Source organism: Triticum aestivum, chromosome 6B (assembly GCF_018294505.1).
Source record: "Triticum aestivum cultivar Chinese Spring chromosome 6B, IWGSC CS RefSeq v2.1, whole genome shotgun sequence".
Classification (NCBI taxonomy): Eukaryota; Viridiplantae; Streptophyta; class Magnoliopsida; order Poales; family Poaceae; genus Triticum; species Triticum aestivum.
This window is the reverse complement of record NC_057810.1, coordinates 135,864,442-135,936,530: the sequence shown is the minus strand read 5'-3', so window position 1 is coordinate 135,936,530 and position 72,089 is coordinate 135,864,442. Positions and strand designations below refer to the sequence as shown.

Genomic DNA, 72,089 nt, shown 5'->3' with positions numbered 1-72,089 from the left:
CATAAAGGAACCTTTTGCTTCAAATGAATTTCTTGATTTCTTGCCTAGGAATTTAAAAAGAAATTCCTAAAAGTTATAAGTGCTCTGTTTATGAATTGAATGCCAAATATGGCAATACTTAGATCTGTTCTCGCTTTTATGCCTAGCTAGGGGCGTTAAACGATAGTGCTTGTTGGGAGGCAACCCAATTTTATTTTTGTTCCTTGCTTTATGCTTCTGTTTAGTAATAAATATTTCATCTAGCTTCTGTTTAGGTGTGGTTTTATCTTTTAATTAGTGTTTCTGCCAAGTAGAACCTATAGGATAACCTACGGTGATAGTTAATTTGATTCTGCTGAAAAGCAGAAACTTTTGCGCGCACGAGAACAATTTTAGTAAATCACATAAACGTGCTTTTGCGTTGATTCTTTTTGCAGTAGATCAATAGAAAATATGGCAAGAGAAAGTTGTTGCGTAACGTAGTAATTTCAAAAAAAATCCTACGCACACGGAAGATCATGGTGATACATAGCAACGAGAGGGGAGAATGTCGTCCACGTACCCTCATAGACCGTAAGCGGAAGCGTTATGACAACGCGGTTGCTGTAGTCGTACATCTTCACGATCGACCGATCCTAGTACCAAACGTACGGCACCTCCACGATAGCGTTCAGCTCGGTGACGTCCCACGAACTCATGATCCAGTAGAGCTTCGAGGGAGAGTTCCGTCAGCAGGACGGCGTGATGACGGTGTTGATGAAGCTACCGACGCAGGGCTTCGCCTAAGCACCGCTATGATATGACCGAGGTGGATTATGGTGGAGGGGAGCAACGTACACGGCTAAAGATCAATGATCAACTTGTGTTCTCTAGGGTGCCCCCTTGCCCCTGTATATAAAGGAGGGAGGGAGGAGGAGGCCGGCCCTCATAGGGTGCGCCCAAAGTGTGGAGTCCTAGTAGGACTCCCTAGTCCTAGTAGGATTCCACCTCCCACATGGAGTAGGAAAAGGGGAAGGGGGAAGGAGAAGGAAGGAAGGGGGCGCCCCCCTCCCTAGTCCAATTCGGACCAGTCCATGGGGAGGGGTGCGGCCACCCTTGAGGCCTTTTCTCTCCTTTCCCGTATGGCCCATTAAGGCCCAATACAAATTCCCGTAACTCTCCGGTACTCCAAAAAATATCTGAATCACTCGGAACCTTTCTGATGTCCGAATATATCGATCTTTACGGATCAATCATTTCGAGACTCCTCATCATGTCCCCGAACTCATCCGGGACTCCGAACTACCTTCGGTCATCAAATCACATAACTCGTAAATCATCATCGAACATTAAGCGTGCGGACCCTATGGGTTTGAGAACTATGTAGACATGACTGAGACACATCTCTGGTCGATAACCAATACCGGAACCTGGATGCTCATATTGGCTCCTACATATTCTACGAAGATCTTTATCGGTCAAACCGCATAGCAACATACGTTGTTCCCTTTGTCATCGGTATGTTACTTGCCCGAGATTCGATCATCGGTATCACCATACCTAGTTCAATCTCGTTACTGTCAAGTCTCTTTACTCGTTCCATAATGCATCATCCCGCAACTAACTCATTATTCACATTACTTGCAAGGCTTATAGTGATGTGCATTACCGAGAGGGCCCAGAGATACCTCTCCGACAATCGGAGTGACAAATCCTAATCTCGATCTATGCCAACTCAACAAGTACCATCGGAACACCTATAGAGCACCTTTATAATCACCCTGTTATGTTGTGACGTTTGGTAGCACACAAAGTGTTCTCCGGTATTCGGGAGTTGCATAATCTCATAGTCATAGGAACATGTACAAGTCATGAAGAAAGCAATAGCAATATACTAAACGATCAAGTGCTAAGCTAACGGAATGGTTCAAGTCAATCACATCATTCTCCAATGATGTGACCCCGTTAATCAAATGACAACTCATGTCTATGTCTAGGAAACATAACCATGTTTGATTCAACGAGCTAGTCAAGTTGAGGCATACTAGTGACACTCTGTTTGTCTATGCATTCACGCATGTACTAAGTTTCCGGTTAATACAATTATAGCATGAATAATAAACATTTATCATGATATAAGGAAATATAAATAACAACTTTATTATTGCCTCTAGGGCATATTTCCTTTAGTCTCCCACTTGCACTAGAGTCAATAATCTAGTTCACATCGCCATGTGATTTAACACCAATAGTTCACATCACCATGTGATTAACACCCATAGTTCACATCGTCATGTGACCAACATCCAAAAGTTACTAGAGTCAGTAATCTAGTTCACATCTCTATGTGATCTAACACCCAAAGAGTACTAAGGTGTGATCATGTTTTACTCATGAGAGAGTTTAGTCAACGGGTCTATCACATTCAGAGCCGTATGTATTTTGCAAATATTCTATGTCTACAATGCTCTGCATGGAGCTACTCTAGCTAATTTGTCCCACTTTCAATAAGTATCCGGATTGAGACTTAGAGTCATCTGGATCAGTCTAAAAGCTTGTATCGCTGTAACTCTTTACGACGAGCTCTTTTATCACCTCCCTAATCGAGAAACATTTCCTTAGTCTTCACTAAGGATAATTTTGACCATTGTCCAGTGATCTACTCTTAGATCACTATTGTACCCCCCTTGCCAAACTCATGGCATGGAACACAATAGGTCTGGTACACAGCACAACATACTTTATAGAACCTATGACTGAGGCATAGGGAATGATTTTTCATTCTCTTTCTATTTTCTGCCATGGTCGGGTTTTGGGTCTTACTCAATTTCACACCTTGCAACACAGGCAAGAACTCCTTCTTTGACTGTTCCATTTTGAACTACTTCAAAATCTTATCAAGGTATGTACTCATTGAAAAATCTTATCAAATGTCTTGATCTATCTCTATAGATCTTGATGCTCAATGTGTAAGCAGCTTTACCGAGGTCTTTCTTTGAAAAATTCCTTTCAAACACTCCTTTATGCTTTCCAGAAAATTCTACATTATTTCTGATCAACAATTTGTCATTCACATATACTTATCAGAAAGGCTGTAGTGCTCCCACTCACTTTCGTGTAAATACAAGCTTCACCGCAAGTCTGTATAAAACTATATGCTTTGATTAACTCATCACAGAGTATATTCTAAATCCGAGATGCTTGCACCAGTCCATAGATGGATCACTGGAGCTTGCACACTTTGTAGCTCCTTTAGGATTGATAAAAACCTTTTGGTTGCATCATATACAACTCTTCTTTAATAAATCCATTAAGGAATGCAGTTTTGACATCCATTTGCCAGATTTCATAAAATGTGGCAATTGCTAACATGATTCGGACAGACTTAAGCATCGATACGAGTGAGAAAAACTCATCGTATTCAACACCTTGAACTTGTCGAAAACCTTTTGTGACAATTCAGGCTTTGTAGATAGTAACACTACTATCAGCGTCCGTCTTCCTCTTGAAGATCCATTTATATTCTATGGCTTGCCAATCATTGAGCAAGTCAACCAAAGTCCACTCTTTGTTCTCATACATGGATCCCATCTCAGATTTCATGGCCTCAAGCCATTTTGCAGAATCTGGGCTCATCACCGTTTTCTCATAGTTCGTAGGTTCATCATGGTGACTTCCAGAATAGGATTACCATACCACTCTGGTGACGTACGAGGTTCGATAATAACTTGATCTGAAGTTTCATGATCATCATCATTAGCTTCCTCACTAATTGGTGTAGTAATCACTGGAACTGATTCTTGTGATGAACTACTTTCCAATTCGGGAGAAGGTACAATTACCGCATCAAGTTCTACTTTCCTCCCACTCACTTCTTTCGAGAGAAACTCCTTCTCTAGAAAGGATCCATTATTAGCAACGAATATCTTTCCTTCGGATCTGTGATAGAAGGTGTACCCAACCGTTTCCTTTGGGTATTCTATGAAGACGCATTTCTCTGATTTGGGTTCGAGCTTATCGGGTTGAAGCTTTTTCGCATAAGCATCGCAGCCCCAGACAAAAATCTTGCCCTCAGATCTGTGATAGAAGGTGTACTCAATAGTCTCTTTTGGGTATCCTATGAAGACACATTTCTCCGATTTGGGTTCGAGCTTATCTGGTTGAAGTTTCTTCACATAAGCATCACAACCCCAAACTTTAAGAAACGACAACTTTGGTTTCTCGCCAAACCACAATTTATAAGGCGTCATCTCAACGGTTTTTGATGGTGCCCTATTTAAAGTGAATGCAACTGTCTCTAATGCATAACCCCAAAATGATAGTGGTAACCTAGTAAGAGACATCATAGATCGCACCATATTCAATAAAGTGCGGTTACGACGTTCGGACACACCATAACGCTGTGGTGTTCCAGGTGGCGTGAGCTGTGAAACTATTCCATATTGTTTTAAATGAAGGCCAAACTCGTAACTCAAATATTCTCCTCCACGATTAGATCATAGAAACTTTATTTTCTTGTTATGATGATTTTCCACTTCACTCTGAAATTCTTTGAACTTTTCAAATGTTTCAAACTTGTGTTTCATTAAGTAGATATACCCATATCTGCTCAAATCATCTGTGAAAGTCAGAAAATAATGATACCCGCCACGAGCATCAACACTCATCGGACCGCATACATCGGTATATATTATTTCCAATAAGTTATTAGCTCGTTCCATTGTTCCAGAGAACGGAGTTTTAGTCATCTTTCCCATAAGGCACAGTTCGCAAGCATCAAATGATTAATAATCAAGTGATTCCAAAAGTCCATCTTTATGGAGTTTCTTCATGTGCTTTACACCGATATGACCCAAACGGCAGTGCCACAAATATGTTGCACTATCATTATTAACTTTGCATCTTTTGGCATCAATATTATGAATATGTGTATCACTACGATCAAGATTCAATAAACCATCAACATTGGGTGTATGACCATAGAAGGTTTTATTCATGTAAACAGAATAACAATTTATTCTCTGTCTTAGATGAATAATTGTATCACAATAAACATGATCTAATCATATTTTATGCTCAATGCAAACACCAAATAACATTTATTTAGGTTCAACACTAATCTCAAAAGTATAGGGAGAATGTGATGATGATCATATCAATCTTGGAACCACTTCCAACATACATTGTCACTTCACCCTCAACTAGTCTCTGTTTATTTTGTAACTCCTATTTCGAATTACTAATCTTAGCAACCGAACAAGTATCAAATACCCAGGGGCTACTATAAACACTAGTAAGGTACACATCAATAACCTGTATATCAAATATACCCTTGTTCACTTTGCCATCCTTCTTATCCACTAATTATTCAGGGAATTTCCGCTTCCAGTGGCCATTTCCTTTGCAGTAGAAGCACTCAGTTTCAGGCTTTGGTCCATCTTTGGGCTTCTTCACGGGAGTGACAACTTGCTTGCCATTCTACTTGAAGTTCCCTTTCTTTCCCCTTGCCCTTTTCTTGAAACTAGTGGTCTTGTCAATCATCAACACTTTGATGCTCTTTCTTGATTTCTACCTTCGTCGATTTCAGCATCACGAAGAGGTCGGGATTCGTTTACGTCATCCCTTGCATACTATAGTTCATCACGAAGTTCCAGTAACTTGGTGATGGTGACTAGAGAACTCTGTCAATCACTATCTTATCTGGAAGATTAACTCCCACTTGATTCAAGCGATTGTAGTACCCATACAATCTGAGCACATGCTCACTGCTTGAGCTATTCTCCTCCATCTTTTAGTTATAGAACTTGTTGGAGACTTCATATCTCTCAACTCGGGTATTTACTTGAAATATTAACTTCAATTCCTAGAACATCTCATATGGTCCATGACGTTCAAAACGTCTTTGAAGTCCTGATTTTAAGCCGTTAAGCATGGTGCACTAAACTATCAAGTAGTCATCATATTGAGTTGGCCAAACATTCATAACGTTTGCATCTGCTCCTGCAATAGGTCTGTCACCTAGCGGTGCATCAAGGGCATAATTCTTCTGTGCAGCAATGAGGATAAACCTCTGATCACGGACTCAGTCCGCATCATTGCTACTATCATCTTTCAACTTAGTTTTCTCTAGGAACACATATAAAAACATAGGGAAGCAACAACGCGAGCTATTGATCTACAACATTATTTGCAAAATACTATCAGGACTAAGTTCATGATAAATTAAAGTTCAATTAATCATATTACTTAAGAACTCCCACTTAGATAGACATCCCTCTAATCATCTGAGTGATCACGTGATACAAATCAACTAAACCATGTACGATCATCACGTGAGATGGAGTAGTTTTCAATGGTGAACATCACTATGTTGATCATATCTACTATATGATTCACGCTCGACCTTTCGGTCTCAGTGTTCCGAGGCCAAATATACATATGCTAGGCTTGTCAAGTTTAACCCGAGTATTCTGCGTGTGCAAAACTGGCTTGCACCCGTTGTATGTGAATGTAGAACTTATGATACCCGATCATCACGTGGTGTCTCAGCACCACGAACTTTCGCAACGGTGCATACTCAGGGAGAACACTTATACCTTGAAATTTAGTGAGAGATCATCTTATAATGCTACCGTCGATCTAAGAAAAATAAGATGTATAAAAGATAAATATCACATGCAATCAATCTAAGTGATATGAGGCCATCATCATCTTGTGCCTTTGATCTCCATCTCTAAACCATCGTCATGATCACCATCGTCACCGGCGTGACATCTTGATCTCCATCGTAGCATCGTTGTCGTCTCGCCAACTATTACTTCTACGACTATCGCTACCGCTTAGTGATAAAGTAAAGCAATTACATGGCGATTGCATTTCATACAATAAAGCGACAACCATATGGCCCCTGTCAGTTGCCAATAACTCCGTTACAAAACATGATCATCTCATACAATAAAATATAGCATCATGTCTTGACCATATCACATCACAACATGCCCTGCAAAAACAAGTTAGACGTCCTCTACTTTGTTGTTGAAAGTTTTATGTGGTTGCTACGGGCTAAGCAAGAACCGTTCTTACCTACGCATCAAAACCACAACGATATTTCGTCAAGTATGTGTTGTTTTAACCTTCACAAGGACCGGGCGTAGCCACACTCGATTCAACTAAAGTTGGAGAAACTGACACCCACCAGCCATATATGTGCGAAGCACGTCGGTAGAAACAGTCCCGCGTAAGCGTACGCGTAATGTCGGTCCGGGCCGCTTCATCCAACAATACCGCCGAATCAAAGTATGAAATGCTGGTAAGCAGTATGACTAGTATCGCCCACAACTCACTTGTGTTCTACTCATGCATATAACATCTACGCATAAACCTGGCTCGGATGCCACTATTGGGTAACGTAGTAATTTCAAAAATATTCCTACTCACACGCAAGATCATGGTGATGCATAGAAACGAGAGGGGAGAGTGTTGTCCACGTACCCTCGTAGACCGTAAGCGGAAGCGTTATGACAATGCGGTTGATGTAGTCGTACGTCTTCATGATCGACCGATCCTAGTACCGAACTACGACACCTCCGTGATCTGCACACGTTCAGCTCGGTGACGTCCCACGAACTCACGATCCAGTAGAGCTTCGAGGGAGAGTTCCGTCAGCACGACGGCGTGATGACGGTGTTGATGAAGCTACCAACGCAGGGCTTTGCCTAAGCACCTCAACGATATGACCGAGGTGGATTATGGTGGTGGGGGGCACCGCACACGGCTAAAGATCAATGATCAACTTGTGTGTTCTAGGGTGGCCCCTTGCCCCTGTATATAAAGGAGGGAGCGACGAGGAGGCCGGCCCTCATAGGGTGCGCCCAGAGTGCGGAGTCCTACTAGGACTCCCTAGTCTTAGTAGGATTCCATCTCCCTCATGGAGTTGGAAAAGGGGAAGGGAGAAGGAGAAGGAAGGAAGGGGGCGCCCCCCCCCCCTCCCTAGTCCAATTCAGACCAGTCCATGGGGAGGGGTGCGGCCACCCTTGAGGCCTTTTCTCTCCTTTCCCGCATGGCCAATTAAGGCCCAATACGAATTCCCGTAACTCTCTGGTACTCCGAAAAATACCCGAATCACTCGAAACCTTTCCGATGTCCGAATATAGCCTTCCAATATATCGATCTTTATGGCTGATCATTTCGAGACTCCTCGTTATGTCCCCGATCTCATCCGGGACTCCGAACTACCTTCGGTCATCAAATAACATAACTCATAATATAAATCGTCACCAAACGTTAAGTGTGCGGACCCTACGGGTTCGAGAACTATGTAGACATGACCGAGACACATCTCCGGTCAATAACCAATAGCGGAACCTGGATGCTCATATTGGCTCCTACATATTCTACGAAGATCTTTATCGGTCAAACCGCATAACAACATATGTTGTTCCCTTTGTTATTAGTATGTTACTTGCCCGAGATTCGATCGTCGATATCACCATACCTAGTTCAATCTCGTTATCGGCAAGTCTCTTTACTCATTCTATAATGCATCATCCTGCAACTAACTCATTAGTCACATTGCTTGCAAGGCTTATAGTGATGTGCATTACCGAGAGGGCCTAGAGATACCTCTCCGACAATCGGAGTGAAAAATCCTAATCTCGATCTATGCCAACTCAACAAGTACCATCGGAGACACCTGTAGAGCACCTTTATAATCACCCAGTTACGTTGTGACGTTTGGTAGCACACAAAGTGTTCCTCCGGTATTCGGGAGTTGCATAATCTCATAGTCATAGGAACATGTATAAGTCATGAAGAAAGCAATAGCAATATACTAAACGAGCTAGTGCTAAGCTTATGGAATGGGTCAAATCAATCACATCATTCTCCAATGATGTGACCCTGTTAATCAAATGACAACTCATGTCTATGGCTAGGAAACATAACCATCTTTGATTCAACGAGCTAGTCAGGTAGAGGCATACTAGTGACACTCTGTTTGTCTATGTATTCACACATGTGCTAAGTTTTTGGTTAATACAATTCTAGCATGAATAATAAACATTTATCATGATATAAGGAAATATAAATAACAACTTTAGTATTGCCTCTAGGGCATATTTCCTTCAAAAGCATTCACCAAGCTTTTGGGGCTATATTATAATATCTGCTACAGACAAGGGACCACAAACAGCGCAGCTGATGCTTTATCCCGTCGACACCATGAGGGTGATCAGTCCATGGCGATCTCGGTCTGCCAACCATCTTGGATTGAAGACATCAAGGCCAGCTATTCGAGCAATCCACATGCAAAGAAGCTACTGGAACGATTCTCTCAACAGGCAGACCCGAAAGGACGCTTTTCAGTCGCTGAGGGACTGTTGTATTTCCGACAATGGCTCTGGTTGGGAGGATCTCCAGCAATTCAACAAACCATGCTGCGTGCTTTTCATGACAGCACTGTGGGAGGACACTCAGGTTTTCCTGTGACGTATTATCGTCTCCGCAGGCTATTTGTGTGGCCAAAAATGAAGCAGGACATCAGGCAGTATGTGTAGAGCTGTTCCATATGTCAGCAGGCTAAACCGGAGAGGGTTAAATACCCCGGGTTGCTTGAATCAATTCCACTTCCATAGGGAGCTTGGCAAGTGGTGATAATGGACTTCATTGATGGCCTCCCTCAATCAGGCAGAGCAAACTGCATCCTGGTGGTGGTGGATAAATTTACACGTTGCGCTCATTTCCTACCTCTCCAGCACCCGTTCACAGCAGCCAGAGTGGCTAGGGCATATCTAGACAATGTATACAAATTACATGGCCTGCCCAAGGCCATCATCTCAAACAGAGATCCAGTGTTCACGAGTAAATTTTGGCGCGAGCTGCTTGCATAGGGACGAAGCTAAAGATGAGCACTCCGTACCACTCGCAAACGGATGGACAGTCAAAAAGAGTGAATTAGTGCCTCGAGATCTATTTGCGATGCTTTATCCATGCCTGCCCAAGTCACTCGAGTCAGTTCCTTTCATTGGCAGAACTCTGGTACAATGCTAGCCACCACTCGGCGCTGGACATGTCTCCATTCCAGGCATTGTATGGGCACAAACCAAGACACTAGGGAATTAAAGTAGCATGAGTATGCAAAGTTCCAGCACTGAAGGACTGGCTCGAGGAGTGCAAGACTATACAACAAGTACTGCGACAACATCTGCATAGAGCTCGTCATATTATGAAAGTTCAAGCAGACAAGAAGCGATCTGACAGGGAGTTACAAGTGGGCGACGCCGTATTCGTCAAGCTGCAACCTTATGTACAATCATCGGTGCATCGCGGAGCCAATCACAAGCTCTCGTTCAGGTATTTTGGACCGTTCTAGGTTCTTCGCAAGATCAATTCAGTGGTGTATGAGCTAGCGTTGTCGCAAGAGTCGCGCATCCACCCGGTCTTTCACGTCTCTCAGTTACGTCAAGCGCTGGCACCAGGTACAACCGCATCATCCACACATCCAGTTCCCCGTTCAGCTGAATTAACCCCAGTGGAGCTCTTGGGCAAACGCTGGCGACAAACCCCTGTCGGCCGCCGTGAACAGTACTTGGTGCACTGGTCGGATTCAGAGCTGCTCGATGCTTCTTGGGAAGACGCTCTTGCACTCAAAGGCAGGTATCCATTTGTAGCAACTTGGGGTCAAGCATGCTCTCAAGGAGTAGGGGATGTCAGGGACCCAACCTCAGATATGTCCCCAGTCGACAGAATCATGGCCAAGTCAGCGAGAGGGGACAGCGTGGCAGCGGAAGAGCACCTTTCCACCAATCAGGGGCAGGGGCGTGTCATCTCCAGGCCACCTCGGATCAGGCAATCGAACCGCAGGTTCGTGGGCCCGGAGTGGTCGAACGCTACATAAGCTGAGAGGAGCGGTTGGTTCGGCATCAAGTAGGATCGGGCAATGGCACGGCACGGCATGTCTTTCCCTTTTCCTTCTTCTTTATTTCCTTGCAAGACAGAGTGTACCCTGTAACTGAATCGGTGCATGAGAAATACTAGATCGAGATTTGTTACCTAACATATAGTAAGTCAATGACAGTGTGGTAGACACATAAACACTACTATAATGCATAACACTTTATGAGTTTAATCACAACAAGTGTAGAGTTTTACTACTTTTTAGACTTTGTTGATAGATAAATGACACATATAGATAGACTTTCTTAAATATGCTAACATTAATATTCACTTCCATAACCACATTTCTTTTAAAAAAACCATACCACATTTGTATTTGTATTTGTAAAATAAATGCAAATATTTTTCATAACAATTTCCATATCAGTTCGGATGTGGACGTTGACTTGCTATATAGACATATTACCAAATACAAATACATAATATTTTGAATTATCCAATGTCACTTTCCACCCTTAGTTACAGGAACATGGGCATGAGCCCAGATTTTCCAAGGCCCAAGGCCAGCCTTGCCAACACGGAAATGCATGAGTGATTTGAGACAGTGCTTCAACAAAATCTCGAGTTCCTTCTCATGGTCACACTACAAGCAAAGGAGACGATTTTAACGAAAGGCGGGTCAATTTGGTGCCAATCAAATCACCTGGTCTTTCCCAACCACATCTCTCAATAGACCCTACACGTCATGGGTCTTTAGTGATTTGGTTATGCCCCGGGCCCTAGGCGTGCTTGCTTGTCTGCCTAGCATCCAAAGACTCTCATAGCCTTTGGAGATGCGCTAGAATGCAACTCTGTGCCAGCGAGTGTGGGAATGACACTTATTCTCTAGGGTAGGTTGTCTTGGCGAGATGACGGGGCGGCGGCAGTGTTCTCGCATAAAAATAACCCCCCCCCCCCATGTGTGCGCTCCGATGGTGCTCACTCTGGTACCGACAGGAAGCATGTGGAGGGTCTATCCCACCGGTCCTTCATCCAATGGATGGGTTGTTCTCATTCCAAACCCTAAATACGCTTGAGGATATAGAAAGGTGGTGTCGATTTTTTCTTGAAGACCCAAGCGGTCCTCTCATTTCAAATGACCCAACTGACAAACATAGTAAGGAAAGCCATCGCCTTCCTGTTAGTAGTGGTGGGTCACCACATATTGTTCCACCATCCCTTAACATTGCGCTCAGCCACCCATCGATCCAACTTTAGAGTCCCTAAGCCAAGTCATTCCTTGACAAAACACCAAACACATAGGATGAAGCGACACTTGTAAAACAGATGAGACGCCAGCCCTACTGCAAAGGGCGCAAAGGCTATAGTTTTTCCAACCTCTCTTCTCCAACCGACACGTCGTCCATAGCCTATTATGGAGCATCAAAGCATCTCCAATAGATGATGTGGATTTATAAATAACCAAATTTACATCATCTAGGCCAAAAACGATGCTCCAACCAATGATGTAGATATAAAAAAATTACTCTGAATTTACTTTAGATGTAAAATATATCACTTGGTGATGCAAATTTGCATCACCTATGGCCGTCCGAGCAAAACACGTGTAACCCAACCGCCATGCGGAACGTTCTCAAGCCGCCCCCGGGTCCCAGCCCTGTTGCCAGACGCCTCGCCAACGAGTCAATTTTGCATCCCACGACGTCCTCCATCTCAAGTCAAATCTGGTCGGATTCAAACTCATGTGGTCGCTGGTGCTCGATCCTGAGCTGCCATGGTCGTCTCTGTGGGAGCCCCCGTCTCAAATCTGGTCCGATTCGACATCACGGAGCCGTCGGTGCTTGATCCGGAGCCGCCATGACCGTCTTCATGGGAGCCCATCCTCGTGCGTCGCCAGCCACCACGGCAGAGCTTCCCAATCCCGAGCCGCCAAGTATTGATTCGACATCACCATGAACTTTGTTTAAGTATTGATTTGAGATGATTTTTTATATCTACTCGAGCGGCTACTTCACGGCTGCCCTATTTTATATCATCTATTGGAGTTGGACGTTTTTCTTAATATAAATATCACTTTTTGGTGATGTAAATTTTACTCCAACTACTTTTTGGTGATGTATTTCACATCATCTATTGAAGATGCTCCGAGAGCATCTACAACCAGAACACGCAAATATAGCCCCCTAAACGTCCATGGGCACGACCCGGTTACCCCTTAGTTTTTAGACATTACAACCACACTCCTCATTTCAAATCCTCATTTCCATAATACCCATGCAACATCTATTTTGATTTGCTTATATGAAACATAGAACAAACTACAAACTAGCAAACTGCTCATTATTGATATGTTGACGACTTCATTGTCAAAGCCTTCAGGCTTGTGGTTGTTGGTCGCGGGGTGAATCATCAACGCCACCTTCACACCCGCCTCGTGCATAAAGCGATGGTCCGTTGCCACCTCAAACTAAGACTGGATGGACTCAAAGATGGCATGTTGTTTCGCTGCCTCCTTCGCTTGGGTGAGCTCGAGCTGTGAAATTGCGTCCTCCATGTTGAATTTGGCATGCTCTGGCACCTTTGCCTTGTCGTCCTCCTCTTCTGTCTCCTCCTAGTCCTCCTCTGGAGACTCCATCTCTTCCATCTCCTCGTTTGCCACCTCCAACTCCTCATTCTCTGATGCCTTGTCGACGTGCTCCGAAAGGAGGTCGTCTGCCACCTAGATCTTCACCCAAAGCTCTGGGGGCAACATCTTGTCATATGTCACCTTTGTGCGGACCATGGTGGTCGCTGGCCGCCGAAGCAGAGCAGACTGGTGCTCAAAAGGCGATCGTGGTAGCACCGTTTGGGAGGGAAAGCAGGGGAATGGGAATGGGACTAGTGTTAGCTTCGTCGTCCAGCTAAAATAGCCTGGTTTGGCTCCTCTCATCGCTAACCTCCCCGCTGCACCATGCTCTCCTCTCGCTGCACCACCAGCCATACATCTCTAGTTGCGGTGGCGCGCAGCAAAAATAAGTCATCGTCGTCGCAATCCTGCTTGCAGCTTGCAGCTTATGGTCACCGTCATCCCAGGAAACGGGGGTTTCCCGTCATACCAACGCCAAGCAAGGTTGTAGCAAAAACCGATGCTGGTTGTAGCAATACCACAACACATGGTCATCATCGTCGACCTCGCTAGCTTGCTATAGCACTTGCAGGTTGTGGAACGCCTTAGACAGTTGTAGCATGGCCGAAGGTGGATGGAAGCTTCTACCAGCAATGGTTGCAACTCTGATAAGGGGGGTCACAACTCCGGTGGAAGCTCGTTCCAACAAAAAAACAATGCTGGTTTCAGCTCCAAGGAAAGTCGGTTGCAGCTTTGTCGGAACAAACCCAACAAAAAACAATGCTGGTTGCAGCTTCAGTGGAAGACAGTTCCATCAAAAAAATACAGGTTGCACGGATGGTTTGCAGCACTACCGCCGGCTAGCTCTAGCCTACAGTGGTGGGCATGTAGCATTTGTTGATTCCAGCTCTAGCTTTGCCGGTTGTACAACATCGCCTTCCGCTCATCGGGTTACGACAATCGTCGTGGTCGGTCGCCATGATGGCAGTATGCGGGCACTACCGTTGAAGCACATGGAGCTGCAGTTGCAATGCTGGTAGCCGGTGGCGGTGCCGCGTGCGGCACCACCTGTCGTAGGGCCACCACATCTGTACCGCAACCGTCGTCATTGTTGGGGAACGTTGCATGGGAAACAAAAATTTTCCTGTGCTCACCAAGATCAATCTAGGAGATGACCATCTACGAGAGGAGAGATTCGATCTACATACCCTTGTAGATTGCTAAGTGGAAGCGTTAAGAAACACGGTTGATGTAGTCGAACGTCTTCGTGATCCAATCACGATCCGTCCAGCGAACTCCCGATCCAAGTGCCGAACGGACGGCACCTTCGCGTTCAACACACGTATGGATTGATGACGCCTTCACCTCCTCGATTCCGCAAGCGGTGGTGAAGTAGTAGCTCGAGTCCTCCGGCAGCACGATGGCATGGTGGCGGGGGTGGTGGTGGAATCTCAGCAGAGCTTCGCTAAGCACTACGGAGAGGAAGTGGGCTACAAGGGAGAGGAAAGGCAGCATCGTGGGGTGGAGATGTGCTCAAGGGTGCGGCTGCCCTCTCTCTACCTCTCTATATATAGGGGAAGGGAGGAGGGGGTGGTGCCCCTAGGGTTTCCCCTAGGGGCGGCAGCCAGGGCAGATGGGATCTCCCCTAGGGTGACTTGCCCCCCAAGCGGGGCAGTGGGAAGCCCTAGGGCGCGTCCCCAACCCTCCTGGTTACGTGAGATGGGGTGAGGGGGGTGCTCAGCCCCTTAGTGGGCTGGTTTTCCCCCTCCCCTTAGCCCATGGAGCCCCCCAACACTTGCCAGGGCCCCCCGAAACCCCTTTCAGTGATGCTGGCCATCACCCGATACCCACGGAATAATTCCGGACTCTAATACCCTTCGTCCAATATATCAATCTTCACCTCCGGACCATTTCGGAGTTCCTCGGTATGTACGGGATCTCATCCGGGACTCCGAACAGCCTTCGGTAACCACCATAATGACTCGACTATACTTATATCGTCACCAAACGTTAAGTGTGTATACCCTGCGGGTTCGAGACCTATGCAGACATGACCGAGTCACCTCTACGGTCAATAACCAATAGCGGGACCTGGATTCCCATATTGGTTCCCACGTAGTCTATGAAGATCTTATCGGTCGAACCTCGATGTCAAGGATTCAACTAATCCCGTATGTAGTTCCCTTTGTCTATCGGTATGTTACTTGCCCGAGATTCGATCGTCGGTATCTCCACACCTAGTTCAATATCATTACCGGCAAGTCTCTTTACTCGTTCCGTAATACAAGACCACGTGGCTAACTCGTTAGTCACATTGCTTGCAAGCTCATTGTGATATTGTATTACTGAGTGGGCCCTGGGATACCTCTCCGTCATACGGAGTGACAAATGCTAGTCTTGATCCATTCCAACTCAACATACACCCTCAGAGATACCTGTAGAGCACCTTTATAGTCACCCCGTTACGTTACGACATTTGGTACACACAAGGTACTGTTGGGGAACGTTGCAGAAAATTAAAAAATTTCCTACGGTTTCACCAAGATCCATCTATGAGTTCATCTAAGCAATGAGTCAAGGGAGTGAGTTTGCATCTACATACCACTTGTAGATCGCATGCGGAAGCGTTCAAGGGGATGGTGATGATGGAGTCGTACTCGCCGTGATTCAGATCACCGATGACCAAGTGTTGAACGGACAGCACCTCCGAGTTCAACACATGTACGGGACAGACGACGTCTCCTCCGTCTTGATCCAGCAAGGAGGAAGGAGAGGTTGAGGAAGATTGCTCCAACGGCAGCACGACGGCGTGGTGGTGTTGGTGCAGCAGTACTCCGACAAGGCTTTGCCAAGCACGTAACGGAGGAGGAGAGGTGTTGGGGAGGGGAGGGGCTGCGCCCTGGGATGTGTTCAGCAGCCCTCCCCTCACCCCTCTATTTATAGGGGAAGGGGCAAGGGGGGCCGACCCCTCTAGATGGGATCTAGAGGGGGGGCGGCGGCCAGGGAGGGGGACTTGCCCCCCAAGCAAGGGGGGCGCCCCCCTTAGGGTTTCCCCCCCAACCCTAGGCGCATGGGCCCAAGGTGGGGGCGCGCCCAGCCCTCCAGGGGCTGGTTCCCTGCCCCTTGCGGCCCATGTGGCCCTCCGAGAGGGGTGGTCCCTCCCGGTGGACCCCCGGAACCTCTCCGGTGGTCCTGGTACAATACCGATATGCCCCCGAAACTTTCCGGTGTCCGCATGACAACTTCCCATATATAAATCTTCACCTCCGGACCATTCCGGAACTCCTCGTGACGTCCGGGATCTCATCCGGGACTCCGAACAACATTCGGTAATCACATACAAGTCTTCCTAATAACCCTAGCGTCATCGAACCTTAAGTGTGTAGACCCTACGGGTTCGGGAGACATGCAGACATGACCGAGACGACTCTCCGGTCAATAACCAACAGCGGGATCTGGATACCCATGTTGTCTCTCACATGTTCCACGATGATTTCATCGGTTGAACCACGATGTCGAGGATTCGATCAAACCCTGTATACAATTCCCTTTGTCAATCGGTACGTTACTTGCCCGAGACTCGATCGTCGGTATCCCAATACCTCGTTCAGTCTCGTTACCGGCAAGTCACTTTACTCGTACCGTAATGCATGATCCCGTGACCAACCACTTGGTCACTTTGAGCTCATTATGATGATGCATTACCGAGTGGGCCCAGAGATACCTCTCCGTCATACGGAGTGACAAATCCCAGTATCGATCCGTGTCAACCCAACAGACACTTTCGGAGATACCTGTAGTGCACCTTTATAGTCACCCAGTTACGTTGTGACATTTGATACACCCAAAGCACTCCTACGGTATCCGGGAGTTACACGATCCCATGGTCTAAGGAAAGGATACTTGACATTGGAAAAGCTACAGCAAACGAACTACACGATCTTGTGCTATGCTTAGGATTGGGTCTTGTCCATCACATCATTCTCCTAATGATGTGATCCCGTTATCAACGACATCCAATATCCATAGCCAGGAAACCATGACTATCTGTTGATCAACGAGCTAGTCAACTAGAGGCTCACTAGGGACATATTGTGGTCTATGTATTCACACGTGTATTACGATTTCTGGATAACACAGTTATAGCATGAATAAAGACAATTATCACGAACAAAGAAATATAATAATACTTTTATTATTGCCTCTAGGGCATATTTCCAATAGTCTCCCACTTGCACTAGAGTCAATAATCTAGTTACATTGTGATGAATCGAACACCCATAGAGTTCTAGTGTTGATCATGTTTTGCTCGCGAGAGAGGTTTAGTCAACGGATCTGCGACATTCAGATCCATATGTACTTTGCAAATTTCTATGTCTCCATCTTGAACATTTTCACGGATGGAGTTGAAGCGACGCTTGATGTGCCTGGTCTTCTTGTGAAACCTGGGCTCCTTGGCAAGGGCAATAGCTCCAGTGTTGTCACAGAAAAGTTTGATCGGCCCCGACTCATTGGGTATGACTCCTAGGTCGGTGATGAACTCCTTCACCCAAATTGCTTCATGCGATGCCTCCGAGGCTGCCATGTACTCCGCTTCACATGTAGATCCCGCCACGACGCTCTGCTTGCAGCTGCACCAGCTTACTGCTCCACCATTCAACATATACACGTATCCGGTTTGTGACTTAGAGTCATCCAGATCTGTGTCGAAGCTAGTGTTGACGTAACCCTTTACGACGAGCTCTTCGTCACCTCCATAAACGAGAAACATGTCCTTTGTCCTTTTCAGGTACTTCAGGATATTCTTGACCGCTGTCCAGTGTTCCTTGCCGGGATTACTTTGGTACCTTACTACCAAACTTATAGCAAGGTTTACATCAGGTCTGGTACACAGCATGGCATACATAATAGATCCTATGGCTGAAGCATAGGGGATGACACTCATCTCTTCCTTATCTTTTGCCGTGGTCGGGGACTGAGCCGAGCTCAATCTCACACCTTGCAACACAGGCAAGAACCCCTTCTTGGACTGATCCATTTTGAACTTCTTCAAAATCTTATCAAGGTATGTGCTTTGTGAAAGACCTATGAGGCGTCTCAATCTATCTCTATAGATCTTGATGCCTAATATATAAGCAGCTTCTCCAAGGTCCTTCATTGAAAAACACTTATTCAAGTAGGCCTTAATGTTGTCCAAGAGTTCTATATTATTTCCCATCAAAAGTATGTCATCTACATATAATATGAGAAATGCTACAGAGCTCCCACTCACTTTCTTGTAAACGCAGGCTTCTCCATAAGTCTGCATAAACCCAAACACTTTGATCATCTCATCAAAGCGAATGTTCCAACTCCGAGATGCTTGCACCAGCCCATAAATGGATCGCTGGAGCTTGCAAACTTTGTTAGCATTCTTAGGATCGACAAAACCTTCCGGCTGCATCATATACAGCTCTTCCTTAAGATGTCCATTAAGGAATGCCGTTTTGACGTCCATCTGCCATATCTCATAATCATAGTATGCGGCAATTGCTAACATGATTCGGACGGACTTCAGCTTCGCTACGGGAGAGAATGTCTCGTCGTAGTCAATCCCTTGAACTTGTCGATAACCCTTAGCGACAAGTCGAGCTTTATAGATGGTAACATTTCCATCCGCGTCCGTCTTCTTCTTAAAAATCCATTTGTTTTCTATCGCTCGCCGATCATCGGGCAACTCTGTCAAAGTCCATACTTTGTTTTCATACATGGATTCTATCTCGGATTTCATGGCTTCAAGCCATTTGTTGGAATCTGGGCCCACCATCGCTTCTTCATAGTTCGAAGGTTCACCGTTGTCTAACAACATGATTTCCAGGATAGGGTTGCCGTACCACTCTGGTGCGGAACGTGTCCTTGTGGACCTACGAAGTTCAGTAGCAACTTGATCCGAAGTACCTTGATCATCATCATTATTTTCCTCTTCAGTCGGTGTAGGCATCACAGGAACATTTTCCTGAGCTGCACCACTTTCCCGTTCGAGAGGTAGTACTTCATCAAGTTCTACTTTCCTCCCACTTACTTCTTTCGAGAGAAACTCTTTTTCCAGAAAGCATCCGTTCTTGGCAACAAAGATCTTGCCCTCGGATCTTAAGTAGAAGGTATACCCAACAACTTCCTTAGGGTATCCTATGAAGACGCATTTTTCCGACTTGGGTTCGAGCTTTTCAGGTTGAAGTTTCTTGACATAAGCATCGCATCCCCAAACTTTTAGAAACGACAGCTTAGGTTTCTTCCAAAACCATAATTCATACGGTGTCGTCTCAACAGATTTAGACGGTGCCCTATTTAAAGTGAATGTAGCTGTCTCTAGAGCGTATCCCCAAAATGATAGCGGTAGATCGGTAAGAGACATCATAGACCGCACCATATCCAATAGAGTGCGATTATGACGTTCGGACACATCGTTACGCTGAGGTGTTCTAGGCGGCGTGAGTTGTGAAACGATTCCACATTTCCTTAAGTGTGTACCAAATTTGTGACTTAAATATTCTCCTCCGCAATCTGATCGTAGGAACTTTATCTTTCGGTCACGTTGATTCTCTACCTCATTCTAAAATTCCTTGAACTTTTCAAAGGTCTCAGACTTGTGTTTCATCAAGTAGACATACCCATATCTACTCAAGTCATCAGTGAGAGTGAGAACATAATGATATCCTCCGCGAGCCTCAACGCTCATTGGACCGCACACATCGGTATGTATGATTTCCAACAAGTTGGTTGCTCGCTCCATTGTTCCGGAGAACGGAGTCTTGGTCATTTTGCCCATGAGGCATGGTTCGCATGTGTCAAATGATTCATAATCGAGAGACTCTAAAAGTCCATCAGCATAGAGCTTCTTCATGCGCTTGACACCAATGTGACCAAGGCGGCAGTGCCACAAGTATGTGGGACTATCGTTATCAACTTTACATCTTTTGGCATTCACACTATGAATATGTGTAATTTTACGCTCGAGATTCATTAAGAATAAACCATTGACCATCGGGGCATGACCATAAAACATATCTCTCGTATAAATAGAACAACCATTATTCTCGGATTTAAATGAGTAGCCATCTCGTATTAAACGAGATCCAGATACAATGTTCATGCTCAAACTTGGCGCCAAATAACAATTATTAAGGTTTATAACTAATCCCGTAGGTAAATGTAGAGGTAGCGTGCCGACGGCGATCACATCGACCCTGGAACCATTCCCGACGCGCATCGTCACCTCGTCCTTCGTCAGTCTCCGTTTATTCCGTAGCTCTTGCTGTGAGTTACAAATATGAGCAACGGCACCGGTATCAAATACCCAGGAGTTACTACGAGTACCGGTAAGGTACACATCAATTACATGTATATCAAATATACCTTTGGTGTTGCCGGCCTTCTTATCCGCTAAGTATTTGGGGCAGTTCCGCTTCCAGTGACCCTTCCCCTTGCAATAAAAGCACTCAGTCTCAGGCTTGGGTCCATTCTTTGACTTCTTCCCGGTAACTGACTTACCGGGCGCGGCAACATCCTTGCCGTCTTTCTTGAAGTTCTTCTTGCCCTTGCCCTTCTTGAACTTAGTGGTCTTATTGACCATCAACACTTGATGTTCTTTCTTGATTTCAACCTCTGCTGTCTTCAGCATTGAAAATACCTCAGGAATGGTCTTCACCATCCCCTGCATATTGTAGTTCATCACAAAGCTCTTGTAGCTTGGTGGGAGCGACTGAAGGATTCTGTCAATGACCGCCTCATCAGGGAGGTTAATGTTCAGCTGAGTCAGGCGGTTGTGCAACCCAGACATTTTGAGTATGTGCTCACTGACAGAACTGTTTTCCTCCATCTTACAACTATAGAACTTGTCGGAGACATCATATCTCTCGACCCGGGCATGAGCTTGGAAAACTAGTTTCAGCTCTTCGAACATCTCATATGCTCCGTGATGCTCAAAACGCTTTTGGAGCCCTGGTTCTAAGCTGTAAAGCATGCCGCACTGAACGAGGGAGTAATCATCAGCACGAGACTGCCAAGCGTTCATAACGTCTTGGTTCTCTGGGACGGGAGCGTCACCTAGCGGTCCTTCTAGGACATATTGTTTCCTGGCAGCTATGAGGATTATCCTCAGGTTCCGGACCCAGTCCGTATAGTTGCTGCCATCATCTTTCATCTTAGTTTTCTCTAGGAACGCGTTGAAGTTCATGTTGACATGAGCGTTGGCCATTTGATCTACAAGACATATTTGCAAAGGTTTTAGACTAAGTTCATGATAATTAAGTTCATCTAATCAAATTATTACAATGAACTCCCACTCAGATTAGACATCCCTCTAGTCATCTAAGTGTTACACGATCCGAGTCGACTAGGCCGTGTCCGATCATCACGTGAGACGGACTAGTCATCGTCGGTGAACATCTTCATGTTGATCGTATCTTCCATATGACTCGTGTTCGACCTTTCGGTCTCTGTGTTCCGAGGCCATGTCTGTACATGCTAGGCTCGTCAAGTTAACCCTAAGTGTTTTTGCATGTGTAAAACTGTCTTACACCCGTTGTATGTGAACGTAAGGATCTATCACACCCGATCATCACGTGGTGCTTCGAAACGACAAACTTTAGCAACGGTGCACAGTTAGGGGAGAACACTTCCTGAAATTGTTGTAAGGGATCATCTTATTTATTACCGTCGTTCTAAGTAAACAAGATGCATAAACATAATAAACATCACATGCAATTATATAGTAGTGACATGATATGGCCAATATCATATAGCTCCATTGATCTCCATCTTCGGGGCTCCATGATCATCTTGTCACCGGCATGACACCATGATCTCCATCATCATGATCTCCATCATCGTGTCTTCATGAAGTTGTCACGCCAACGACTACTTCTACTTCTATGGCTAACGCGTTTAGCTATAAAGTAAAGTAATTTACATGGCGTTCTTCAATGACACGCAGGTCATACAAAAAATAAAGACAAGTCCTATGGCTCCTGCCGGTTGTCATACTCATCGACATGCGAGTCGTGATTCCTATTACAAAAACATGATCTCATACATCACAATATATCATTCATCATTCATCACAACTTCTGGCCATATCACATCACATGACAATTGCTGCAAAAACAAGTTAGACGTCCTCTAATTGTTGTTGCATCTTTTACGTGGCTGCAATTGGGTTCTAGCAAGAACGTTTCTTACCTACGAATAACCACAACATGATTTTGTCAACTTCTATTTACCCTTCATAAGGACCCTTTTCATCGAATCCGCTCCAACTAAAGTGGGAGAGACAGACACCCACCAGCCACCTTATGCAACTAGTGCATGTCAGTCGGTGGAACCGGTCTCACGTAAGCGTACGTGTAAGGTTGGTCCGGGCCGCTTCATCCCACAATACCGCTGAAGCAAGAAAAGACTAGTAGTGGCAAGCAAGTTGACAAGATCCACGCCCACAACAAAATTGTGTTCTACTCGTGCAATAGAGAACTACGCATAGACCTAGCTCATGATGCCACTGTTGGGGAACGTTGCAGAAAATTAAAAAATTTCCTACGGTTTCACCAAGATCCATCTATGAGTTCATCTAAGCAATGAGTCAAGGGAGTGAGTTTGCATCTACATACCACTTGTAGATCGCGTGCGGAAGCGTTCAAGGGGATGGTGATGATGGAGTCGTACTCGCCGTGATTTAGATCACCGATGACCAAGTGCTGAACGGACAGCACCTCCGAGTTCAACACACGTACGGGACGGACGACGTCTCCTCCGTCTTGATCCAGCAAGAAGGAAGGAGAGGTTGAGGAAGATTGCTCCAACGGCAGCACGATGGCGTGGTGGTGTTGGTGCAGCAGTACTCCGACAGGGCTTCGCCAAGCACGTAACGGAGGAGGAGAGGTGTTGGGGAGGGGAGGGACTGCGCCTTGGGATGTGTTCAGCAGCCCTCCCCTCACCCCTCTATTTATAGGGGAAGGGGCAAGGGGGGCCGACCCCTCTAGATGGGATCTAGAGGGGGGGCGGCGGCCAGGGAGGGGGGACTTGCCCCCCAAGCAAGGGGGGCGCCCCCCTTAGGGTTTCCCCCCCAACCCTAGGCGCATGGGCCCAAGGTGAGGGGCGCGCCCAGCCCTCCAGGGGCTGGTTCCCTGCCCCTTGCGGCCCATGTGGCCCTCCGAGAGGGGTGGTCCCTCCCGGTGGACCCCCGGAACCTCTCCGGTGGTCCCGGTACAATACCGATATGCCCCCGAAACTTTCCGGTGTCCGCATGACAACTTCCCATATATAAATCTTCACCTCCGGACCATTCCGGAACTCCTCGTGACGTCTGGGATCTCATCCGGGACTCCGAACAACATTCGGTAATCACATACAAGTCTTCCTAATAACCCTAGCGTCACCGAACCTTAAGTGTGTAGACCCTACGGGTTCGGGAGACATGCAGACATGACCGAGACGGCTCTCCGGTCAATAACCAACAGTGGGATCTGGATATCCATGTTGGCTCCCACATGTTCCACGACGATTTCATCGGTTGAACCACGATGTCGAGGATTCGATCAAACCTTGTATACAATTCCCTTTGTCAATCGGTACGTTACTTGCCCGAGACTCGATCGTCGGTATCCCAATACCTCGTTCAGTCTCGTTACCGGCAAGTCACTTTACTCGTACCGTAATGCATGATCCCGTGACCAACCACTTGGTCACTTTGAGCTCATTATGATGATGCATTACCGAGTGGGCCCAGAGATACCTCTCCGTCATACGGAGTGACAAATCCCAGTCTCGATCCGTGTCAACCCAACAGACACTTTCGGAGATACCTGTAGTGCACCTTTATAGTCACCCAGTTACGTTGTGACGTTTGATACACCCAAAGCACTCCTACGGTATCCGGGAGTTACACGATCTCATGGTCAAAGGAAAGGATACTTGACATTGGAAAAGCTACAACAAACGAACTACACGATCTTGTGCTATGCTTAGGATTGGGTCTTGTCCATCACATCATTCTCCTAATGATGTGATCCCGTTATCAACGACATCCAATGTCCATAGCCAGGAAACCATGACTATCTGTTGATCAACGAGCTAGTCAACTAGAGGCTCACTAGGGACATATTATGGTCTATGTATTCACACATGTATTATGATTTCCGGATAATACAGTTATAGCATGAATAAAGACAATTATCACGAACAAAGAAATATAATAATACTTTTATTATTGCCTCTAGGGCATATTTCCAACAGGTACTCCTTCGGTGTCAGTGAGTTGCATGATCTCATGGTCATAGAAACATATACTTGACATGCAGAAAACGATAGCAATAAACTTGATACGGTCATATGCTATGTTCATAGTTTGGGTCTTGTCCATCACATCATTCTCCTAATGATGTGATCATGTTATCAAATGACAAGTCATGTCTATGGCTAGCAAACCATAGCCATCTTTGATCAACGAGCTAGTCTAGTAGAGGCTCACTAGGGACATGTTGTTGTCTATGCATCCACACATGTATATGAGTTTCCGATTGATACAGTTCTAGTATGGATAATAAACGATTATCATGAACAGGGAAATATGATAATAACCAATTTATTATTACCTCTAGGGCATATTTCCAACAGCCAACGTTGTCATCTTTCCTCTCCGGGATGGGTTCGAATCAGCACTGTGGCGTGGGGTGTTCGTATCGCGGTTGCACGTCCCTGACAACATGCAGCGCCGAATCTGAGAGGGCACAGTGGGGCAATCGTAGTAGGGGAGGACGGTGAGGATGGCCATGGCAAACTGAGAAAAGAAGACGGGAGAAGGAAGAAAGACAACGGTGTGTGTGAAACAATGGGCTATTGGATCAGGTTTCGATCGAGAGGTCTGCGACCGGCGCCAGCTTCAGCCGGTCGATCAAAAGCAATCATTTACCATATTTATCGTTCTCTTAAAAAAACTATATTTATCGTCTCACATCTACATGCCGGTACAGTCAATTTTTTTAGAATACAAGACAGACGTAGACGCAGACGCTCATATATATACTTATACACTTATCTCTATAAACACACACGCGGACCCTATCTCTATGAGCACCTCGAAGTCGACTAGAATGTCTTCTTCCAACGAAGACATATATATGAGCACCTCAAAGTCGACAGGGACGTCCTCTCCCAGTGAAGACGCATCACCGAAAATCTTAAAATAAGAGCCGGGATATCATTTTCCTACTAACCATCCAACCACGGGTTGGTTCACTAGTACGGCCAATCAAGTCCGTTACTTTTTTCCTTTTCCAATCCTGATGATGCATTGCATAACCACACTACAAAATCGAAAAAACATAATTATTTGAAATTGCATTGTTTACTAGTTCAACACACCTACATCCAAATTAATTTAACAGAGGTGCCACTTATCTATGGCATGTTTATGACCAGCTAACGGGGAAAAATCAGTTACATCATGAGAAAACAGGTAGTACAACCCAACAATGTGACGAGTCGGTACCACTTCAAAAAAAAAGAACACCTTGACCTTGGTGCACTATCTCAATACGCCCGGGAACTAACTACCCCTATCAGCTTCGGAAGAAGTACAACCCACAAGGACTTCAACGGTCTACAAGCCACTTTCACATCTGCAAGAACTTTTCACCTGCCGCTTTTTTTCCTGATTTGGCGTGAAATACTCACGGCGCTTGACTGGGGCAGAGCTCGGCAGCTCGCTCACTGTTGTCTGCACAGACAGCACCACAATCCAGCCCAAGGCGTTGAGGCCTTCGCGGAAACAACATCCAGAAATGACAAATGCTGGAGCTAACTGATCCGGCTGCTATCGGCCTACCCGCCGCCTCTTCCTCTCCTGCTCACGCCTCTCTTCTTCCTCGAGCAGGCGGAGCTCCTCTTCGTCCTCCTGCCTTGCAATCCTCGCGCTGACGAAGTAAGCAAACAACAGAGCAAGGTCAATAAGATGCAAACTATTCAGCAATTTGAGTGATTACTACTATCGGTCATCCAGTTCCATTTTCTGGAACGAGTTCTAAACATCCATCTCGTTCAAGTGTGTCGTGCGACACACTTTACTGAGTACTCCCCTTCCGTCCCGAATTACTTGTCGCAGAAATGGATGTATCTAGACGTATTTTTAGTTCTATACATCTATTTCTATCCATTTCTTCGACAAGTAATCAGGGCGGAGGGAGTATATAATTATACTGGGAGAGTAGACTAAAAGTAACCAACGAAGGGAACATATTTTGCCGACTAATATGCTGATTTCTTTTTGCCACAGATTTTCTTCACAGTGTAATGTGGACAAGACACCATCAGTCCATGACTAATCCAGAAATTGTGCATATTTCTCAAATGATCTCTATTTGTTTTCAGCTTCTACAATCTTGCAACAGGACAAAATATAAATATATAAGAAAAATGCATTATGTGAAGAACATGGATACCTTCTTTTCTCTTCCATCTCTATAGTAGCAAAATCTGCTTCCATGTCACTATCATCATCATCTCTGCCTGCATATTTACTAGGGTCATACCTGCACCGGAAATCCAGACTTGTAAGAGTTTTCTTCTTTTCAAAGCAATATAACATATAATCTTATTTCGTGTCATACAATTAAATCAAATAACCTTGTTATAAAAAAGCCACTAAGGCAATATGTAACATATAAAAAAGCCAAGGTGAAATTTCAACAGGTATTGCAATCGGTGTAGCCAGTCCATGATCCATGTTAAGTAAATTATCCAAACACTAGTAGAGTAGACACTGACGCTCCGAAGACACAAACCCAGCTTGTATATACCAAATCTATACACAGACGGAACATATTATCGAACATTTTAACCAGGATAACTGATAATATGCCCAGAAAAAGCACAGGATAAAAATTTACCTGAACATACTCCTGATCATAGCCATGGGGTCATCCTCATCTTCAATGTCGTCATCAAACCTTCGTTTCCCCAATTGCTTTTTCTTTGCACGATCATCACGTCCATTGGCAGATACTTGTCGAGATGGCTACATGAGCACACAAACACAATGAAGAAACAAACTTAGCGCAACAATATCATTACAAATCATCACACTCTAAACATGAAAATGTATGCACATGGCATAACACCAAAAGAAAAACCAACAGACAATTGCTTCACCAGTACTACTTTTTTGACAAATGAACAGCTTGACAGAATATTACCATAGGTTTCGAGGGAGTCCTTACCTGCCTTTCGGATGGTTTTACTCGATCATTTGCTTGGACTCTTCTTTGCTCAGGATAATGACCTTGCGAGGAAAGAGGCCTTTGCCGTTGCAACATCTGCTGCGGCCTGTTGCTCTGTGGCAGCTGTCTTTGGCTTTGTGAGGTTTGCAACTGTGAAGATTGCTGTGGTCTCTGTCTCTGTAGTGATTGTTGCGGTCTCTGACTCTGCGATGATTGTGGTCTCTGACTCTGCGATGACTGCAATGGCCTCTCACGCTGTGACGACTGCAGTTGCCTCTGGCTATGCGAGGACTGCACTGGCCTCTGGCTCTGTGACTGCAGTGGCCTCTGGCTCTGCGATGACAGCTGTGGCCTCTGGCTCTGCGAGGACTGCTGTGGCCTCTGGCTCTGCGACAACTGCTGTGGCCTCTGGCTCTGCGACGACTGTTGTGGTCTCTGGCTCTGCGATGACTGCTGCGGCCTCTGGCCATACGAGGCTGATTGCATCCTCTGACTTTGTGAGGGCTGTGGTCGACCATTAGGTAACACAGGTTGCTTTCTAGCTAAATGATCCTTTCTAAGAGATTGTTCATTCACTTCCTTCATAGAAGGCTTATTTGCTATCTGACCTTTGCTTGGAAACTTTTGGCTTGCAGCTTTGCTTCCAGTGGCCTGGCTGGACCCATTTCTAACAACACTATGCATCCTTCCATTGTCAACAGCTCTTTCCCTACTTGGGAGCATCTCCTTTCCCTTGGATTCAAACTTACTTTCCGGGCGTCTTTGTGCGGACAATGTGTTGTTGTTCAACACATGACCATTTGGCAATCTGGCAGGCTGACTTGTTGGTGCCCTACTCTTCGCTGCAGAATGCATCATCTCACGATCTTTTGACACAAAAAAACCAACCATCAGCACTCTCCACTAAACAAGAAAGACGAAGTTTCGCAATAGAAGTTCAAACTCACCGGACTTTTGGGTCAAGGAAGGCCTAGCTGCAGGTTTTTCCCTTGGAGGAGATGGAATGTCAGCATCATCCGAAAGTAGAAATGAATAGTCCCGATTATCCTTAAGTGCCTCAGCTTTCTTTTTTGCCTGCATTGCAGCTGCTATTTTGTGACTGCACTGGCCAACGTTTAATAAAGCAAAGAAATGAACAATGTAAAGAAGAAAATATCCCTTGTACCTCATTAACAATCTTTTGCTTCTGGTGAAATCCATTTGTTTTAGCTTGCACTTGCACTCTCGAAGATGATGGGATGTCCTTCTGCATATATATTACCTGCAATTAGTAAGGAATGGATCAACAATAATCAGAATGAGATGTAATGCCACATACTCCAGGAGGTCTTCGTTCTCTGGGCACTGTGTTCTGTATCTCTTTCATTGACTTCCTTTCTTCAATCACACGCTGGGAAATCACCGGCTTGGAGGGCCCAAAGAAGGAGCCAAAACTACACGAGTGAAATACATGAAAATTTATTCCCCATCACCATACTAAGACCAGTAAGACGAAATGTTGAGTTTGAGTGGACAACAATATTCCAAGAAAGGATAGCATGACAATCTATTTAGTATGATAACTTCGCAGTTCCAATACCAATTATCAACATATAAACTTAACACGCTAAAGATCCTGATAGAAGGTACTCCCTCTGTTCTAAATATAAGCCCTTTTAGAGATTTCAATACAGAGTACATACAGATGTATATAGACATATTTTAGAATGTAGATTCACTCATTTTGCTCCATATGTAGTCCATATTGGAATCTCTAAAAGGTCTTATATTTAGAAACGGAGGGAGTATATGAGAAGGTATCATTGTCCGACTATCTTCCTCTGAGGATTGTATTTTTCTACACTATACAGGTTCCTGGAGGATAACCAAACAAAATGCTGGACAAAGTGTAGAAGAGGCACATTGAAATTCAGAGACACTTACTTGGGTGGGGGTGGTCTTCTATCATGCGAGGAAGATGAGCGACCAGCTGTGCTAGCACTAGCACCCTGTGCCTTCCGCCTAATCTGCTCCTTCAATCGTTCTCTAATTTGAAGGAACTCCTGCTGACCCTCTGGTGGCTCTTCGTCCTCCTCAGGAGCTCCTGCGCCTTCCTCCTCGTACTCATCTTCATCATAGTACTCGTCCTCATACTCATCCTCCACTGCCCGATGATAACCCTTTTACGATGATGAGCAAAAGAAATGCACTGTCAGTCTTACCACAAATGAAATGGCTCAAGAAAGGTTCAGGTACCATCCTTTTCAAATGAATTAACCCTACATGTTCATGGTCATAACAGAATATCGAGCAAACCATGATTCCAGCTGCTTCTACGGATGATAGATGCAGAAACAATGGGCTTAGAAGCTTAAATTAATTAGTCTCATATATAGGGAAAGAACTGCACTGTCAGTCTATCACAGATGAAATGGCTGTAGTTCCTCGATTCTCAAATGAATTAAGCATACATGTTCATGATCATAATAGAATATCCAGCAAACTATGATTCCAGCTGCTTCTACAGATGATAGATACAGAAACAGTAGTACTAAAATGGAGTTAGAAGCTTGGATTATTACATTGGTCTCATACTCGTAGCGGCTCATTTGCGCCAGTGATCCCGTTGCGTCCGCGTCGCAGCTCCTGAATCAAAGTCAGCAATCCTCATGAGTTTCCAACACGACGCCATGAATATTTTCACAGAGTGTTGAAGTTTTTAGCTAAAGAAAGCATCGAGCCGGGACCAGAGCGCCCAAATACGCTCCAGGAAAGCAGCAATCGGCCCCCGAAATCCCGCTGTCGAGGGCCCAAACCACGTGGCCTACAGCTAATCGCGCGAGCCCCACCCCGAAACGCGAATAAACGAGCGGCCCAGTCTAGGGTTTCCGCAGGCAGGAAAACGCAAATCTGGGACGCCGCCGCCGCCGCGGAAAACGACACTCCCCGTCGAACCGGCCCAAATTCGCGCCGTCGGGCACGGGTGCTCACCTCGGCGCGCGGAGAATCGCCTCTTCCGGGGCCGGCGGGGGGCTGCGCGGGGCGGATTCGTCCCGGCGAGATTCCGCGCGACCGCGGCTGGATCAGAGGGCGGGAGCCGCAGGAAAAGTCGTCGCGGGAGGCCGCGGGGCGGAGGGCGAGCGCGGGGCCGACGGGAGCCGGTCGGGGCCCGGCTCGCGGTCGCGGGCCGCGGGCGGGAGGCCGGCGGGGAGGAGGAGTCGCCGGCGCGGGGGCACGGGAGGGGAAGCGGAGGGAGGCTTTAGGGGCTGCTTCGTTGGGTCGGGAATGTGGAGCAGCGAGGCCGCGAGAGGGGAATCGGGTCGAAGGCCTGGCAGTTTATAAATAGGCGTGTGCGTGCGTTTCCGCGAGGTAAGAAACTGACATGACATGACGTCTTGCCCGGGGCTGGCCTGGATAGATGTCCCTGGAAAGAGTCTGTGGGTCGGGTGGGCCTTCCTCTCTTCTTTGAGAGAGTGGCCGCCTGTACGACGACCGCCGCCGATATGGTGTTGCAGGCCCATTTTTCTTTCTTCTTTTGCCGCCAAGTGCTCTCCCAGCCCCCAGGTGATTATGCCCTTAACCAACATGTGCTTTCCGTTTGCTTCGGTGGAACACCTAACAGCGGCCAAATCTGATCACTGCCCTATATTATTACAAACGGATCTTGTGGAATCGAGTGTGAGAGCAAAGCAGAAGCAGTTCTGGTATAAATGCATGTGGGAGCGTGACCCTAGCTTTGGGAATGTGGTAACCGAAGCTTGGAACATTTCTGGAAAGGCTAATACTGTCGCAGCTCTGTCCGAGAAACTTGCTCATGTGGCTGGTACGTTGCGACAATGGGGCCGAACCACCTTTGGTGCGGTTCGAACTGAGCTACGGACGCTTCGTTCGAAACTTGCGGAACTTCGAGCCCTGCCCGACCGTGGGGGTCCATCGTCGGAAGAGGAACAGGTAGAAGCCCGCATGTCCGAACTCTGCCTACGTGAGGAGATCATGTGGCGTCAACGGGCACGCATTCAGTGGTTGGCGGAGGGAGACAACAACACCAAATTTTTTCATCGAAAGGCCAGTGCTCGCAAAGCTAGAAACCGAATATGCGAACTGGAACATGCGGATGGCACGGTCTGTGTTGATGATCAGGAGATGCCAAGCTTGGCAACAAACTTTTATAGCAATCTGTATGCCTCCGAAAGCACAATCGGTATTGATGAGGTATTATCTCACATACCGTCCAGGGTGGACACTGCCATGAATGAGATGCTTAACGCCCGCTATACAAACGCCGAGGTGAAAGCAGCGGTGTTCCAAATGTTTCCAACAAAAGCTCCAGGGCCTGATGGCTTTCCTACGCACTTCTTTCAGCGGCACTGGGAGTTGTGCGGCGATGAGGTGACTGATATGGTGCTACGTGTTCTAAAGGGAGAGGATTCTCCGGAGGAGATAAACAAAACGTTCATTGTGTTAATTCCCAAGATTGCAAGTCCAAAAAATTTAGGACAGTTTAGACCGATAAGCCTATGCAATGTGATCTTTAAGATCGCCTCGAAGGTGCTAGCTAATCGGCTGAAGCTCATTCTCCCCGATATCATCTCTGAGGAACAATCAGCATTCATACCGGGACGTCTTATCACGGATAACTTCATCTCCGCTTATAAGTGTCTCCCTTATATGAAACGAAGGAAGGTAAAGAGCAACATATTCTGTGCTTTGAAACTTGATATGATGAAAGCTTACGATAGAATCGAGTGGAATTATCTTGAACGGGTTATGCTAAAGTTGGGTATAAGTGCAGGGTTCACAGAGATTGTTATGAGGTGTGTCACATCAGTATCCTTCTCCGTCATCTTCAATGGTGAAAGGCAAGAGGAGTTCAGTCCTTCCCGAGGCCTCAGGCAAGGTGACCCAATCTCCCCATATCTTTTTTGTTGGCTGCCGAGGGCCTGTCTTGTCTGTTGAAGTCGGCGGATCCAAATGACAATGTTCGAGGCATCAAGGTGGCAGATGGCGCTCCGGAGGTAAATCATTTACTATTTGCAAATGATAGCCTCTTATTTTTTAATGCCACCCCTGATATGGCAATGAAGGTGAATTCGTTGTTGCAACATTACTGTGAGGCTTCTGGCCAGCGAATCAACAGGGACAAGTCATCAATCTTCTTTAGCAAGGGCTGTTCGGATTCTTTGAAGCAACAAGTGAAACAAATCTTAGATGTGCAGAACGAAAAATTGTCAGACAAATACCTTGGCCTTCCAGCAGATGTTGGTAGAGCAAAGGAGGGGTCCTTTAAATATCTAAAAGATCGAATATGGAAGCATGTGCAAGGTTGGATGGAGAAGGCGCTATCAGTTGGTGGTAAGGAAGTGTTAATAAAATCAGCTGCGCAGGTGATCCCTACTTATTCCATGGCTTGTTTTAAACTACCCCGAGGCCTCTGCCAGCACATCAATGGTTTGTTGCGGAAGTTCTAGTGGGGATCTAAAAAAGGCGAGAGGAAGACTGCTTGGGTTTCATGGGAAGCTATGTCATAGCCTAAGAGCATGGGGGGCATGGGCTTCCGCGATATCGAACTCTTCAACTTGGCGCTCCTTGCGCGGCAAGCATGGCGGCTGCTGACTCAGCCGGACTCATTGAGCGCCAGGATCCTTCGATCGGTTTACTACCCTTCATCTTCAATCCTCGAAGCAGATTTGGGGAAGAACCCATCACAAGTATGGCGATCCATCATCGAGGGACGGGATGCACTTAAGTTGGGCCTCCTGAAGCGCATCGGTTCGGGTGAGCAGACTAATATTTGGAGCGATAATTGGATCCCCCGTGACCATAAGCTTCGGCCGGTTTGTCTGAAATCCCAGAACCCTCCCCAGCTTGTTTCGGAACTCATCAACCCGGTCACTTGCACATGGAATGTTGTGATGCTACGTGAACATCTGTACCCAATGGATGCTAAGGCAGTCCTCAATATCCCACTGAGTAGCAAATTTCAGGATGATCTCTGGTCGTGGCATTACGAGAAAAGAGGGATCTTCACAGTGAGCTCAGCTTACAAACTTCTTGCAGCGACAAAGCAGCAACGCACGGATTGGTTGGAGCACAACGATGGTCACTCAAATGCCGCATTAGATAGCCGCTCATGGTCAAAACTCTGGGGCGCGGCGGTGCCCTCGAAAGTCCGTGTCTTTGCCTGGAGGCTAGCTAAATCATCCATACCTACAGGGGCTGTTCGACACCATAGAAGCATGTCTGATTCCGCTGAATGCAGCATCTGTCACGCAGCGGTGGATACGTGGAGGCATGCCCTCTTCGACTGCCATATGGCTCGATGCGTTTGGGCCCTTTCTGATGAGGAGATCACTGGAACCATCATCTCCAACCGCACGGATGACGCTAAACTGTGGATGCTCTGGTTAGTTGACACTCTTCCCACAGTGGATTTGGCACGTGTGCTTGTAACGATGTGGGCGATATGGTGGGCGAGACATCGAGCTATCCACGACGAGCAGTTTCAGAACCCCCTTAGTGCTCATATCTTCATTACCAAATTTCTGGCGGAGCTCGATCAGATTCCAGAAAGGGGAGCACGTACCAGGGACCTGCATGCACAATCCAAGGACCTGCATGTAAGGCCCAGGGGCATGCATGCAATGCCCAGGGACCCGCATGTAGCGACTCCAGGCGCGGTAAGACCAGCATGTTGTGCATGGTTGCCGCCAGTGTCTCACTCAGTCAAGATTAATGTAGATGGCGGGTTTTCCAAGATCGGCGACAAGGATGCTTCTGCTATCGTGTGCCGTGATAAAAATGGGAACTATCTGGGCGCCTCAGCCATCATTTTGAGGGCCTTTTGGACCCGGTGATCCTCGAAGCACAGGCCTGCATCGAGGCACTAGCGCTCGCTGCGGATCTACAAGTTCAATCCATTTGTGTGGCCACAGATTGCCAAGAAGTTGTATCAAGGATCAAGGATGACTCCCCATGCAAGTTTTATCCAATTCTTCAAGATATCAAGCACCACAGAGTAGCTTTTAGTGCGGTGGAGTTTATCCATGAGAGTCGGAAGTATAACGGAGAGGCTCACGCTTTTGCTAAAGCTGCCGCATCTCTCCCCCCCGGGCGCCATGTGTGGCTTGCAACTTTGCCCGATATTATCTGTATTCCCATGACTTTGCATGTTTAATAAAGGATACAAATTTCGCTCAAAAAACATGTGCTTTCGGTTTCTTCTACTCGCGGCGGCGATAGCCGCACGTCGAGGTCGCACATCCCCTGTCGTCTCCCTTCCATCCCTACCGCCGGTTCGTTGCTCAGGGGACTTCTCTGGGAGGGTTTCCTGGCGGTGACCACGGTTGCTGGATGCGCGAGGCGTTCTAGGGTTTACTCAACAGCCCGATCATTTTCTTCATCGGGTTAGGGTTTTCAAAGATGGCAGACAAAACTTCGGGGTCGAAGACAGTAGACTCCAAAGAGGTGGCAGAGATGATGGAGAGGCTTGACCTCCAAGAGGACAACCTGGACGATGTAGTCTTTGAGGAACAAGAAGCCCCCCCCCCCACACCAGAGTCGGTCAAATGGATGGCGCTGGCTAGGGTTCTATAAGTGCATCTAGTGCCCCTTAGTGATTTTGGTGTATTGAAGACTTATAGGTTAAGGGACTAATGTGTTTATGAGTGTACACAGGTCTATAAGTCTATGAGGAGTTTGATATTTACAGAGAAAGTCGACTCCTAAAAATGAATATCTTCGATTGAAGATTTTGGTATTTCTGAAGACTTTCATGAAGACATTGAAAGTGAAGAAATTGGTGTGTCCGTGAAGACTTGATATTTATGCAAGGAATATGAAGCTTGAAGACTTTCGTTTTCATAGTTCTGTTTTTCTCTTTCTTGAGTCATAGGAAACACCGTACTGTTAAAGGGGGTCGAGGAAATACTAAGGAAAAATTTCCATGTGATGCTCAACTCAAAATCCTACACCTACCAATCCCTTCGAGTGAAGCCATTGGAAATCTCATACAGTTCAGTCAATTTCTTCAGTGACAGAGACGAAGTTCTTCTGGTCGCTGAGGAATTTGTTCTGACTGAGGAGTTAGGAATTCGCCAGTGCGGATTGCCTACACAGTGAGGAACATGATAGCCCTGAGGAATTTGAGAGTCAAATTTCCGACCGTTGCTGTGCTACGCGCCAGCTGTCCCAAAATATCTTATCCACCTAACGGTCATATCATTGAAGGGCATTTATGTCTTATCATGTCGGGCTGCTCCCTAGGCTATAAATAGCCGCCCCTACAACCACTAGCTGGTTGGCTGCTCCGAGAGAAACTGACACTTGTCATTTGAGAGCAACCCATCCTCCGAGGACTTTGAGCGAAAATCATCGAGTGAGGAAAATCCAAACCCAAACACCCACAAACCCAAAGTGATTGAGCATCACTGAAGAGATTGATCCTGCGTGGATCCGACGCTTGTTACCTTTGAAGACTGTGCTTCTTCCAGACGGTTAGGCGTCATGGTCTAGAGCATCCAAGAGGAATTGTGGATCGCCGAGTGACCGAAGTCTGTGAAGGTTTGGAAGTCGCCTGAAGACTTACCACGAGTGATTGGACGAGGTCTGTGTGACCTTAGTTCAAGGAGAATACGGTGAGGACTTGGTGTCCTGAGCTGCGTGCTCAGCGACTGGGTGTCCGGGACTGTGTGTCCTCGAGTTTAAATACTCATCCGCTCCAACTAGATGTACAACTGAGACAGCAGTTGGAACTGGTCTACCAAATCATTGTCTTCACCAACCTTACTAGTTCTATTTCCTCAACTCATTCATTTCCTCATTACTGTGTTGAGTGATTGTTCATATCTGTGTTTGAAGACTTTGACTGAAGACTTTCTCAATTTCCTCAGTTCAATTTCTTCAGTTTGTTTGTCTTCATCATGTGTTATCCTGTGTTTACGCTTTCTATACTGTGTGATTGTCTTCATTTTATCATGATGACTATGTGTGTATTCTGTTATGATTACTTCTGAGTACTTATTCCGCTGGAAGTAGTTCTTCGCTAAGGAATTTCCTCACCGGCAAATTCCTTAGTGAAGAATTCATAAAAATCGCCTATTCACCCCCCCTCTAGTCGATATAACGCACTTTCAATTGGTATTAGAGCCAGGTTCTCCCTTGTTCTATGTGATTTTGGTTTAACCACCTGGAGTTCTAGTTATGTCGACCGCAGGTATGATCAAGGTCTCTGCTGGGTGTCCTACCTTCGATGGCACTGACTACCCCTACTGGAAGAATAAGACGCGAATGCATCTTGAAGCAATTAACAACGATCTCTGGTACGTTGTGGGAAATGGTGTTCCCTCAGTCACACCTTCCCTGAATGCTGCTGATGTGAAGAGATTCAAGCAACTCGATTCTCAAGTGAAGAATATCATATGTGGTCATGTGAGTAAAGGGCAGTATGGTAGAGTGAGTGCTTTGGAAACTGCTAAGCTTATCTGGGATAGGCTCTCCAAAGTAAACTAAGGAGTCTCAACTCAATGTGACTCTCGTGTTGACGTTCTTTGCAATCTCTTCAACCGCTTCAAAAGACTCGACAATGAAAATGTTCAGCAAACCTTCGATCGCCTCACTAATATCTCAAATGAGCTTCAAGCGCTCGGTGCCACTGACATCACCGATCATGAGGTGGTGAAGAAATTGCTGAGATCACTCGATTCGTCATTTGACACTCTGGCACTGATGATTCAAGAGCGTGCTGATTACAAGTCACTAGATCCCGCTGATATCCTCGAGAGGCTAAATACTCATGGGTTCCAGCTTGCCGAAAAGAGAGATCTCTATGGTTCAAGCTATGGCAGAACACGTGCCCTGAAGGCCAAGGCAGTGTCTGAATCTGAATGTGAAGATTCTGGTAGTAGCCTTGGTGATCCTGAAGAATTGAGCCAGGAGCTAGCACTGCTCGTGAAGAAGTTCCAGAAATTCTCAAGACGTGGTCGCTTTGGAAAATCTTCAAGGAGCAGTGATTCCTCATCAAGTGACTATAAGAGAAGGCTATGCCACAAATGCAAGAAGCCTGGTCACTACATTCAAGATTGTCCTCAGTGGGACAAGGAACTAAAGAAGAAGAAATACAAGGATTACAGTTCTGATGATGCCAAGAAGAAGAAGAAATCTTCAAAGTCTTCATCATCAAAATCCTCGAAGTCTTCATCCCACAAGAAGAGCAGCTCCAAGAAGGCTCGGGCATTCATTGGCAAGGAAATGGATTCTGAGGCTGAATCTGAGGATAATGAGGAAGAGGAGGCATCCGAGGAGTCTGAGTCAGGTGTGGCAAGTCTAGCTCTTGCTACCGCATTTGTCAGCAAGTCTATCTTCAACTCTGAAGAAAATGGCAACACCAACAACGCTGATGAAGGCAATGACGACTACGCTCCCACCTATTGCTTCATGGCAAAGGCTGCTAAGGTAACTAAATACCCCTCCTCTGAATCAAGTGAGGATGAATCTGATGAAAATCTTAAGCCTAGCTACTCTAAACTTGCTAAGATTGCTGTGAAACAACAAAAGGCTATTGAAAAACTTCAAAACATGCTAGACAAAAGTGATGATATGTTGGGTGATGAAATGGACCGCACTAAAGACTTAACTGAAAATCTTCAGAGACTTCAGTCTAAGTTTGACAACCTTCAAAGTCATCATAAAACCCTCTTAACTGATCACGAGAAGCTTTCTTATGAATTTCTTCAAAGAAAGCAAGATCTTGAGAAGCTAAGAGTGAGTTATGAAGATCTTCAGAAGGAGCGCGATTCATTACTTGCTCAACAAATCAGCGCTACTCAGGAAGAATTTGATCCTCCATGCTTAAAGTGCATTGAACGTGAATCTGCTAATTCTTCACCTGAATGTTCAAATGCTTCAAATGTTACAAATTCTTCACCTGCCTCTGCTATCACTAATTCCTCATCTGAGGACATTGCTAGTATCACTGACGATGCAGGGCTGAAGGAATTGTATATGACAGGCATGTACAAAAGCCTCAAAGGGCATCAGACTCTTTGTGATGTGCTTAAAAAGCAGATCCTCAACAGAAACCCTAGGAAAGAGGGTATTGCCTTTGAGAGGAAACTCAATGCTGATGGAACATATTGGAAGCCTGAGCAGTACCCCAAAACCTCATGGGTTGCTGCAAAGGGACCTCCAGTTGATCCATCTAACTTATCTGGCTTTACATGTGAATCTCCTCATTCTTCTGATGAGTCATTTGACTCCAACTATAAACTGTTCAAAAATCAGAATGGTGAAGTATTTGCTAGATATGTTGGCACTAACTGCAGGAACGGTTCCCCTATGAAGAAAATCTGGGTTCCCAAAAGTTATGTTGAAAGTCTTCAGGTGAATGTCCTCATGACACCACCAGTGAAGAATAGGAACCCCAGATCAAACTCTTCATATGGACCAAATTCTTCATATGGATCCAAGTCCTCATACGGACCAAATTCCTCACATGGATCAAATTCCTCAAAAGGATCAAAGTCCTCATATGAACATCATCGTGCTAACAACTCTGTTTCGCAGGGTAGAGCTAAGGGCTATGAATATGTGCATTATTCTTCAAATCATTATGTTCATAAGTCCTCGAAGAATTTCTCTGCTTATTCATATGCTTACCCTAACCCCTCTTATGTGAAACGAAGTGGACTGGCGTCCATGCCACCTTTCTCATATGGTGCTCGCAGAGTGATGAATTCTTTGCCACCCCTCCAGATGTGGGTGGTGAAGAAAAAGAACTAATCTCTTATGCAGGGTCATATCTCCAGACGTGCTTTAACGTCTGAAGAATTTGCTGGGGGCCTGACAAAATGCCTGAATGGACGCAGGCGAATCATGATGAAATGAACTTTCATTTCACACGTCCTCACACTGCTTATCTGTGCTATTGCTTGATGAAATTGAACTGATGATACTGATGTCATATTCTTCACTGATGAAGTATATGAGTTTGTAAGCTGCACTAATTCATCTGCAGGATGATCAACCCAAAGCAAATGAGTGGGTCCTCGATAGTGGATGTACAAATCACATGACTGGTGACAAGAATCTATTGATGGATGCTCCCTTAACACCGTCACATCTGAAGCATATCATCTTCGCTGACAAAGGCAAAAGTCAGGTATTGGGTCTAGGTAAGGTTGCGGTCTCTAAGGACATACACATGGACAAAGTCATGCTTGTCGAGTCCTTAGGATACAACCTCATGTCTGTCTCAATGCTTTGTGATCTTGATATGGTTGTTGTCTTTGGCAAGTATCGTTGTGTTGTGATCATGGAAGCTGACAATTCCAAAGTCTTCGAAGGCTTTAGGAGAGGAGACTTGTACATTGTTGATTTCTCTACAGGACCACAACCTGCCGTGTGCTTACTTGCAAAAGCTTCAGAAGGCTGGCTATGGCATCGACGACTTGGTATGCTGGCATGAGGAATCTGCACACGCTCGCGAAGAAGAAGCATGTCATTGACATTGAGAATGTCAAATTCCTCAAGGATCACTTGTGCGGAGCCTGTGAAGCTGGGAAAATGACTAAGGCCAAGCATCCAGCAAAGACTATCATGACCACCACTCGACCATTTGAATTGCTTCACATGGATCTCTTTGGTCCTAATCATTATTTTGCTGTGACTAATGAATGCATCTCTATATGGCTTTGTTATTGTTGATGATTATTCTCGTTACACATGGGTACACATTGTTACTTACAAACATGAAGTGCAGGAAGTCTTCAAACGATTTTCCTCGAGGGCTTCAACCAACTTTGGTGTGAAGATCAAGCACATCAGGAGTGACAATGGAACTGAGTTCAAGAATTCCGGTCTTAATGACTATCTTGATGAACTTGGTATTACTCATGAGTTATCTGCTCCTTATACTCCTCAGCAAAATGGTGTCATGGAGCACAAGAACAGAACTCTTGTTGAGATGGCGCGCACTATGCTTGATGAATACAAAATGCCTCATCGTTTTTGGATTGATGCAATTGATACCGCGTGCCACATCATAAACAAAGTATATCTTCACAAATTCTTCAAGAAGACTGCCTATGAACTCCTCACTGACAAGAAACCCAATGTGAGTTATTTCAAAGTCTTCGGTGCTAAATGTTGGATTAGGGATCCTCATCACAATGCTAAATTCGCATCGAAAGCACATGAAGGTTTTATGCTTGGTTACGAAAAGGACTCGCACACCTACATGGTCTTCAACATCACTCTTCACAAGATTGTTGAAACTGTAGATGTGCGGTTCGATGAAACTAATGGCTCGCAAAGAGAGCACCTACCTTCTGTGATAGATGAACCAACACCTGAAGATTCTATCAAGTTCAAGGCTACTGAGGATGTCATTCCTACCGAAGAATCTACTGAAGAATTCATTCCAGAACGCGAAGATCGTCGAGCTGATGTACCTGAGGAAAATGCTGAAGAAAATGGTGCTGAAGAAAATGCTGATCAAATTCCTCGACGACAACCAGCTCATCCTCGCGCTGCAAAAGAAGTGCAAGTTGAAAAGATCATTGATGACATTGAAGCACCAGGTCCTCTCACTCGCTCAAAAGCTTCACATTTATCTAACTTTTGTGGGCAATATGCTTTTGTCTCCATCACAAAGCCCACTAAGGTAGATGAAGCATTTCTGGAGCCTGAGTGGATTCAGGCCATGCAAGAAGAATTACATCAGTTCGAGCTCAACAATGTCTGGGAACTGGTCAAACGTCCAGATCCTCGCAAGCATAATATCATTGGCACAAAGTGGATCTACCGCAACAAGCAAGATGAAAATGGCCTTGTGGTGAGGAATAAGGCACGACTTGTAGCTCAAGGCTACACACAGGTTGAAGGAATTGATTTCGATGAAACTTTTGCACCTGTTGCTAGACTTGAGGCTATTCGCATATTACTTGCTTATGCTAACCATCATAATATCACTTTATATCAAATGGATGTGAAAAGTGCATTCCTCAATGGTAAGCTTGAGGAAGAAGTATATGTTGCTCAACCCCCAGGTTTTGAAGATCCAAAGAATCCTGACAAAGTCTTCAGACTCAACAAGGCCCTCTATGGCCTCAAGCAGGCCCCTCGGGCGTGGTATGATACTTTGAAGGAATTCTTCGTGAAGAATGGCTTCACACCCGGTTCACTCGACCCTACTCTCTTTACTAAATCTTATGATGGTGAACTGTTTGTGTGCCAAATATACGTTGATGATATTATCTTTGGCTGTACTGACCAACGTTATAGTGATGAATTTGCCTATATGATGAGTGAAGAATATCAAATGTCTATGATGGGAGAGTTGAAATTCTTCTTAGGTCTTCAAATTCGTCAACAGCACAATGGCATATTCATATCTCAGGAGAAATACCTCAAGGATGTTCTGAGGAAATTCGGCATGCAAGATTGCAAAGGAGTCAAAATTCCTATGCCCACAAATGGCCATCTATGCACTGATGAAAATGGTATTGACTTCGATCACAAGGTATACCGCTTCATGATTGGTTCTTTATTGTACTTATGTGCATCTAGGACAGATATGATGCTTAGTGTTTGCATGTGTGCCCGATTTCAAGCTACACCGAAGGAATCACACCATAAGGCTGTGAAGCATATTCTTCAATATCTAGCTCACACACCAACACTAGGATTATGGTACCCCAAGGGCTCTACCTTTGATCTCACTGGATATTCTGACTCTGACTATGCTGGTGATCGTGTGGACCGCAAGTCAACATTTGGTACTTGTCATTTCCTCGGACGATCTCTCGTCTGTTGGTCCTCGAAGAAACAGAAGTGCGTATCACTGTCTACTGTGGAAGTTGAGTACATTGCTGCTGGTTCTTGCTGTGCTCAATTGCTGTGGATGAAGCAAACTCTCAAGGACTACAACATCAACATGAAGAATGTGCCTCTCTACTGTGACAATGAGAGTGCCATCAAGATTGCTCATAACCCAGTTCAGCACTCGAAGACAGAGCACATTCAGATCCTTCATCATTTTCTTCATGATCATGTGTTGAAGGGCGACATTTCTATTGAGCATGTGAAGACTGAAGAACAGCTAGCCGATATCTTCACAAAGCCCTTGGATGAGAAGAGATTTAGCAAGTTGCGGTGTGAGCTAAATATCTTAGAGTCTTCGAATGTTCTTTGAAAAGGACACACATCCTAACATTTACGCAAAATTGATGACTTAAATGTGCAACACATGAAGAAACGTTTTTCTTCAATCAATGAAGAATAACACTCTAAGTGTGAAGAAATTATTGAAGAATTTGATTCTCAGAACCCTACAACAATTGTACGCGGTGTCTGAAATCATCATTCTTATACGGTGGGTCACGCCACCACCAAAGTTGAAAATCTTCAATTTGAGTTTTTCCTCAGTTTTGAAATTCTTCAGTTTTTCAAATTCTTCAACTTTGCAAAATCTTCACTATTTCCGTCGTTTTTCTTCATTGGCTATATATATATATGGATTTATGTCCTCTACAACATTCACTTATGGCTATTTCTTCAAGTTGCATTTTCTGTTAAGTGAATGTGATCGGACCCTTCCCCCTCTATGCTATACTCAACCCAATCTATTCACAAATTCTTCATGTGCGTTCTATTTGAAACTCGTTCATAATCTTCACTGTGTCCTGTCAGTTGAAGAAATTGCGAACGGAACTTTAAAACTAATCTTATCCAAATTTTCGGTTTTGCCGCTCAAACCGTCCCGTGTCCCACGATAGACTTATCTATTCACCCACGATCTAACACGATCTCCACTTTTCAGTACGTGGGTGACACATGTCAAGCGAATGAGAAGGGCCAGGGGCACGTTCATCCTAAATCTTCGGGCGAACAGTTTTTCACTGCGACTATAAATACCCTCTCACCCTTCCTCACTTCCTTTACTCCGCTCGACCGCTCTCTCTCTCTCTTGCTCGAGCTTCTCAAACCCTAGCGCCGCTGCTACTCCATTGTCGCTGGTGAGGAAGAGCTTCACTGCCTCGACCTCGTCGCCGTCGTACTCGCGCCGGCCGCGGAAATCTTCACTCCTCCGCCGCCGTAGCTGTCTTCCTCCGCCAAGTTAGGTCGTGGAAGATCTGAACTAACGAGCTTCAAATCTACACTTCTCAGTTCGTCGTGTTCTTCAATCAGGGTAATTAAAAGTTACTTTTACTGCCCTCTTTTATTCAAATTTTCTCCAAAAAATCTTCAAAGGTGTTTTATTCTTCAAATCCTCACACACAAAACACCTCACTAGTCATCAGTTCTTGATTCGTTTCTCTAAGCATCATTTATCCTCAAGATTCCTGTTGAGGATATAGCTGCTGAGTGTAAACCGGCCAGGAGGGCCCGGTTCACCCTCGACTATGTTGAAGCCCCATGAAGATCCAGAAGATGGCGCTTTACTAAATGAAGCCTAGAAGCCCGAAGCCCAAAGGCGGATTAGGGCCCATAGCGGTAAACCGCCATGACTATGTAAACTTGTAAGATAAGTTAGGAAAGGAGAGACCGAGCCGGACACTTTGTATGAGTCGGCCTCGGGGCTCTGTAGACCGGCCGGGCGTCAACCTGTGTATATAAAGGGACGACCCGGCGGCGGTTTAGGGACAACAGACAACAACTCGAGACTCAGGCAAGCGTATTTCGCTCCCTGATCATCGAAACCCAATCAATCCCATCACAACTAGACGTAGGCTTTTACCTTCATCGAAGGGGCTGAACTAGTATAAACTCCCGTGTCCCTTGTCCGGTTTAACCCCTCCAAGCTAACCCGTTGCGATGGCTCCACGACTAAGTCCTTTCATGAGGACATCTGACGTGTTAATTCCACGACAGTTGGCGCCCACCGTGGGGCTATCACACGATGGTGTCGAGTTCTTGAAGGGCTGCTCTGAAGGACTTAAGGGGTACGTGATCGGCCGGATGACCAAAAGTCGTCGCGACAAGCTCTACATCGACGACGAAGGATGGGGCCCCGAGGCCGGCTCGATTGAGTACGGGTACCGGGTCCCCTTCGGCGGAATTCATGTCTTCATCGGCAAGATCGGCGAATCAGGCCCTGAGCCGGACATCTGCACCGACTTCGTCGAGACGGCTCCGCGTGCGAGTCCAGCCCGGGCTAAGCCCGCCGTGAAGCGTGCATTCGTAGGATGTGTCCATGGGATCGGATCTGAACCGGTGTCTAAGGGCGAGACGGCCGTATATTCTGACGGCGAGTCATCCACTGGCGGAACCAAGTCTTTATACCAGATTCATAGCTGGGTGTTCGAAGGATATTCCGATGGCAAACAGTATTCCGGACCTCCTTGAACCGCCAAGTCGGGTTGCTGTTTACATGGCCGGAACACAGCCCACGTTGCAATCTTCATCTACCGCAGCGATGAATACCGGATCAGCAGCCGCGGCAGGAGTCCCGGCGCGCCGTCCGGCGCAAGTTCTCGCCGGTTTGATGGACGCTTGGGAGACCTTATAACCGCGACAGTCACCCCAGAGACGCAGGATCAGCACAACGCGGACGTTGCGAAACTGAAGGACCAAATAGCACAGGCTAAGGAGGACCTGGCGGCTGAGGATACTAGGATGGCTGAAGAACGGGCTGCTTTGGATGCCCAATCACAGCGGATACAAGCACAGAATTATTAGCTCATGCTGGATCGGACCGCATCAGAGGATGTAATGCGAAGGAAGTATCGGCCACGTCTGCCGCCGGTTTACAAAGGGTTAAATCTCTTTCAGACGCCAGGCGCTGGGCCGAGCAATCCGGTAGCTGCAAACCGGACTGAAGCGCCTAGGACAGCTCCGGATCAACTACGGATGATGGAGCCACCCCGACGGATAGATAACTCACCGCAATACGTGTCTACACCACCGGGTCACTTCTTGAGCCCTCTGGATAACATGATTGCCGCAGCCTCATGCCTGGCAGCCATTCCGATGGAGGGTGATTCAATAGCAGCAGTTGAGACGCGGCGGGTGAGAGACCTTCTTCAAACCGCCGTGGTGCAGCAACAGGCTTATTCATATAGCCGAATTCATTCAACCCCTCGTCCGAGCCCAAGTTATAGCAGGCGTATGGATGAACCAGAGGTGTCTAGCAGCGCGCGGCATCGCAATGCTCAAGATGTGGTGGATCATGGCAGGGCACGAAGGGATGCCGCTTTGGGTCGTTATCAACCCGCCCCAGTTCAGCCAGCAGCGTCGGTTGATAGAGGCACTGGGTTTGCTTTCAGTTCCTGGGGAGTGCCGTGCCTTATTCCGGCTCTCTGTAATGTGCGTCTGCCCAAGGATTTCAAGGGTCCACGCAAAGTGCCTAATTACACGGCGGATCAGCCACCTGAGGCGTGGGTCGAGAGTTATGAGATGGCAATGGAGATGCTGGATGTAGATGAAGCGGCTTGTGCAAAGTACTTCATGATGATGTTGGAGGGAACAGTCCGTACTTGGTTGAAAAATCTACCAACTAATTCCATCGAGTCATGGGACCAGTTGAAGGCCCGATTTATAGCCAATTTTAAAGACACGTGCAAACAGCCCATGTCCATTGTGGATCTGGACGCTTGTGTTCAGGGAGAGAATGAGTCCACAACTCATTGGGTACACCGGGTTTCAGAAGTTTTGCACTCGTCCGACTGGATTAACGCTGGCCAAGCGATTATCACAATGGAGCGCAATTGCCGGTTTAAGTCACTGAAGATGAAGTTGGGATGGCTCAAGCGCTACTGCAACGACATGGGAACCCTCATGGCAGCCTTGGTAAAGTATGCCGATTCTGATAATACCAAGGATCCCGATTCTGATAATGAGAAACCGGAGAAGGAAAAGAAGAATGGCGGTGCAAAGGGACAGTAGCACAACCAAGGAGGCCATGGGAATAATGGTAAGCGTAAAGCGGATTCAGATTTTGTGGCTAATGCTAATGTGCAGCGTCGTAAGGGTAAACCGCCCCAGCGCGGCGGGGCGATGAATCTGGAGCGCTTGTTGAATCAACCCTGTCCAAAGCATGGGACCAAGGAGGCTCCCGCAACGCATCTCTGGAAGGATTGTAACATTATGAAGGAGTTCAAAAACTCTAATCTTTTCCGGTATGATCAGGGTCCATCGGGCAGTTCAGGTCCAGGTTTTCATGGTGGCGACGGTTCAAGTTCTGGGTTTCAGAATAATCATGGCAACTAGAACAACCAAGGTGGCAATAACCAGCAGAATAATCAAGGGAATTTGTAGCAGTCGGGTTACCAGTATCATGTGTTCACAACTAGTCTGTGCAAGCGTGATCAGAAGCTTCACAAGAGGGCAGTCAATGCTATTGAACCAGCAGTTCCACGTTATCTGCGGTGGTCAGAACAGCCTATTGTGTGGAGTAGAGAGGATCATCCGCCCCGGGTTGACAATCCGAGTCAACTAGCTCCGGTGGTGGCGCCTCAGGTGGGAGGTTATAAGTTCACCAAAGTACTCATGGATGGAGGAAGCGGTATCAATATTCTGTATTATGAGGCATTCCGCCGCATGGGGTTGACAGATAAGAATCTTAAACCATCTAACACTGTTTTCCATGGTGTGGTACCAGGTAAATCGGCATATCCAGTAGGTAAGATTGCTCTGGAAGTTTGTTCGGTGATGAACATGACTCCCGGTCTGAGACATTGACCTTTGAGGTGGTGAGAATCCAGAGCCCGTATCACGCACTGTTTAGGAGACCGGCTTATGCAAAATTCATGGCGAGGCCTTGTTATATTTACTTGCAGCTCAAGATGCCGGGTCATAAAGGGACCATCACGGTTCATGGAAGTCGAAAAATCGCTTTGGATTGCGAGGAAAGTGATGCGGCTTACACTGAGTCGGTTTGTGCTACAAAGGAGCTAAAGTTTTATAAGGAGAATGTTGATCCGGCAGATATGACCCCTCTGAAGAAGCCCACCACTGAGCATGACCCAACCCTGCATTTCAGACCGGCTGACGAGACTAAGCTTGTTGATTTCGTACCTGGCGATTCGTCTAAGCAGTTCAACGTCAGCACCAATCTGGATCCCAAATAGGAAAGCGCGCTCATCGAGTTCATCCGTGAGAACCGGGACATTTTTGCATGGAAGCCTTCTGACATGCCAGGTGTACCGAGGGAACTCGCTGAGCACACTCTTAATATTGATCCGAAGTTTAAACCGGCCAAGCAATTTCTTCGTCGCTTTAATGAAGAAAGACGCAAGGCAATTGGTGAGGAGGTAGCCTCGCTGTTGGCTGCTGGGTTTATCGTCGAAGTGTTTCATCTTGAATGGTTGGCTAATCCGGTGCTGGTTCTTAAGAAAAATGGCACTTGGCGTATGTGTGTGGATTACACGGACTTGAATAAGGCTTGCCCGGCCGACCCCTTTTCTCTCCCGCGTATTGATCAGATCATTGATGCGACGGCGGGTTGTGAGCGCCTGAGTTTTTTGGATGCTTATTCAGGATATCATCAGATCAAGATGGCAGTTAAGGACCAGGAGAAGACAACCTTCATCACTCCCTTTGGAGCCTTCTGCTATGTTTCTATGCCCTTTGGGCTCAAGAGTGCTCAAGCAACTTATCAGCGTTGTGTGCAAAATTGTCTTCACACGCAGATTGGGCGTAATGTTCATGCCTATGTAGATGACATTGTGGTAAAATCCAGAAAGAAGGAGACGTTGATAGCTGATCTCAAGGAAACGTTTGACAATCTTCGGGTTTACAAGATGATGCTTAATCCGGATAAATGTGTCTTTGGTGTTCCGGCAGGCAAGCTTCTCGGTTTTCTTGTGTCCAACAGGGGCATTGAGGCTAATCCGGAAAAGATTAAGGCAATCACATCCCTAGCCAAGCCGAAGTGTATCAATGATGTTCAGCGTTTTGCAGGTCGGATTGCAGCCCTTAGCCGGTTTATCAGTCATTTGGGAGAGAAGGCAATTCCTTTGTATCAGATGTTGAAAAAGACGGATGCTTTCATTTGGAGTGACGCAGCCAATGTGGCTTTTGAGGAGCTAAAGCGGCAGTTGGTTGAACCGCCAGTTCTTGCAGCCCCAGTTGACAATGAGCCTTTACTATTATATGTGGCCGCCAATGCCCGAGCGGTTAGTGTGGCAATTGTAGTTGAGCGTAAAGAAGCTGGGAAGGAATATCCGGTTCAGCGACCTGTCTATTACATCAGTGAAGTTCTGATCGAGTCAAAACAGCGCTATCCACATTGGCAGAAGTTGGTGTATGGGGTTTTTAGGCCAGTCAAAAGCTCAAGCAATATTTTCAAGGCCATCCCATCACAGTGGTTAGTTCTGCTCCTTTGGGCGATATCATTCAAAACAGGGAAGCAACTGGCCGGGTTGCAAAGTGGGCAATCGAGCTTGGTCCACACGGTTTAAAGTATGTACCTCGAACAACCATCAAATCTCAGGCCCTTGTGGATTTTATCAATGACTGGACTGAGTTGCAAGGACCAGAAGATAAACCGGATAATACATACTGGACTATTCATTTTGATGGATCCAGGCAGTTGGAAGGCTCGGGGGCTGGAGTTGTCCTTACTTCCCCTCATGGTGATAAAATTTGCTATGTCCTCCGCTTGATGTTTCCTTGTACTAACAATGCAGCTGAGTATGAAGCTTTACTCCATGGTCTCCGTGTGACCAAAGAGATGAACTTAAGTCGAGTTTGTTGTTTCGGAGATTCTGATCTGGTGGCTCAGCAAGTTTCTGGTACTTGGGATTCTAAGGATCCACTCATGGCGGCTTACAGGCGTGAGGTGGGATATTATGGCGGGTCATTTCAAAGGGTAGCAGGTTGAGCATATCGATCAGCGCAAAAACGAAGCAGCAGACGCTGTGAGCCGGCTTGGATCTCAGTGTAAACCGGTACCTCCTAACACATTTTTAGATATCTTGCATAACCCATCTGTTAAGTTGCCTACAGAAGAGGATTTGGCTGTTCCTGATCCGGAGGCTCAGTTGGTGGCCTCTTTACACGTTGTACCAGATTGGACGGTTCCTTATCTAGCGTATATGAGCCGGGGCGAGCTCCCAAATGATAAAGTTCTGGCTCGACAGATAGTCCGGCGATCCAAGTCCATGGTTATTCACAATGGCGAGTTACACCACTGTAGCGTTTCAGGCGTATTTCAGCGTTGTGTTTCTCCAGAAGAAGGCCAAGAAATCCTACGGGAAATTCATGAAGGGGATTGTGGTCATCATGCCGGTTCAAAGTCCCTGGTTGCAAAAGCTTTTCGTCATGGTTTTTACTGGTTGACAGCTCATGCTGATGCGGAGGATCTGGTAAAGCGATGTGACGCTTGTCAAAAAATTTCATGCAGAGCTCATGTTCCGGCTCAGGAACTGCGGATGATTCCTATCACTTGGCCTTTTGCTACTTGGGGGCTTGATATGGTGGGACCGTTTAAACGTTCCCAGGACAAGAAGACCCACCTGTTGGTGGCAGTTGATAAATTCACCAAGTGGGTTGAAGCGGAGCCGGTTAGCAAGTGTGATGCAGCTACGGCGGTTCAATTTCTCAAAAAGATTATCTTCCATTTTGGCTTTCCACACATCATCATCACGGATAATGGTACCAACCTTTCCAAAGGTGAGATGGAGGATTTCTGTCAGAGGGAGCACATCCGGCTTGACCTGGCATCTCTAGTGCACCCTCAATCCAACGGTCAAGCGGAGCGGGCTAATCAAGAAATTTTAAAGGGTCTTAAACCCCGGCTCATGATTCCCTTGAAGCGGACGCCGGGTTGTTGGGTGGAAGAATTACCTTCTGTGTTGTGGAGTATCAACACCACCCCCAATCGATCAGTAGGTTACACGCCTTTCTTTATGGTATACGGGGCAGAGGCAGTTCTCCCAAGTGATATACGTCATGACTCGCCCCGGGTTGCTAATTATGTTGAAGCGGACAATGAGCAAGCTTGCCAAGAGGCACTGGACCTGTTAGATGAGAAACGGGATATGGCTTTGGCTCGATCGGCGGTTTATCAACAAGACCTACGGCGTTATCGCAGCCGCCGGGTTAAGACAAGAACCTTTCAAGAAGGTGACTTGGTGCTCCGGCTCATCCAGGATCAGACCGACATGCACAAGTTATCCCCAACTTGGGAATGACCCTTTGTGGTCAGCAAGAATCTGCACAACGGATCATACTACCTCATTGACGATCGAGACAACTCACGCAACTCTGAGGAGGAGACCCGGCGGCCGTGGAACATAGCTCTCCTCCGGCCTTATTACACTTGAGCCATAGGCTCTTTTATGTACATATTTCGACAATGTATATATTATGATCAATAAATAAATCAGCATCCTTGCTCTAAGCAGGGCCTCCGCTGTTTTTTCTCAAATATGCTTCGAGTTACATGGGGGCTTCAGCTGACAAAGCGGAGTACTATCTATTAAACCGGCTATTACGCCACAAAGCTTGGGAGCTTCACACCCACGGGGCCAAAGAGAGTCTAGATGCCATGCACAACTCAAACATAGGCACCCAATGAGCACAGCTCATCACGTTACTTGGGGGCTCCTTGGTCAAATACCAAGGAGTTTGAATGGACCCTTGTAGTTGGGTATCGACCCACGGCTTGGAAGCCTGGTATATTTACCTAAAACCCCGGGTTAACCTGCCTTCATCAAGTAAGACACTCCTATCCAGGTCATCCTGGCATGGCCCTGCGAAAGTTTGACAGTTACTCTCATTGAGACCCTGCACTTGTCAAAGTTAAAATGGTGATTGGTTAGTTGGAGGTCCATCTTAAAAGGCTTTGTTAAATGGTTCAACTCAGCGGCCTGGCAGCCCACAAAAAGCCTCGAATTTGGGCCTGGCAGCCCCCCAAAAGCCTTGACTACACGGTTTTATTTGTCTTTTTTCTGAATTTTGTGTTAAACCGATTTTCTTGGCTTGGTCAGTCATTTTATTAGCCCGGTATTCTTTAAACCAGCTTGGTTTGCAACTACACGTTGACAGACCTTATTCTTAAACCAGAGTTTGTTAACCCGGCCTGGTGTTGACTACCTGTCACCAGCTTGGATCATCTGGTGTGAATCATCACCCGGTATGACTTACTATACGACGTCAATACATGATGGAGTTATACAAGAATTTCAGATTTGGGTTTTCACCCTTATTACAGTCAAAGTTGACCAGCCAACTAAACATGGACCTTACATCACAGGTATGAATCATTTCATATTTTTATGGTTTGGTTATCAATCCGACCTTTTTCTTGGGCATTATGACCCGTCCGGCGGTAAACCGCCAGGACCCTTGTCTTTTTATGCACACACAGGAGTTGCATATTATGATACCTGAACCAAAATTGACATTGACATGGCGGATCACACAAAGTATCTCCTCTTGCACGATGGCAGCAGATCACAATAGTTTTTGCTACCCTATTACAAGGCACTCCGAGGCCCAAAATATGAAATTGTTTCCCAACGGACAGTTTCTGACATATCAACCGAATTGACAAATTAAGCTTCATCGCCGGGCTGATGTGAAGTAGATGGGTCATCTGGCATCGGTTCAGCCTCCTCCTCCCCATCCAATGGCTGGAAGTCATTGGTGGTCCAGTCAATCCGGATTAAAGCCTGAAAGACAGCCTCTTCACTTATAAGCTCAGCCGGATCAACGTCAGGGGCGTAAGTGTGCTTACGGATTGGTGGAATAAGGTTCTGCACTTCAGGAATCACAGCTTCAACCAGTTTGTTATTTGCGTCGTAGAAGGACCGATGAACCGTCAGGTTAGCCTCTTCTGCCAACTGACTCGCCAGAGGACGCATCTCCCTTGTTACCTGTCTGAGGGTGTCGTTGTCAAATACTTCACCGTTTTCTTGTGCACTGGGAAAGCCCTTGGCTATTTCAGCCAGATCAAGATCAGCTATCCATGCCTTGGCTCGAGTCAGTGCCAATAAAGTACCAGCCCGGGCAGCGGATCACTTCAACTCTTCTATTTGCACTGGTGTCATAGATAGCCGGTCCAGCGTGTCCTTAATCAGTGTTGGCACCGCATTGTCATAAGAAGTGGTGCAGATAACCCGTTGAACGCCGGTATACAACTGTTCAACCAATGTATACGCGGCCTTGAGTTTCTTCCGCATATCAGAACCCAGATGAGCAATGCGACTACCTATATCCGTTTAAGAAGATCATGTTAAACCGGAGAAATTTCAAAGCGAAATATTCATAAAGCCTTGGAAAAACAGTGCTTACCAAATATTGCAGACGTCATGGCATTGACTTGGCGCTTTAAACCAGTAAGCTCTTCTGTCACCGGTTTAAGAGCTGATTCAGCGTTTTCCGCCTGCTTCAGCAATCCGGCCTTCTCGGTATCCCAGTTGGCCTGCTCAGACTTAAACCATTCTTTGAGCTGCTCCATGGTGGTTAAGGCAGTTTTCAACTCATCCTTGGCCTTGGTGGTTTCTACTTGTTGGGATTTCAGATTTTCTTGAAGGTCAGCAATTTGCGACACTTGTTGGTTTATCTCACTCTGCAACAGTAAGAGAGCATGTTAATATCTTTGTTAAAGTCCCAAGCATATAACCAATTATACACTCGGCACTTGGGGGCTAATGCAGATCATTTTTATGCTGATTATTGAATTCCCAAGGATTAATACAAGTTTTAATCATGCCACTTGGGGGCTAATGTGTGTTTGATCACAAGGAAATTTCATAAAGTACAGTATGGAGTATACAAAGTCCAGGTTTGACTTTCTCAAGACAAACCGACCCTTGGGGGCTACAATGCAATGAAGGTACAGAGCAAAGAGCAAAACTGTTTACCTCATAGCGGTCCTTCATCAGATTTACTAAACCGGCTTCATAATCACGGCTTGTGTAAAGCCGGTTCAAGAAGCCGGAGTGAAGGTCTTGAGCAGAGAGATCGACATAAGCTGACAAATCAGTCTTCCCCTTCCCCTTGCTCATAGCAGCAAATTCATCTTTGGTAGAGTGTTTTGATAGAGCAACCGGATTACCAGGGGCGGTATACGCAGTACCAGTAACAACAACATTGTCATCTTTGGCCGGACTAGATGAATGGACATTGTTGATAGGGCTTGGCGCCTTGGTAGCAGGGCTTGGCTGAAGGAAATATGCCCTAGAGGCAATAATAAAGTTATTATTTATTTCCTCATATCATGATAAATGTTTATTATTCATGCTAGAATTGTATTAACCGGAAACATGATACATGTGTGAATACAAAGACAAAACTATAGTCACTAGTATGCCTCTACTTGACTAGCTCAATAATCAAAGATGGTTATGTTTCCTAACCATAGACATGTGTTGTCATTTGATTAGTGGGATCACATCATTAGAAGAATGATGTGATTGACATGACCCATTCCGTTAGCCTAGCACTTGATCGTTTAGTATACTGCTATTGCTTTCTTCATGACTTATACTTGTTCCTGTAACTATGAGAATTATGCAACTCCCGTTTACCGGAGGAACACTTTGGGTGCTACCAAACGTCACAACATAACTGGGTGATTATAAAGGAGTACTACAGGTGTCTCCGACGGTACATGTTGAGTTGGCGTATTTCGAGATTAGGTTTTGTCACTCCGATCGTCGGAGAGGTATCTCTGGGCCCTCTCGGTAATGCACATCATTATAAGCCTTGCAAGCAATATGACCAAAGAGTTGGTTACGAGATGATGCATTACAGAACGAGTAAAGAGACTTGCCGGTAACGAGAGTGAACTAGGTATTGGATACCGACGATCAAATCTCGGGCAAGTAACATACCGATGACAAAGGGAACAACGTATGTTGTTATGCGGTTTGACCGATAAAGATCTTCGTAGAATATGTAGGAACCAATATGGGCATCCAGGTCCTGCTATTGGTAATTGACCAAGAATGGTTCTAGGTCATGTCTACATAGTTCTCGAACCCGTAGGGTCCGCACGCTTAATGTTACGATGACAGTTTTATTATGAGTTTATAAGTTTTGATGTACCGAAGTTTGTTCGGAGTCCCGGATGTGATCACGGACATGACGAGGAGTCTCGAAATGGTCGAGACATAAAGATTGATATATTGGACGACTATATTCGGACACCGGAAGTGTTCCGGGTGATTTCGGAGAAAACCGGAGTGCCGGAGGGGTTACCGGAACCCCCCGGGGAAGTATTGGGCCTTAGTGGGCCTGAGGGGAGAGAGAGGGCAGCAGCCCAGGAGGTGGCGCACCCCCTCCCAAGGGAGTCCGAATGGGACTAGGGGAGGGGGGCGCGGGCCCTCTTTCCCTCTCCCTCTCCCTCTCTTTCCTCCCCCCTTCCTCCTTCCTAGTTGGACTAGGAAAGGGGAGTCCTACTCCCACTAGGAGGAGGACTCCCCCCTCCTTGGCGCGCCCCAAGGGCCGGCCGGCCTTCCCCACTACTAGAAAAACCCCTACTAATGGCGCACCTATTATGGCTATTAATGGCGCATCTGTGGTGCGCCATTGATAGCACGCCATTAGTAATTTTTACTAATGGCGCACCACCTGGTGCGCCATTAGTATCTGGTATACTAATGGCGCACCTCGGGTGCGCCATTAGTATATGCCAGGGTGCGCCATTAGTATGCCTCCCAGGGGCCATGTATACCCAGGTGCTTTGGCATACTAATGGCGCACCACCTCTGGATGCGCCATTAGTAACCGCGGCATACTAATGGCACACTGCCCAGTGATGCGCCATTAGTATGCACTGTCATACTAATGGCGCACTGTCATGTGATGCGCCATTAGTATGAATATTAGGTTTTTTTATATTTTTTATTTTCTGTTTTTTGCACAGGTTACAAAATGTATAGTTTGACAAAATATAGACAGCACACATCAACAACAGATTCATCAAATGTATAGTCTTTGAATACAATTCATCATATTAGTCTCCGAATACAATTCATCATATTAGTCTCCGAATTAAAAAGACCGAACAAAGATAGAACATTATATTACAAGTCTCGAGACCGCGAGTAGCGAGTTTGTCTTCACATTACAAGTCGATATCGATCATCTAAACTACCATCACATAGAAGAGAGCTGCGGTCATCACGATGAGCATCATCACGATGAAACTCGTCTTCATCCGGTTCCTCCAACGCTCCCTCCCCTCTCCCACTAGATAGCGGGCGTATCTAGATTCGGCCTCGGCCCTAGTGGTGTACCCTTTGTAACTGTTACCGCTGAATCGGTGAACCTGTCTCCGACACTCCTCCCAGTCATCGTAGACTCCGGGAACCTTACCCTTGTACACGACATACGTCGGCATCGCTATGCACTAGCCAAACGAAACGTTAGTACCAATTCACAGACAATACATAAGCAATATATAATTATGCAACAGAACGATCGGAAGAGAAAAGCAAGACATTAATAGCATCGATTACATCTAAGTTGAACGACTCTCGAAACCAAAGAGACATACTACAAGTTCATTAAAGTTTAATTACAACATGAGCCAATCGATGTTTCAGAACTAGACAACTCGACTCAAGGGACTGGAGCGTGGATGAAGTCGCCGTCTATCGTGGGAGTCATGAAAGAACGGGCGTTGTCATCCTGCATTTGTAGCATTGTGTCGATGTCACTGTTGGACGGTTGATTTCTGAGGTAGAACTGCCCCGAGGTACGAAGGACATCTTGATGGATGATTTCCGCAAACTCCGACTGGATGCGAAAGAATTCTTGTCGGAGGTCTGCGTCCTGGATTGCCGACACGCTCGCGGCCCAATCTTTGAGTTTACTCGGTAGCAGAAGTTGATGATGGTCCCGTACGATCGCCCGCATGTGATGGATGGCATAGTAGGCACCCTTCTGACCGCCAGGCGGCTGCTTGACGCAGCAGAACGTCGTATTGTGGGAGAACACGTGCTTGCCGTACTTACGAATAGGCCTGGTGAAGGTGCCTCCAGATTGGGCGTAGCCGGGGAGAACATCATCAAGAACCTTCTTGACATTTGTGTAGTCTACGTTCGACTGACGGTCCGGGTCGAAATACGTGGCCATGGAATATTTGGGGCTTAGGAGGATGAGCGTGCAACGTGTGTCACTGCAGAAAACACGGAATGTTAAAAGAAAAACGATCGAAATGTAAGAATTCATATGTTACGGGCCGGTTGAGGGGAGGACTTACTCGGGAAAGTAAGGCACGAGGAAGTTATACTTATCTTGGTTTGCCAGAATGATGCCTTCGAGGTAAGAACTCGCGACTTGCCGGTCCCCAGCGCTGCCCAAGATCTTGGCACGCATGTAGAAGGGGTCGACTATCACGATGTCCGGGGTCTTGTCGCGAATGATCCGCATCTCCATACTCAGCGAAAATAGCCGAACGAAGGTGTAGTGTAGCGGATGAAGGTTCAACATAGCATGGATGTCATCAAAACGCAGGACGATTGTACGCCCGATGGAGTTATCCACAAAGCCCTTGCCCTCTGGCACCTTGGCCGCGAAAACCGGGTATGCCACATCCTTCTCCCTGAGACGCCGCTTCTCCAAAGCAAGAACACTGTCATGCAGACTCCGCATAGCACCGGTTGCAGCATTGAGCATATTTGTCGGTAGCATCGCCCTACCCGCCACATGCACCCTCCTCGAGATATCCTGCGGTGAAGGTGGCCTGTCCTGAGCACGGATCGTACTCGGTGCCGGCTGGCTCGCACCCTTCTTAGTCTTTCTTTTGCGTGCCTTCTTCTTCTCCTGTAATGGGACCGAGTTCTGCTCACAGACCGCCTTCTTGAGTGTGTTGGGGCTGATAATATTTCGCACCTCGCCTATCTGAGGCTCGGTGAAGTCGGCAGCTGGAGGCGTCTCCTGAGAGCTGAACGCCAGACGGCGCCTGTTGCAACTTGGCTTCTCCGCGGTACGAGCTAGATCGCACACGTCTTTTGTTGGGTTTGGTTCTTGAGAAGGAGGCCCCATGAAGTCGCCATCGTACCCATGCTCGGCAAAGTACTGATCGACGTTGCCAAATGTATCATCATCGTCGTCGTCGTCGTTCTGATCCTGTGCCATATGCATGTTTGGATCCAGTGGCATAGGGATGTCCGGCACCGTTACGGCAGTCTTGCCATGGGGCCGACTTGGCGCTGGCACGACTGGCGGTGTTGTCTTTGGGGTGGTGTCCCCCGCCCCCAAACGAATCTGGCTCTTCGGCCAAAGCAGGGGCCAGCTCAGGCAGGCACTGAGGGTCATCACATCTTCATCGTCGGCCCCGACGGGTCGAATCGGAGGTAACAAGTCGTCGCAGCCTGGCAGCACCCGAACCAGTTGAACCCTAAACAAGTTGGGTGGCATCTGGGTACCGTGGAACAAGGGGTTGCCCGATTGAACGATTTTGCCCTTGGCGACATCGACCAACTCGTTGTTCACGAAGTGGAGGAGAGTGCACGGAACGTCGGCGGCGCCCTGCGAAAACATGTAGGGCGTCAGGGATGCCCAGTCAAAGGCAAGGAGATGAAGTCCTCGGGCGAGAGAGGCTTAATTAGTTACCATGATGATGGCGTCGAGCTCGGCTAATGTCGAGGCACCGCCAACGGCGGGCGTGCAGTTGACGGAGGGGCCGCTTGCTGAAGAGGTGCCGGCCGGCGTACACCCGGGTGCATTAAGCTCCCGTGCCGGCGTCGGAGACACCAATGCCGCCTCCGCCGGAGGCACCAATGGCCCCGCCATCGCATTATGCGAGTTGCTGGCCGTGAAGCTAGGAATCGGGGGCGGCCCCTATTGGCCGCCCGCAATCCACGCACTCAACCCCGAGATCAAGGTAGGCACAAGGGCGGTGATCGTCGCTCCGAGTCGTTGTTCCACTTGCTCTTGGACAATCTCCGGAATCCGCGCCACCTGTGCCTTGAGTTCTTGAACCTCTCGCGCCTGGCTTTCCGAGCTGGTCTTTTTCTCCTTCCGCACATCAGCGGTATAGTATGACCCCCATTTTGTCGACAAGCCTTTGCCGGCCACACGACCAGCTGACGTCGGCTTACTGAGCTTATCCTTGTTCTTCATTACATTCAACCCCCTATTTAGAGTGGTGTCCCAAGGGTTGCTCTTAGTCGACCCCGCGCTACTGCTTTTAGTCGCCTGCGGAAGGAATGTGAACCATTTAGAAATTTGGCTTCATTAATTAGAATGCAACCATATGGAGCTAATTACGCGGGGGTGTATTCCTTACCAGAACAAGCTCAAGCTGCCTGGTCTTCGGATCCGTGGTAAGCTCCTTTGTTTTCGGGTCCTTCTTGTACCGGGCCCTAACAAAGTTCCTGGTCTGCTTGTCACCATATTTATCGAAGAGGGGCGGTAGGCCTTGCTCGGCATGGTCCGCCTCCTCCTTGTCCCATATAGGCTCCGCCACTCTGTAACCGCCGGGACCGAGTGTGTGTTCCCCTATGTTCAGCTCCCGCATTTGTTTCCCCCACTCACTTGATTGGGAGCTTGTGGTGCTCGAGCAATTGATCTTGAAGTCGTTGTAGTCATCTTCGGTGATCGAAGGATTTTTCTCCTTGATCTTCTGATAACTCTCACCTTTCTCGATCATTCTCTTCACATTGCTTTTCCAAGTAGACAGGGCCTTGCTCATCTTCGTGAGGGCAGCATTGTTCACTTTATTCCCTTTGAGGCTTGTGTTTTCAAATTCAGCGGGGAACTTGTATTGTTTGTGCAGCTTCGTGAAGAGGAGGTGGCGCAAATTCCCTCGGTCAGGATGCCTCAGGTTCTCGGTGTTGATCGAGACGGTGCTCCGGACAATGCACCCGAGCTGAAGCGAGTACCCCTTGACTATTCGTTCGGGCGCCGTTGGATTCCCGTTGGAGTCCACTTCAGTAACTTCCTCCTTGAGGGTGCGGAGCACGATCGGGCGCCGGTCCTTCCGTTGCCTCTTCGGTTGGCTGCCATCTGTGCGTGCGCCGCCATCATCAGTGGTGGCATCCTCGGTGGCACCATCAGTGGTGGCATCAGTGTGGTCATCCTCGGCGGCACCATCCGTGGTATTAGGATCGGTGGGGAAGGCGACGTCCTCATAGAAGTGAGGTTGTTCCTCCATCTCCTGGGACAGCTCCCAGAATGCCTTGCCGCCCGAACCCCCGGCCTCATCGTTGTGGGCCATGTTTCTCTCTAAATAGAAACAAAGTTTGGTCAAAAAGTTGGTTATTGTCAAGGAACAAGATCTCTAAGTTGACCAAATAACCTAATTCTCGAGGAATGTCGCCAAAAAGTTGGTTATTGTCAAGGAATAATTGAGAGATGTTTGTGATATTGCCTAGGTGTTTTGGGATAGAACCTGTTAGTGTGTTGTTGCTAAGGTCCAAGTCCACGTTCTCAGGGTAACCTAGTTCTTGAGGGGTGTGTCTAGAAAGTTGGTTGCTGCAAAGATACAAGGTTGTGAGTTTGGTCAAATTGCCTATGATGTTTGTGATATTGCCTTGGATCTTGAAGGCACTGTTGCATGATGCAGTGGTACAGCCAGCATGGGACCTCATCTTTGCAGGCTAATTTTCTAGATTGTAACACTGGGATTTGTGCACAAGCTAAGCTAGCTAAGACAGTAGCTTCCTTGCAACTCACAAAAGACAAAGGAAAAGGGGTGAAAAGGGGGAGATGGTTAGCTTTGATGAGCAGGCAACATCTTCCTAACTCCCTTCTTCTTGTCTCCTCTCACTATCTCTCTCACACACATGGCAAGCAAGGGTGTCTGAGTGTGTGAAAAAAATACTAAACTAATCCAACCACTAAAGCAAATTAATTTTTATTTCGGTTGAGAATCGGGCACCTTCTAGGTCAAGAAAATTGGGCATGACCTTTGCTAATTTTCTTGACCTTGGAGTGCCCCATTTCTCAACCGAAACGGAAATTAATCAACGTTTCAGGAGAAAGGGGTCATTTTAGAAGATCACAAGTAGCAGCAGCATCACTTGACAAAATCACAACTAGCAGCAGCTCGCAGATAGCAGCAGCAGCATCACTTGACAAGTAGTACAGCAGCAGCAGCAGCATGCATGCACTGGTCCATGGCACAAAGTCCATGACCCAGAACAGAGCACTTTACTAAAAATGAAGAAGAAAAAAGGCATGCATGCACTGGTTGTAGCAAATCATCATTTCTGAATCAAAACAACAATTAGGACAGGGAAATTATGACACACTTCTGAGGAAAAAATGATTTGTGTAATCTGGTTGGTACTCTTACAGTTGCATAAATGATTTTTGCATGCCTACACATCATGGTGCATGGTCTAGCACTGCAAACTCAGTCCTCAGGATTACTGCCTTTGTAAACATGATGTTTTGCTCTTGCCCTAGCTTTGTTATGTCTAGTGGAATGGAGATGAAAATGATGAAATGTGACAGGTACTTATGATGAGGCTTTTACATGGGTACTCATGGTGCAGCTTTGTTTAGTTGTGCCGAGAAGCTGGTCTAGGCCTCTGTGAATATTACATATACTTTGTTCTGATTCACTCCATTCTGTTCAAACAAGTAGAGATCATGGCTAGTGTCTTGTGAAATAACTATTGAGCTTCATTGTTTATTTCTGTTTCTTTAAGATCTATGCATAGCATCTTGTCAGTTCCCTTTTGGTGGTTTCTGTTAATTTTGCCTTGCTTTTGGTTTGATTTGGGAGTTTGGGACCATGAAGATAAATACATCTGATCCCTTGGTTGACAGATGTTGCCTGGTCTTCCACCATGGCAGCTCTGTCAAGATTATCTCCCCAGGAATATGATATGTACCTTACTCATCTGAGTTGTCCCTTAGCCTACAATGAAGCAGATTTTTGACCTAGGTCTGGCATGTCTGGGCCCAGTGCACGCAGGAACGAAATTTTGTACTAATCAAAATATAGCTCCATAATTTTGTTAAGATGGATTGATTTTTTTTCTTTTATTTGTATTGTTCTGTGTGTGAAGATGACCGAGTCGCATTTTCAAATTTCACATGAAGCAATATAAGGTGAACGGTAAATAAAATATCTTACTCCCTTAAACATAAATAAATAAATGAAGATCGTACAAAATACAAGAAAATAGGCAATTTGCGTAGGCATAATTTGTGGAATATTATGATGTGAGGACTGAACCAAATAGTTCCTTTGAAATGAAATATGAAAACATATGTGATCTCTACTTACAAAGTACCAAACAGAATGGCAGAAATACTGCACTTTCTTTTGCAAGGCAGGGAGTTCCTTTCATTTTTAGACAGATACATCATATATGTTTGATATTTGCTGGAACATGATATATCATATATCTATGATATTTGCTGGAATTTTGTATGCACACACTATACTAAATAACACTTATGAAGTAGCCTAAAGCCCTAAACAGCATTCCATCAAGCCCTAAGCTAACTCTTGTCTGCAGAAGTAATAAGTTGTTTGCTTGGTATTTCACGTAATTTACTTCTTCAGAGAGAATCAAACAGTAGCATTTTACTTAAGCATTAGGCTAGTTCAGCTATAAATTGGTAGAAACCGATCAAATCTAACAGCAGAATATTCTAACTCCCCTTAACTTCTCTAATGCAGAACAGTAGCTTACCTTGGAGGAGCTGGCCGGGGTGGAGGAGGCGGTCGGAGAGGATATGGATGCTCCGGCGACGGGTGGTGGTGGTGGTGCTCCGGCGACGGTGGTGTGGACGGGGCGGCGTCCGGGCGGCGGGGTCGCGTCGAGGCGGCGGGGCAGCGTCGAGGTGGCGGGGCAGCGACGTCGGGGTGGGGTCGAGGCGGCGTCGGGGCGACATCGGGGTGGCGGGGCGGCGTCGAGGCGGCGTCGGGGCGGCGGGGCAGCGTCGAGGCGGCGTGGCCGCGGCGTCGGGAGAGGAGAGGGGAAGGGGATCTAGGGCGAGGGAGAGGGCGAGGGAGAGGGAAGGCGAGGGAGGGAGAGGGCGAGGGCGAGGGCGAGGGGGAGGGTCAGGGCAGCGGCGGCGGCGGTGGATCGAGAGGGAGAGGGAACTGGCGAGGGGGAGAGGGAAAGGGGGGATCGGGCGAAGGGGGAGAGGGAAGGGGGATCGGGCGAAGGGGCACAATACTAATGGCGCACCTCACCGTGGTGCGCCATTAGCATGTCCATACTAATGGCGCACCTCACGTGGTGCGCCATTAGTATTTTTTTTATTTCAACTCGAGCCAACAGGTTATGTACCACCAGAACTGGTCCACATCAAGTCCCCTCTACTAGCTCGACTGGTCAGCAGCCAGTTCTCACACCAGGAGGTCCTGGGTTCGACTCCCAGGCTCCACAATTTTTTTAGCATTTAAAAAGCTGTTTCATACTTATTTGTGTTTAAATATGTTCAAACTTGTTTAAATAATAACAGTAATATTTTTTTATAAGACAGTAGCATTTAAAAAGCTGTTTGATACTTATTTTTTTTATAAGACGGTGCGCGGGGTGCGGGGGGTCGTCGGCGGCGGTTGAGTAGGGGAATCAAGGGTGCGGGGGGTCGGCGGCGGCGGCCGGTGGACTGGGGGGGTGCTCGGCGGCGAGGGGGACCAGATCTGGCGAGGTGGGATAGCGATCGAGATGGAGGGGTCCGGGATCGAGATCGAGTGTCCATGAAATTTAAAAATATTCATGATAGTTCAAAAAGTACCCATGAAATACAATCGAGAAACAAAGGCTACGATTTAAATACAATCGATCTTAGCTAGCTATCTGTTCACAATCTTCTTGCCCTTATTTTTCGCATATGGAGTTCTTCTGTGGAACGGACGTCCTTTAGGTAGGGTGGTCCTGCTTCTTCTTGTGGTGTATGCTGCTACTTCATCATCGTCGTCATGTTCGATCCTCGGGTCGCCGTACTTGTCGAAGTCTTGCTCATTGGCTACTCCATCCATTCCGATGATCTTCCTTTTGCCTCTCCTCACGACAACACGACTGGGCTTTGGCGGCTCGGTAATGACGAAGCATTGGTCCACTTGGGAAGCCAGTACCCATGGCTCATTTTTCGCGGTGACGTTTGCGCCCGTGGTCTTGGATTTGGCTTCGGGTATAACCATGGTGGTGAAATACCGGTCTTCTTTTATGACGTTCTTGGCCCATCTAACACGGAACATCGGGACCTTCTCTCCAGCGTAGCTCAGCTCCCAGATCTCCTCGATCCTTCCGTAGTATCTGTCCTTGTCGTTACCGGTGTAGGATTCCATCGTTACCCTGGAGTTCTGATAACCATCACTCTTCATGTCCTTGGCCTCGGTGTAGAATGTGTAGCCGTTGATATCGTACGCCTCATAGGTCATCAGGTTGTGCTCAGCGCCCTGTGACAAGGCGAATATGAGTTGTTCTTCCGCGGAAGAATCCTCATGTAAAGGGTACGACAGAAGCTTCTGCTTGAACCAACGCGTGAAACATGAGTTGTGCTCTTTGAGTATATCTCCGTCCGTCCTCTGTTGGCCTCGGTCATTGTACGTCTTCTTAATAAAGGTTTTGTGCTCTACCACCCAAGGATCGACCACGTCTATGTGTTGTAGCGCGACTAGGTTTGCTCTTTCAAAGTCGGTGAGTCGACCCTCGAAGTCGACATGCATTTCGCGGCGACCCTCACGGTGACCCCATCCAGCGAGCCTGCCGAGGTGCCTGTTGACAGGCAGATCCAACGGGGTTCTCGATGCCTAGATAATTCGTGCAGTAGGAGATGCACTCTTCGGTCAGAAAGCCCCTGGCTATGCTTCCTTCTGGACGTGACATGTTGCGAACGTATCCTTTGATGACACCATTCATCCTTTCGAACGGCATCATGCTGTGCAGGAACGTCGGCCCGAGTTGGATGATATCCTCCACTATATGGACCAGCAGATGCACCATAACGTCGAAGAATGCGGGCGGGAAGTACATCTCAAGCTCGCATAGTATCACCACGATCTCTTCCTGTAGCCTTCTGAGTTGCCTCACGCCAATCGACTTCCGAGAGATGACGTCGAAGAAGTTGCATAGGACAAATAGCGTTTCACGGACGTGCGCGTCCATGATCCCACGGATTGCAACTGGAAGTATCTGCGTCATCAGCACGTGACAGTCGTGAGACTTCATCCCGCTGAACTTCTGCTTCGCTGGGTCTAGGTATCTGCTTATCTTCCCCGCGTAACCGTAAGGAAGTTTTACTCCTAGGAGGCAGGTGAAAAACTGCTCGATCTCCTCCTGACTTAGAGTGAAGCACGCGGGAGGGTAGTCATTCCCGGTCTTCTTGGCCTTTTTGCCTTTGCGACGACTTTATGTGTCCTGCTTCGCCTCATCATCATCATCATCATCATCATCATCATATATAGCGTGAAGCTCCTGCCTGATGCCCATTGATTTCAAGTCTGCCCTTGCTTTCGGCCCATCTTTGGTCCTCTCTGGCATGTTGAGCAGGGTACCAAGCAGACTCTCGCACACGTTCTTCGTGATATGCATGACATCAAGGCTGTGAGGCACACGGTGGATCTTCCAGTACGGCAAGTCCCAGAAAACAGACCTCGTTTTCCATACCTTCAACAGCGGCTCTGGCGCCTTTCGCTTCTTTCCCGGCTCTGGCGCCTTTTGCTTCTTTCCCGACAGTGGGCAGTCTTTCCAATTTTTCAACAGCTTGTCTATTTCCTCGCCGCTCCTCGTACACGGGCGTTTTCGGGGTTCGGTTTCACCATCGAACAGATCCTTGCGTTTCCTCCACGGGTCATCGTCGCGAAGCCACCTTCGATGTCCCATGAACACGGTTTTCGAAGACCTGGGATCTCTATCTAGCTGGTGATACGTTGTGTCATCCATGCACCTTACGCATCCAGAAAATCCGTGGACTACCTGCCCCGCAAGATATCTGTAACCGAGATAGTCGTGCACCGTCGTGAGCAGTGCGGCTCTCATAGGGAAATATTCTTTCTCTGCGGCGTCCCACGTATTGGCTGGCGTTTTCCACAGCGTGTCAAGCTCCTCTTTCAGCAGCCCCAGATACAGATTGATGTCGTTCCCTGGTTGTTTCGGCCCTTCAATTAGCATACTCATGTGAATGTACTTCCTCTTCATGCACAACCAGGGGGAAGGTTGTACATCCACACAAACACAGGCCAGGTGCTATGTGTGCTTCTCTGGCTGCCAAACGGATTGACTCCATCGGTGCTCGCGCCCAGCACGATGTTCCTTGGATCGTTCCCAAATTCTGGGTATTCGAAGTTCAATGCTTGCCACTGGCTCGCATCCTTAGGGTGACTCAGCATCTTGTCTTTTTTTATCTATCTCCGGATCATTTGCGTCATCTTCTCGCTTCTTCTCCTCCCTATCCGCGTGCCAACGCAGGAGCTTTGCTACCTTAGGATCCGCGAAATACCGCTGCAGACGAGGAGTGATCGGAAAGTACCACACCACTTTTCGAGGAGCTTTCTTTCTCTTCTTGTATCGAGTGACACCGCACACCGGACATATTGTAGACTCCGCGTGCTCGTCCCGATAAATGATGCAATTGTTCATGCACACATGGTATTTCACGTGCAGTAAATCCAGAGGACACACGATTTTCTTCGCCTCCTCCAAACTGGTCGGGCACTTGTTCCCCTTGGGAAGACGTTCGTGCCAGAATGACATGTTCTCGTCGAAGCATGCGTCGGACATTTTGTGTTTTACCTTCATCTCCAGAGCCATGAGCGTTACTTTCAGGCGGGTATCCTCGGGCCTGCATCCTTCATACAACGGAGTAACCGCGTCTAACTCAAGTTGATCATCTTGGCTTTCTCTCGGGCGGCAGCTCTTGCGTTATCCGTCTGCTTGAGAAGCAGCTCTTGAATATGAGGGTCCTGCACCCAGCCCATCGATGGTCCAACGTCGTCTGCTCCGCCGGCATCATCATCATGTCCTGCATCTTCTACATGATGACTGTGTACAGCATTACCGTCGTGATCATCTCCTGGGGATTCTTCGTCTTCTCGCCCCCCCGAGCCGCGGTGGTTGTCTTGCTGCCCTTCCTCATTTCTTGCCCGGCCCCCATGGACGACTTCGTAGTCATCTACATCACCTTGCCACCGATAGCCATCCATGAAACCACGCAAGAGCAGGTGGTCCCGCACCTGCCCGGAATCCGGGTCCGCAATAAGGCTATTCAGCTTGCATCTTCGACACGGACATCGTATCTCCGTCTCGTTCTTTTGAAGCATCTCGGCCTTCGCGGACCTCAAAAACCTATTCACGATGCCTTCGGTCATCGTGCGGACCATGGTCGCCTGCGGGGTAGAGCAAAACGATATTTTAGAACCAAGAAAAAATTTGGCATGACTTTCCCTAAAAATAGGACCACAAAGAATGCTTAATGCCAAAATTCTCGCCGAAACGGAAATGAATCAACATTCCGGCAAAATATTGGCAACTATCGCATTTCAAATACCGGTACACCTCCAAACACAAACACATATGCAACACCACAAACATATGCAACACCACGAACATACATAGATCTAGCTAGGCCATAAAAAGTGCATGTGCACATTGTTTGTAGGGAGAACAACATAAATATAGCTTCCCCCCTTACTTACCTAGCAAAACAAGGTAACTTAACCACTTAATTTGAATGAATCTATGGTGGAAATGAGGTGAAAAAGAGGAGGCACCCGAGACAAGGAGGAGGCGGTGGAGAGAATGAAGTGGGGAGAAAGTGAGTGTGGGAGGAGAGGCTGTCCAAAATATCTTGTTGCTGCCCACTTACTAATGGCGCACCAGCAACAAATGCGCCATTAGTAATCCAGGTTACTAATGGCGCACCCCCTGGCGGTGCGCCATTAGAACTTTTGCAAAAAAAGGAATAAAAGCAATAATAAAAAGAATAACATTAGTGGCGCACCTTCTGGATGGTGCGCCGTTACTAGTTACAACTAGTAATGGCGCACCACCAGGGGATGCGCCATTAGTATGTTTGGACAGGCGCACTAGTTCAAAAAAAAAATTGGTACTAATGGCGCACCGTGGTCAGGGTGCGCCATTAGTAGTTTCAACACTAATGGCGCATCAGCAGGTGGTGCGCCATTAGTATATACTAATGGCGCACCACTTGTCTGGTGCGCCATTAGTGTCATTTCCATCTATAGCCCTTTTCCTAGTAGTGCCCCCTTGCTCCTTTATATACGGGGGCAGGGGGGCACCCCATAGACACACAAGTTGATCTACGGATCGTTCCTTAGCCGTGTGCGGTGCCCCCCTCCACCATATTCCACCTCGATCATATCGTCGCGGAGTTTAGGCGAAGCCCTGCGCCGGTAGAACATCATCATCGTCACCACGCTGTCGTGCTGACGGAACTCATCTCCGGAGCTTTGCTGGATCGGAGGCCGGAGATCGTCATCGAGCTGAACGTGTGCTGAACTCGGAGGCTCCGTAGGTTCGGTGCTTGGATCGGTCGGATCGTGAAGACGTACGACTACATCAACCACGTTGTGATAACGCTTCCGCTTACGGTCTACGAGGGTACGTGGACGAATACTCTCCCCTCTCGTTGCTATGCCATCACCATGATCTTGTGTGTGCGTAGGAAAATTTTGAAATTACTACGTTTCCCAATAGTGGCATCCGAGCCTAGGTTTTATGCGTTGATGCTATATGCACGAGTAGAACACAAGTGAGTTGTGGGCGACACAAGTCATACTGCTTACCAGCATGTCATACTTTGGTTCGGCGGTATTGTGAGATGAAGCGGCCCGGACCGACATTAGGCGTACGCTTACACGAGACTAGTTTCACCGTTACGAGCACTCGTTCTTAAAGGTGGCTGGCTGGTGTCTGTCTCTCTCACTTTAGCTGAATCGAGTGTGGCTACGCCCGGTCCTTGCGAAGGTTAAAACAACACCAACTTGACGAACTATCGTTGTGGTTTTTGATGCATAGGTAAGAACGGTTCTTGCTAAGCCCGTAGCAGCCACGTAAAACTTGCAACAACAAAGTAGAGGACGTCTAACTTGTTTTTGCAGGGCATGTTGTGATGTGATATGGTCAAGACGTGATGCTATATTTTATTGTATGAGATGATCATGTTTTGTAATCGAAGTTATCGGCAACTGGCAGGAGCCATATGGTTGTCGCTTTATTGTATGAAATGCAAACGCCCTGTAATTGCTTTACTTTATCACCAAGCAGTAGCGATAGTCGTAGAAGCAATAGATGCCGTAAACGACAACGATGCTACGATGGAGATCAAGGTGTCGCGCCGGTGACGATGGTGATCACGACGGTGCTTCGGAGATGCAGATCACAAGCACAAGATGATGATGGCCATATCATATCACTTATATTGATTGCATGTGATGGTTATCCTTTATGCATCTTATCTTGCTTTGTTTGACGGTAGCATTTTAAGATGATCTCTCACTAAAATTATCAAGAAGTGTTCTCCCTGAGTATGCACCGTTGCCAAAGTTCGTCGTGCCCAGACACCAGGTGATGATCGGGTGTGATAAGCTCTACGTCCATCTACAACGGGTGCAAGCTAGTTTTTTCACACGCAGAATACTCATGTTAAACTTGACGAGCCTAGCATATGCAGATATGGCCTCGGAACACGGAGACCGAAAGGTCGAGCGTGAATCGTATAGTAGATATGATCAACATAAAGATGTTCACCATTGAAAACTACTCCATCTCACGTGATGATCGGTTATGGTTTAGTTGATTTGGATCACGTGATCACTTAGATGACTAGAGAGATGTCTGTCTAAGTGGGAGTTCTTGAGTAATATGATTAATTGAACTTAAATTTATCATGAACTTAGTACCTAATAGTATTTTGCTTGTCTATGTTTGTTTGTAGATAGATGGCTCGTGCTGTTGTTCCATTGAATTTTAATGCGTTCCTTGAGAAAGCAAAGTTGAAAGATGATGGTAGCAATTACACGGACTGGGTCCGTAACCTGACGATTATCCTCATTGCTGCACAGAAAAGTTACATCCTGGAAGCACCGCTGGGTGCCAGGCCTGCTGCTGATGCAACTGACGACGTTAAGAACGTCTGGCAGAGCAAAGCCGATGACTACTCTATAGTTCAATGTGCCATGCTTTACGGCTTAGAACCTGGTCTTCAACGACATTTTGAACGTCATGGAGCCTATGAGATGTTCCAGGAGTTGAAGTTAATATTTCAAGCAAATGCCCGGATTGAGAGATATGAAGTCTCCAATAAGTTCTACAGCTGCAAGATGGAGGAGAATAGTTCTGTTAGTGTGCATATACTCAAAATGTCTGGGTATAATAATCACTTGAATCAACTGGGAGTTAATCTTCCGGATGATAGCGTCATTGACAGAATTCTCCAATCACTGCCACCAAGCTACAGTATCTTTGTGATGAACTATAATATGCAAGGGATGAACAAGACTATTCCCGAGCTCTTCGCAATGCTAAAAGCTGCGGAGGTAGAAATCAAGAAGGAGCATCAAGTGTTGATGGTCAACAAGACCACTAGTTTCAAGAAAAAGGGCAAAGGGAAGAAGAAGGGGAACTTCAAGAATAACAGCAAGCAAGTTGCTGCTCAAGAGAAGAAACCCAAGTCTGGACCTAAACCTGAAACTGAGTGCTTCTATTGCAAGTAGACTGGTCATTGGAAGCGGAACTGCCCCAAGTATTTGGCGGATAAGAAGGATGGCAAAGTGAACAAAGGTATATGTGATATACATGTTATTGATGTGTACCTAACTAGAGCTCGTAGTAGCACCTGGGTATTTGATATTGGTTCTGTTGCTAATATTTGCAACTCGAAACAGGGACTACGGAATAAGCGAGCACTGGCCAAGGACGAGGTGACGATGCGCGTGGGAAACGGTTCCAAAGTCGATGTGATCGCGGTCGGCACGCTACCTCTACATCTACCTTCAGGATTAGTTTTAGACCTGAATAATTGTTATTTGGTGCCAGCATTGAGCATGAACATTATATCTAGATCTTGTTTGATGCGAGACGGTTATTCATTTAAATCAGAGAATAATGGTTGTTCTATTTATATGAGTAATATCTTTTATGGTCATGCACCCTTGAAGAGTGGTCTATTTTTATTGAATCTCGATAGTAGTGATACACATATTCATAATGTTGAAACCAAAAGATGTAGAGTTGATAATGATAGTGCAACTTATTTGTGGCACTGCCGTTTAGGTCATATCGGTGTAAAGTGCATGAAGAAACTCCATACTGATGGACTTTTGGAATCACTTGATTATGAATCACTTGGTACTTGTGAACCGTGCCTCATGGGCAAGATGACTAAAACACCGTTCTCCGGTAGTATGGAGAGAGCAACAGATTTGTTGGAAATCATACATACAGATGTATGTGGTCCGATGAATGTTGAAGCTCATGGCGGATATCGTTATTTTCTCACCTTCACAGATGATTTAAGCAGATATGGGTATATCTACTTAATGAAGAATAAGTCTGAAACATTTGAAAAGTTCAAAGAATTTCAGAGTGAAGTGGAAAATCATCGTAACAAGAAAATAAAGTTTCTATGATCTGATCGTGGAGGAGAATATTTGAGTTACGAGTTTGGTTTACATTTGAAACAATGCGGAATAGCTTCGCAACTCACGCCACCTGGAACACCACAAAGAAATGGTGTGTCCGAACGTCATAATCGTACTTTACTTAGATATGGTGCGATCTATGATGTCTCTTACTGATTTACCGCTATCGTTTTGGGTTATGCTTTAGAGACGGCTGCATTCACGTTAAATAGGGCACCATCAAAATCCGTTGAGACGACGCCTTATGAACTGTGGTTTGGCAAGAAACCAAAGTTCTCGTTTCTTAAAGTTTGGGGCTGCGATGCTTATGTGAAAAAACTTCAACCAGATAAGCTTGAACCCAAATCAGAGAAATGTGTCTTCATAGGATACCGAAAAGAGACTGTTGGGTACACCTTCTATCACAGATCCGAAGTTAAGACATTCGTTGCTAAGAATGGATCCTTTCTAGAGAAGGAGTTTCTCTCGAAAGAAGTGAGTGGGAGGAAAGTAGAACTTGATGAGGTAACTGTACCTGCTCCCTTATTGGAAAGTAGTTCATCACAGAAATCAGTTCCTGTGATAAATGCACCAATTAGTGAGGAAGCTAATGATATTGATCATGAAACTTCAGATCAAGTGTCTACTGAACCTCGTAGGTCTTCCAGAGTAAGATCCGCACCAGAGTGGTACGGTAATCCTATTCTGGAAGTCATGTTACTTGACCATGATGAACCTACGAACTATGAGGAAGCGATGATGAGCCCAGATTCCGCAAAATGGCTAGAGGCCATGAAATCTGAGATGGGATCCATGTATGAGAACAAAGTGTGGACTTTGGTTGACTTGCCCGATGATCGGCAAGCCATTGAGAATAAATGGATCTTTAAGAAGAAGACTGACGCTGACGGTAATGTAACTGTCTATAAAGCTCGACTTGTTGCGGAAGGTTTTCGAC

At 46.6% G+C, this 72,089-nt stretch overlaps 1 protein-coding gene across 1 annotated transcript; it reads right to left on the bottom strand.

Moving 5' to 3' along the window:
• Positions 1–25,799: 25,799 nt before the first annotated feature.
• LOC123136165 (putative mediator of RNA polymerase II transcription subunit 12) lies at positions 25,800–30,994 on the bottom strand. Its single transcript, XM_044555479.1, has 10 exons — positions 30,676–30,994; positions 30,267–30,330; positions 29,629–29,864; positions 29,024–29,138; positions 28,871–28,951; positions 28,653–28,779; positions 27,706–28,571; positions 27,376–27,503; positions 26,929–27,018; positions 25,800–26,403 (listed from the first exon to the last, which is right to left on the bottom strand). Exons 2-10 carry the CDS (start codon positions 30,291–30,293, stop codon positions 26,304–26,306), a joined length of 1,770 nt encoding a protein of 589 aa, XP_044411414.1. The 5' UTR covers positions 30,294–30,330; positions 30,676–30,994; the 3' UTR covers positions 25,800–26,303.
• Positions 30,995–72,089: the final 41,095 nt, after the last annotated feature.

Bases quoted from the DNA above. Each gene is read 5' to 3' on its own strand.
- LOC123136165 (XM_044555479.1), bottom strand. From the start codon at position 30,293: ATGAGCCGCTACGAGTATGAGACCAAT. The intron at 29,865-30,266 runs GTAATAATCCAA...TCATCGTAAAAG, and splicing joins GCTACGAGTATGAGACCAAT to GGTTATCATCGGGCAGTGGA. The intron at 29,139-29,628 runs GTAAGTGTCTCT...TCACTCGTGTAG, and splicing joins AGAAGACCACCCCCACCCAA to TTTTGGCTCCTTCTTTGGGC.